The 72,089-nt window shown below is 34.9% G+C and overlaps 1 protein-coding gene across 3 annotated transcripts; it reads right to left on the bottom strand.

The window, feature by feature from the left end:
• Positions 1-282: 282 nt before the first annotated feature.
• LOC149782036 (uncharacterized) lies at positions 283-55,050 on the bottom strand. 3 transcript variants are annotated; one of them, XR_016414205.1, is made up of 10 exons: positions 54,932-55,050; positions 39,937-40,084; positions 39,291-39,380; positions 33,832-34,354; positions 31,916-32,056; positions 28,498-28,716; positions 26,848-27,073; positions 21,831-21,890; positions 1,241-15,900; positions 283-1,124 (listed from the first exon to the last, which is right to left on the bottom strand). XR_016414205.1 is itself a non-coding variant. In XM_089933445.1 (9 exons), the coding sequence occupies exons 4-9, from the start codon at positions 34,339-34,341 to the stop codon at positions 11,207-11,209; spliced, it is 5,850 nt and encodes a 1,949-aa protein (XP_089789571.1). In that variant the 5' UTR covers positions 34,342-34,354; positions 39,291-39,380; positions 39,937-40,084; positions 54,932-55,050; the 3' UTR covers positions 283-11,206. The 3 variants fall into 3 exon arrangements, 2 of the variants coding, with proteins under 2 accessions (XP_089789571.1, XP_089789572.1); XM_089933445.1 differs by having other exon boundaries at positions 283-15,900; XM_089933446.1 differs by lacking the exon at positions 54,932-55,050 and adding an exon at positions 47,286-47,305 and having other exon boundaries at positions 283-15,900.
• Positions 55,051-72,089: the final 17,039 nt, after the last annotated feature.

Genomic DNA, 72,089 nt, shown 5'->3' on the forward strand with positions numbered 1-72,089 from the left:
AAATTTGAGAATCTTTAAAAAGTGGATTTAAAATTTCAAATAATTTTAACTTTTCTGTTGCAAAGGCTTTGGTATTTCATACAGTCACAAAACATAATTTGTTGCTATAAATTTGAGACAAAAATTGAATTCCAAAATTTTGCAATGTCTACATTTATTATGGTCATTAGAGATTCATTATAAATAATTAGTATCTGCAATCTTCACATGCCTAAGTTTCTAATAACTTATATTAAGAGTTAATGTACAATTAATGTTTAATTCCTCAATGAAAGACCAAGCTCAGTTATTTCCCTTTAATCAGTTAACTAGTGCCATAAATAAAATGAGTCAAACAAATATAAAAAAGACTATTCTGTCCTGGCTTTACTTAATCTTCCTTTATCTAATTATAATAACATTTTAGTTTGCTAAAAAATATTTTATTTAAGCTTTGAGTAAATATTATATAACTTATTCTATGTTCTCATAATTCCAGCAAAGACATGGGTTTTACAGGAGTCTGATGCTATGTATTGTCTTTTCTTTCAAAATACCATTAAATTATTTTTATTGATTTCAGAGAAAACAAAATACCCAAGTTATCAAATGAAAATCATTACTTAAGCTGATTATTGGTAAGATCTATCAATTGATGAATAAAGTTATACATTTATCAAAATTTGCATGACCATTGGCTAAATAAATCGATAATGAACAATTAAAATAGTAATAATTTGTATGTATCACTTTATAAATCAATTTGCTTTGAATTGATAAAAGCACTACCCCTGCATTCTTAAAACTTGCTGCAATCCAAACTCGAACTTGAACTCCAAACTAATGATTTCATTTTAACATTCTAGTAGACGAAAAACTCAAAAACTCTAACTACAAGCTAATGATTTCATTTTAACATTCTAATAAATAAGAAACTCCAAACTCTCAGAACCGATGATTTCATTTTAACATGTAAGTAGACAAGAAACTCTAAACTCACACTCCAAACCAATGATTTCATTTTAGCATTATTGTAGACAATAATGCCAAACAAATGCATATTTTAACATCCTACTAAACAAAAAACTCTAAACTCAAACTCCAACTAACAATTTTAACATACTGGTAGACAAGAAAATCCAAACCTGGACTCCATGCCAATGATTTCATTTTAATATACTGGTAGACATAAAAACTCCAAACCTGGACTCCATGCCAATGATTTCATTTTAATATACTGGTAGACATAAAAACTCCAAACCTGGACTCCATGCCAATGATTTCATTTTAATATACTGGTAGACAAGAAAATCCAAACCTGGACTCCATGCCAATGATTTCATTTTAATATACTGGTAGACATAAAAACTCCAAACCTGGACTCCATGCCAATGATTTCATTTTAATATACTGGTAGACATAAAAACTCCAAACCTGGACTCCATGCCAATGATTTCATTTTAATATACTGGTAGACATAAAAACTCCAAACCTGGACTCCATGCCAATGATTTCATTTTAATATACTGGTAGACATAAAAACTCCAAACCTGGACTCCATGCCAATGATTTCATTTTAATATACTGGTAGACATAAAAACTCCAAACCTGGACTCCATGCCAATGATTTCATTTTAATATACTGGTAGACATAAAAACTCCAAACTTCCACTCCATGGCAATGATTTCATTTTAACATACTGGTAGACAAGAAAATCCAAACCTGGACTCCATGCCAATGATTTCATTTTAATATACTGGTAGACATAAAAACTCCAAACCTGGACTCCATGCCAATGATTTCATTTTAATATACTGGTAGACATAAAAACTCCAAACTTCCACTCCATGGCAATGATTTCATTTTAACATACTGGTAGACAAGAAAATCCAAACCTGGACTCCATGCCAATGATTTCATTTTAATATACTGGTAGACATAAAAACTCCAAACTTCCACTCCATGGCAATAATTTCATTTTAATATACTGGTAGACAAGAAACTCCAAAGCAATGGTTTCATTTTAAAATGTCAGTAGACAAGTAAAGTAAAAAACACTGGCAAATATTTACACTTATCAAACATTGTATACTTTTTATTCCATGATGAATCAAGCAAAGTTTGTTCCAACATAATTCATCAGGAAACAGCTATGCTTAACAATGTAAATGTTATTATTACATCTTAAAACATGTATGGTTTGTCCTTCCTAAATTCACTGGCAAACATTTACACTAACCAAACACTGTATCAATGTTATTATTACAGTTTGCTCTCCTCCCATAGTTCACTGGCAAACATTTGCACTAACCAAACACTGTATCAATGTTATTATTACAGTTTGTTCTCCTTCCATAATTCACTGGCAAACATTTGCACTTAGGGAAGATTATCTAAATATCATATTTCATGACAAACATTACACAGCTTGTTCCTCCAATGTTCATGTGGAAACATTTACACCTAGCAAACATGTATAACTGTTATTATAACATGATGAATCATTCACAGTTCATCCTCCAAAGTGGCAAGCATTAGATATCAGTTATTATTATTATTATTATTATTAGCAGTAAGTAGTAGTACATGTAGTTAACATTAAAGTTTTCTGGCAAAAATTGCATAACCATTGTTATTACATGATGGAATAACCAGCTTGTCCATGCCAAGTTCACTAGCAAACATTTACAGTTAGCAAACATTGTATAGCTTTTATTATGAAATTATGAATCATCCACAGCCTGTCCCTCTAAAAGTTCAACGTCAAACAGTGCATAACCATCCTTATTACATGATCATCCAACGTGTCCCTCCTAACTTCAAAGGCAAAAATTGACACTTAGCAAACACTGTATAGCTGTTATTATTTCATGACAGATCATTCAGTTTGTCCACCCGATCTAAACATTTACACTTAGCAAACACTGTACAGCTGTTATTATTTCATGATGAATCATCACAGTATGTCCCTCCCAAGTTCACTAGCAAACTTTTACACTTAACAAACAATCACACACAACCTCAAATTCACTTGCAATCATTTACATTAAGCAAACACTATATACCGGTACATATTATTACATGATGAATTGTCCAAAGTTTGTCCCTCCAAAGTTCAGTAGCAACAATGTACAGTGTTATTATTACATGAAGAATTGTCCAAAGTTTGTCCCTCCAAAGTTCAATAGCAAAAACTGTACAATGTTATTATTTCATGATGAATCCCAAGTTTACTGGCAAACAGTTACAGTTCACAATCATTGTGTAAGTGTTATTTTTAACATGATGTATCTTAGATGGTTTGCCCTTTTAAAAAATTCAATGGCAAACATTTAAACTTATCAAACATATAATAATCAATAATACTGCATGATAAATCACCAAATGTCTGCAAATACACTGTTTAAACATGAAAAAGTACTCAAACAGTTGTTGTTGTTGTTGTAGTGTTTAACGCCATTTTTCAGCACATGATAGGCTATACATGGCAGCCAGTATTAATGGTGGAGGAAGAACCCTGAAAAACCCAGGGAAGAACCACCAACCTACGAGAAGCTACTGGCAGGCTTTCCCACGTACCCATGCTAGCCGAGCCTTGGACTCGAACCCACGCAGACAGAGGTGAGATGGCAGTGATCCGTAATGGAGAGCGCTTTAGACCACTCGGGGCCCCTACTCAAACAGTACATTCCATTTAAATGGTTCAACATTACTGGCATCTTAATATCAGATGCATCAAACCAACCAAAAGTAGTGCTTATCATGTAACATTTAATAATGAATGACTGTGCAGGCTTCTAAACAGCAGGTAATGATAATACTGTGAAGAGAATAAGACCAACATCAGGTCTGTGGTAAACATCATTTTTCTCAAACACCACTATATCAACAGTAAAAATGCAAGAAAAGTTTGCATATTAGTAATAATACACCATGATAAAGCATGTATTAAAGAATTAAGATGATGAATTTAATAAGTAATTTATGTACACATTAAACATGTTTGAAGTAAAATTCTGAGTTCAAATTCAACATTTAGAACATCATTGGAGTCATTGAAGTCTCAAAGTCCTTTGATTCTAGTATGCATGCTGAATGATATGTCTATAGGAATATTATAATAACAAACAATAAGATCTGTGTATCTCTGGGCATCTATTGCGCAGATTCAATAATCTGTCCTTTGACCTTTCATTTAACAAATAAAATAGAACTTGTGTAGCTCTACCCATCTGGTATTCATGTTCAATGATCTGTCAATTGAACCTTTCATTAAAACAAATAATTGTCTTGTTTGTGTAGCTATATGCATCTAATGTGCATGCTTAATGTATACAAGGTATGTTGCAAAACCAAGTGAGCAAGATGCATGTATGCCAATACCTACTTTGCATGTGGACTGCTCACCTTGTTGTCCTACAATCAGGTAGACAAGAAAAAAACCAAACTGTTCCACAGGGTGACCTACCACTAGGTAGAATATATATATACATAAAATAAGGTACAATACCTATATACTGAAAATACAGTTGAATACCTATATACTGAAAATAAGGTAGAATACCTATATATACAGAAAATAAGGTAGAATACCTATATGCAGAAAATAAGGGAGAATACATGTACTGGTATACAGAAAAAAGCAGAACACCTATATACACAAAATAAAGAGGAATACCTACATACAGAAAATAATGTAGCATACCTATATACAGAAAGTAAGGTAGAATACCTATATACACAAAATAAGGTAGAATGCATGTATTCAGAAAATAAGGTAGCATACCTATATACATACAGAAAGGTAGAATACCTATATACACAAAATAAGGTAGAATGCATGTATTCAGAAAATAAGGTAGCATACCTATATACATACAGAAAGGTAGAATACTTATATACAGAAAATGAGGCATCATACCTATATGCAGAAAATAAGGTAGCATACCTATATACAGAAAGTAAGGTAGAATACATGTATACAGAAAATAAGGCTGAATACATATATACAGAAAGTAAGGTAAATACATGTATACAACAAATAAGGCTGCATACCTATATACAGCAAATAAGGTAAAATACATATATACAGAAAATATGGTAGTAAACCTATATACAGCAAATAAGGTAGAATACATGTATATAGAAAACAATCAAGGTACTCACCAAACCAAATCTGATGGCATATAATCATCATTTCTTTCAATCTTCAAGCTAGAACAACATTAAATTTGGTGAAATTCTTGTTTTTGCAGTTTTTTTAAGTTCTTACAGGTTTTCTATTTATAGTAACAACAGCCATATCTGACGATAAAATGGCAATATTTTGTACAAAGATAAAACCTTTATGTCAGAATGCCTGCAAAATCAGGCATCATACATATATGCAGAAAATAAGGTAGCATACCTATATACAGAAAGTAAGGTAGAATACATGTATACAGAAAATAAGGCTGAATACCTGTATACAGAAAGTAAGGTAAATACATGTATACAATAAATAAGGCTGCATACCTATATACAGCAAATAAGGTAAAATACATATATACAGAAAATATGGTAGTAAACCTATATACAGAAAATAAGGTAGTAAACCTATATACAGCAAATAAGGTAGAATACATATATACACAAAATAAGGTAGAACATATATATATTACACAGAAAACAATCAAGCTGCTCACCATGCCATATCTGATGGAAAATTATCATCATTTCTTTAAATCTTCAAGCTAGGACATTGTCTGTCAAATTTGTGAAATTCTTGTTTGCATTTTTGGGGAAGTTCTTAAAGGTTTTCTATTTAAGGTAACAACATCCATTATCTGATCATAAAATGACAATATTTTGTACAAAGATAAAACCTTTATGTCAGAATGCCTGCAAAATGTGATGCTTGAACATGAAATGTACTCAAAAAGCACATTCGATTTTGATGGTTCAGTAGTAAAGACATCTTAAAATCAGATGCATTAAACAAACCAAAAGTAGTGCTTATCATGTAACAATTTGTTAATGAATGATTGTGCAGGCTTCTAAACAGCAATTAATGATAATGCTGTGAAAACAATAAGATCAACATCATAATGCAAGAAAAATTGGCATAATAGTACTAACACACCTTGATAAAGTAATATTAAACAATTAACATTATGAATTGAATGAGTAATTTATGTACAAATTAAAAATGCTCTAGGAGTTCAAATTCAACATTTAGAACATCATTGGAGTCCTTAAAGTCTATTGCATGAGTATGAATGCTCAATGATATTGTCCAACAAATAATAAAAACGGTGTAGCTCTGGGCATCTATTGTGCATATTCAATGATCTGTCCTTTTAATCTTTGATTATAAAAAAAAATAGAAACCCTGTAGCTTGTGCATCTGGTATTCACACTCAGTGATATGTCCATTTGACCTTTTAACGAAAAAGAATAGAACCCATGTAGCTCTATGCATCTAATATGCAAGCTCAGTGATCTGTCATTCTGTCCTTTCAATATACTGACTAATAGGACTTTTATGCAGCTATATGCATTCATTTGCATGCTCAATGTATACAACATACTTTATAAAATCGTGTGAGAAAAATGCATGCATGCCAGTACCTGCTTTGCACATGGACTGCTCACCATGCTGTCCTGCAATTAGGTAGTATACACATGACAAGAAAACAACCAAACTGCTCCACTTGGTGACCTACAACTAGGTAGAATACATATATACAGAAATTAAGGTAGAATACATATATACAGAAAAAAAGGTAGAGTATATGAATACAGAGAATAAAGTAGAATACATGTGTACAAAGAATTTGGTACAGTTTTGGGGAAGTTGTTATAAAGGTTTTTTTTTATTTACAGTAACAATAGACATCTGATAATAAAATGGTAATATTTTTTAAGACAAAGCCTTTATGCCAGACTGCTTTCTGACAAATGGTCAAATTCTGAAATATATGCTAATCATATGCTGAGTCACATCAAATAATATATGTAAATTTCAGTGATAATCATGCGCAAACAACATGATGATCACATTGGCCTGTTTGTGAAGTTTGATCAAATCCTGTTAAAAATAGTGTTCTGAGTGGTACAAATCCTCATATCAGATTTATGACACCTAATAAATGTATGCATAGGTCTCAGTCATAATAGAAACCAATGACCCAAGTGGGCCTGATATCACTTAACTGTTGTACTTATCAGCTGACTATTCACTTAGAAGGCTTATTAACTATTATAAAAATGTCCTAAGTAAACTGTTTCCCAAAAGTTTAGATCATGCTAATGTGACCCATTTTTATTTTGACACAAATTCTTTATTAAGATTATTACATACTTAATATGCACAATTTCTTGCTTATAACTGAAGTTTCCTATGATCTCAATTATAATATATCCAAAATATATGAAAATTATACTTCAAGAGTGGTAACAACATCAATCAACCAGGTACAAGATCATTTCATTAACATGCATTGCCCTCAATTACTTTTTGTTAATGCACAAGATCTTCATACAAGCACATGTTCCAAGTTGATCAAAACTAGATAATAAGCTCAACCAATCATCTACATTATCACATAATAAATGTCCATGGGCCTTGCTCATTATTCAAATAGTTTCAAGGCAATCCTCCAAGTAGTTTTGGTACAGTTGAGATAACAAACTTGTGCTAATGGATGACAAACAATGAATGATGGATGACACAACCAACAGACAATAGATGAACCCATTAGCTTCTCTGGTCTATGACCAGTAAATGTAAATATGAGGCATCATTACAAGTATTCTGGTAAAAATCCCTGTCAATATGATGTTTTGTTAAGAAGATGTATCAGGAACAAGATTTTCAGCATGGCTGCTTATGTCCCTATACCTGATTTTAGATGAGAACTATTTTCTTTTAGGAACAACCAGATGCAAATATAACTTTCTGTTCAGGAGGCATAGTGATAACATGCTTTTCAAGATTAATCTGTGGTAACCATACTTGGAGATCGAATTGGTAGCATTTTCATACAAGACCAACTAGAAATCATGAGAATTTGTCTCTAGTGAAAACCCCATGTTGATTGGACCACCCATTCAGGAGGAGTAGTGATAACAAAATTTTCAAGATGACTTGTGTGGTGGCCATAATGGATGCCTCAACAATAATATCTTCATTTAGGATCAACAAGATCAAGGATGTATGTGTGTTAAATGTTCACATCATTCATCCAGTTTTGGAGTAGAGATAACAAACTGGCACTGATGAATGGATGATAGATGGAGAACAGAAACAGACCGTGCCATAAGCTCTCCTGGTTTATAACCAGTAGAGTTAAGATTTGGATCACATATATGGCTGCTGAGTGGTAAAAAGCTCAGCTAATCATTTGAAAGATTACTTCATTAATATGCATGGATCTAATTCATTATCAGAAACATCCATGATCTTAATTGTATAATATTTCAAGTTTGATCAAAATACTGCTTCCTCATTGGTTATACGTTTAGGCAATTACATGCAAGATCAATTCTTTCATGTGTTAGCATCTCACTACCTAAACATCCTCAAACTACAAGCACATATTCCAACTTTGATCATAATATGATCAGACATATGGCCTGAGTGGTTAACATGTATGGTCAATCAAAGATCACCTGAAAAAAACTTGTTCTTCATTAAACTTGTCAAAAGACTTCATGATGGAAACATATATCAAGTTGGATTAAATGTAAATTTAATAAGACTTTGAGAAGCGTAAAAAACTCAATATATGTAAAAAGCTAAAGAGCAAAAAGCACCCTTCAAATTTAAAGAGGTTGAATCTAAATCTGATATTCCTACTCCACCCCATTTTCTGCTTAATTCTTTTCTACTACTTGGTTAGTGACATTGTTTTCTCAATTACCAGATTGGAGACTGATACCAAGGGTTCAACGGTAAAAGCATATGATTACAGCACAGTGTAAACTGCAGTAATAGTTTACTTATTTTACTGTTGAACCCTCGGTATGATGTCTCCAATCTGCATTTGTAGCAAAAATTGAGTTAGTGTCATATTTTCGATAAGTGATTCTTCTTTTATTGTGAGAAAAATCATCATTTACTAATATATAATCCTTTACCCAGAATCCAGAAACAATTAAGGGGATATATGCTGATAGCTCAAATCACTTACAGTGAACGGGGTAACTAAGAACAATAGCTGATGATATATACCTTCATCACCTTCTTTCAGAGCAAGAGTATAATTTTATTGGATCGTCAATGGTGCTGAAATTCAATATCACCTTCTAAATAAATGTGTTCTGTTCAGCTAATTGACAATGACAAATTATGTTTACTCTGCTGTGCTTTCTTTGCTGATAGAGCATTGCTTCCTGAATCGCACTCTTCAAAAATGATAACAGCATGAACATTTTTCGAAGAACTGTTAATAATGCATTGCATTTTATATATGGCATAAAAGTCCAAACAAACAATGTTACCACCGATCACAAACTGTATTAAGCTTGCTTCTACATTCTCATTTAATGAAGTGATGTGTAATACTATCTAATCTTCAGGAAGTATCTTTGATGTACTTAGAACTTCAGATGAATTGGCTGGTTCTACTTTGTGTACTTAATCTATTCAAATTAACTAACTGGACTCCCACAGCAGAACTGAATACAATGCAACACTCAATCTATTTTCAGCCAATTATATAGTCACTGAAGGTGGGTTTTTATATATCTCAGACCGCCTTACTTTTTAATTGCCTCTAATTTTGCTGCATGCCCTGAGAATAGGTTTAGCTAACCTTTGAGTAGGTTACTGTTCATACATACTACATCTTACAGGCAGTGGTCAAGAAAGATAGTGATTTTATTGTTGTTGAAAAAACCTTGGATCTAAGATTCCTAAAAATCGTATTTTTCTAAACACAACAGTGTTGGGGGATTTTAAAGTCCAATATTGTGTATTTTGTTTGATATGGCATGACATGCAATGAATACAATAGTCGGTGTAAATCCTATTCTGTAGTGATATCTTAATGGGCACAAAGTTTATACTGTATACAGGAAGAGGAAGATTCTGTGTTGTAAATGAGACTCCCTCCTGAACTAGCAGATCACATACATCAAACTTCCGATGTTTATAAGCATTTATAATGCTTCAGATGCATCATCACACTCAGGATCCCAACTTAAGGTACCTTTCAAGTGCTGCAATGCTTTCTCAATGTGCTCAAATGATCCACTGCATACAACCTGATGAAAATTCTTGACTGTTAATGAGACTGATTCTTCAATGTTAATGAGATTCCCTTCTGAATTAGTAAATAACACTCATCATCCTTCCTTTGACTATAAGCATTTAATAATGCTTAATATGCATGATCATACTCAGGATCCCAATTTTCAGTATCTATCAAATGCCGTATTGTTCTCTTAATGTACCCAAATGATCCCCTGGATACAACACTAGAAAGATTCTTCAAAGTTAATGAGATTCCCTCCTGAAATTGCAGATCACATACATCACACCTCTCTTTACTAAAAGACTTTTCTAATGCTTTAAATGCATCATCTCCATCAGGATCCCAACTGCCTGTCTCTTTCAAATTTTGTATTGTTTTCTTAACGTACTCAAATGATGCACACTTGGAAGATGCTTCATTGGAAATGAGACTAACTCTTGATCTAGCAGATCACAGATCTCATATCTCTCTTTACTAAAAGAAATTTCTAATGCTTTAAATGCATCATCACCATCGGGATCTAAACTGCCTGTCTTTTTCAAATTTTGTATTGTTTTCTTAATGTACTCAAATGATGCATTGGATACCACACTAGAAAGACTCTTCATTGTTAATAAGATTCCTACCTCAACTAGCAGATCACACACATCATATCTCCTTTTACTATAAGCATTGTCTACTGCTTTAAATGCATCATTGCTCTGAGGATCCCAATGGTCAGTGTTTTTCATATTCTGTATTGCTTTCTTAATGTACAAAAATGATACCTTACCTACAATATCAGGAAGATTCTTCATTGTTAGTGAGACTCCCTCATAACCTAGCAGATCACACGTATCATCCATCACTTTACTATAAGCCATTTCTGGTGATTTAAATGCATCATCACACTCAGGATCCCATCTTTTGGTATCCTTCAAATGTTGAATTGCTTTCTTAACATGCTCAAATGCTCTACTGCATACAATACGAGTAAGCTTCTTGATTGTTAATGAGACTGATTCTTCATTGTTAATGAGATTCCCTTCTGAATTAGTAAATAATATGCATCATCCTTCCTTTGACTATAAGCCATTTCTAATGCTTTAGATGCATGATCACACTCAGGATCCCAATTGTCAGTGTCTTGCAAATGTTGTATTGTTCTCTTAATGTACCCAATTGATCCACCACTGGATACTACACTAGAAAGATTCTTCATTGTTAATGAGATTCCCTCCTTAATTAGCAGATCACATATATCATACCTCTCTTTACTGAAAGAATTTTCTAGTGCTTTAAATGCATCATCTCCATCAGGATCCCAATTGCCTGTGTCTTTCAAATTTTGTATTGCTTTCTTAATATACTCAAATGATCCACTGGATACCACTCTAGGAAAATGCTTCATTGGAAATGAAATTGACTCTTGAAATAGCAGATCACAGATATCATATTTCTCTGCATTAAAAGCTTTTTCTAATGCTTTAGATGCATCATCACATTTAGGATCCCAATTATCAGTGTCTTTCAAATGTTTTATTACTTTCTTAACAGAACTCACTGATACAAGATAACTACACTTTCTTATGATAAAAATATTCTCTGTTGATATTTCACGAAATCCCATTGTTCTTGGAAGATTCTTCATTGTCAATGAGACTCCCTCCTGAACTAGCAGATCACATGCATCATACTTCTGATGTTCATAAGCAATTTCTAATGCTTCAGTTGCACAATAACATTTAGGATCCCAACAGTGATTGTCTTTGAAATTCTGAATAGCATTCTTAATGGATGCAAATGAGGGATTGTATACCATATAAGGAAGATTCTTCATTGTTAATGAGACTCCCTCCTGAACTAGCAGATCGCATACATCATACTTCTCATTCTTGCAAGTATTATTTAATGCTTCAAATGCATCATCACACTCAGGATCCCAATTGTCAGTGTCTTTCAAATTCTGTATTGCTTTCTTAATGGATTCAGATGATGTATTGTATACCAAACTAAGAAGATTCATCATTGTTATTGAGACTCCCTCCTGAATTAGCAGATCACATTTATCATACAAGTCTTCGTTATAAGCATTTTCTAATGCTCTAGATCCATCATCACACTTAGGATCCCAATTTCCAGTGTCTTTCATATTCTGTATTGCTTTCTTCATGGACTCAAATGATAAAATGCCTACCATATAAGAGAGATTCTCCATTGTGAGTGAGACCCCCTCCTGAATTAGCAGATCACATTTATCATACAAATCTTCATTATAAGCATTTTCTAATGCTCTAGATGCATCATCACACTTAGGATCCCAATTTCCAGTGTCTTTCATATGTTGTATTGCTTTCTTAATAGACTCAAATGATAAGACATTTACCATATAGGGAAGATTCTTCATTGTTAATGAGATTCCCTCCTGAGTTAGCAAATCACATTTATCATACAAATCTTCATTATAAGCATTTTCTAATGCTCTAGATGCATCATTACACTTAGGATCCCAATTGTCAGTGTCTTTCATAGTCTGTATTGCTTTCTTCACGGACTCAAATGATAAAATGCCTACCTTATAAGAAAGATTCTCCATTGTGAGTGAGACTCCCTCCTGAATTAGCAGATCACATTTATCATACAAATCTTCATTATAAGCATTTTCTAATGCTCTAGATGCATCATCACACTTAGGATCCCAATTTCCAGTGTCTTTCATATGTTGTATTGCTTTCTTAATAGACTCAAATGATAAGACATTTACCATATAGGGAAGATTCTTCATTGTTAATGAGATTCCCTCCTGAGTTAGCAGATCACATACATCATACATGTCTTCATTATAAGCATTTCCTAATACTTCAACAGCATCATCACACTTATGATCCCAATTGTCAGTGTCTTTCATAGTCTGTATTGCTTTCTTAATGGACTCCAATGATGCCTTGTACACCATATGAGACAGATTCTTCATTGTTAATGAGACTCCCTCCTGAACTAGCAGATCACACACATCATACTTCTGTTTAAGATAAGCATATTCTAATGCTTTACACGCATGATAACATTTAGGATCCCAACTGTCAGTGTCTTTAAAATTTTGTATTGCTTTCTTAATGTGTTCAAATGTATATACCAAACAAGGAAAATTCTTCATTGTTAATGAGACTCCCTCCTGAACTAGCAGATCACACACATCATACTTATGTTTAAGATAAGCATATTCTAATGCTTTACACGCATGATAACATTTAGGATCCCAACTGTCAGTGTCTTTAAAATTTTGTATTGCTTTCTTAATGTGTTCAAATGTATATACCAAACAAGGAAAATTCTTCATTGTTAATGAGACTCCCTCCTGAACTAGCAGATCACACACATCATGCTTATGTTTAAGATAAGCATATTCTAATGCTTTACACGCATGATAACATTTAGGATCCCAACTGTCAGTGTCTTTAAAATTTTGTATTGCTTTCTTAATGTGTTCAAATGTATATACCAAACAAGGAAAATTCTTCATTGTTAATGAGACCCCCTCCTGAACAAGTAAGTCACACACATCATACTTCTCTTGTCTATAAGCAATTTCTAACACCTCAGATGCACTATTACTCTTAGGATCCCAATTCTCACTGTCTTTCAGATACTGTATCACTCTGGCAATTGCCTTCTGCGAATTATACTTTAACAGTGCAGGAAGCATGCTCAGTAATGGATTTACCTCGTTTTTCAGGAGATAATCTGCCATATCAAACTTCTCATTACAGATGCTTAGGAAGAGTGCTGTGGAATATGGATTGCTATTTTCTTTTCTTTCTCTTAAATAAGTGACTGGTCTTTGGAATTGCTGACATAAATGTCTAAAATTCCAATGTGTACTATATGGCTCCCAATGTGGATTCCACTTATTATGACTTTTCAAATGTTCCACCACCTTCTTCAAAAGACTGATATCTCCATGTTGTACAGCATCTACTGCTTGCATGCTCTCCGTTATGATCCCTTCTTGTATCAAAAACTCGATCAAGCTCTGGTTTCCTGATATACATGCTCTACAAAATGCATATTTTGCCTCCTTACATCCTGGATTGAAAACCTGACTCCTCTTTAAAGCTTCTAGGATATTTTGAACCCTTATGAGGTCACCATGCTTTGCAGCATTACAGAGACTTACATGTGTATAACATGCATTCATAGTAATTAGTTTATCTGCTGTCTGAAAATGGTGGTAGTAGAGAGCTAATTCCAGTAGCTTCTGCTTGTGTTCACATTGCCAACAGTCAGAGGTGTTATAACTATGTGCACATGCCAAGAATTCCAATAATTCACTATACACTAATCTTACTACTTCTTCATCAATTTGTAAAATATATTGCATAAATGTGTTACACTCTCCTTCTGATAAATCTTTTCCAGACACAGATGAAAACTGAAAAATCCATGAACTGTAATGAGCTGTGAAAAAATCCTTGATCCTATTATCTTTCTGCAACTCAAACTTCAGTTTCTTCAAATAATCATGATGTTTGAAAGATGAATGTTTCACAACACTCTGTATAAGACCTCTATCTACAACATCATGAACCATCCTTTCTGCCAGAAGTCCATATACAGACACAGGTATAAACACATTCTGAGAATTACCATCCTTGACCTTTGCAGTGTAGGTCCTCTGATATAAATATTCAGAGTCACCATATTTTACAACCATCTCTGGACAACGACCCCCAAGGACTTGTCCTACTGCCTCACATATTGTAGCATGAGTGAACTGGATACAAGGTTTAAAAGACCGCACACTAAAATCATATGACATGGACTTCACAATGTACAAGTCCAAAAAGTTGTCATAAGCATCTCTCAGTAATGTGATGGATGCATTCCTTTCTGAAATGCACAAATTGGAAGCCAGTTGCATCAATAATTGTTTGTCAATCTCAGGCATGGTTTCAGGTGATAAATTCTCCTCTTTTATTTTACCCTTGCAGAAAAGAAAAGCCAGAGATAGGAATCTTGCAGCCTCTAACTCAGTGATATTTGCAACAAAGAATTTACATGGAGATCTGAAGAACTCTGGTCCTCTATCAAATAACTTACCATCCCCTGCAAATAGAAAGCAGCACTGGGGAAAACCAACCAGCCCACTAAAATTAACTATGCATTTTTCTTTTTCATCTTCTTTCATGTTTTTCTTATGCCTTTGAAGCTCTCTGTTCAAAATGCTGATCTTCTCTGAATCTTTTAATTTTTTTGAGGACAGTGTCAGTGTCAAGTCATTAGAAAAGAGTTTCAGTGATCCTAACTTGGAATAAGCCCTTGACAGTATGTCATCTCTAGTCGTAATGATGACCTCTAAATTTCCTGCATCAACATGTTCCTGTATGGTAGGTAGATAAACCATCCACTTCTGCAAACGGCCAGAATCAAGGTCAAATCGTCCTAATATGTCCTCCAACACAACAATGTCTACCCATTCTGTGTCCACTTTCATCCAGTCTCGTGGAGAATAAAGCACCACACGCTTATCTTTATACATTTCATTATCTATGAGGTGAAGGGCTGTTGTCGTCTTGCCTTCTCCTGGGTTCCCTCTAATAACAATAGCTCTTTTCCTCTCTAGCAATTTCTTAGCTTCTTCTGCTTGGTTTGTTGGAATGCATTTTAGACTTCTGAGTGTATTAAGCTTGTCCTCTATCTGATCTAAAGGAAAGAAAACTAAATCAATAAAAATGAAAGAAAAAAAGCATGACAAAGAAACTTCCTTAGGACAAAATACTAATAATTTCATGTCAAATCTCCATTCTTTTTAATATATGTCTCACAATCCAACCCCACACCCCTCATTCCAAACTGTTACCTGAGTGATGTAACCCAAAGTCTATCACATATAATTCAAATCTGCTCAAGTCAGACCTAATATAAACCATTTAATATAAAATTAACCTTAATTAATTAACTGCTTCTATATTGCAATTTTATACGGAGGAGACTGTCTCATGCAGGTTTCACATCATGATGTGTCCTGCTCCTAGAAATACCTGCACAAAGTTGGTCAGAAAATATCAGAAAACATTATTGTCATGACTAGTTCCCTTACTTACTCTTTGATCAAACAACATATCCCCTCTCAAAGGTTATGATCACAACCATATAGCATGTTTAGTTAATTTCTACCAAGCACTTTCAGGATTACTGATGATAGAGAGATGGATGGAAGGACAGATAGAAGGTATTACATGGTATATATATTTATGTGTAATAACTACTGTATAATTAAAAAGAATTAAAATATATTAATAGATTGCAGATTATTATTTGGTAATTGTTAATAATGACTATAAACTGTCAGATAATACAATCAGAATAAGAGGCAGGCAGCGGACATAAATGATTTTCTATTTTAGCAAGGGTTTTGAAATAAAAGACTTAATCTTTAAAAAAATATCCACATTGGGAAGATATAATCAGTGAAATTTTGCATTTAATTTTGAATTACATTATGTAAATGTATTCAAGTAACAAGTAGTACAATTTATTCAAATTTTTGCACATGTTGTGACCTTGTAACTTAAAGTAACACCTGTCCTGAAATACCAGTGTTTTTGAAATACCAGTGTTGGCTGTCTGAGGGTTTGTCTCTCATGCCTAGTTCAATATATATATATATATATATATATATATATATATATATATATATATATATATAGTATGTATGCTGTATCAATGATATACGAGATGCATAAACTTTTCATCAAAAGGAAACGAGGCTTGAAAAATGAAAAATTTATACTAGTGGTATATCATTGATACAGCGTACATACTGTGCATATATTTTATTTATATCACACACACATACATATATTGCCCTTTGAATGGAGTTAAGATTTACTACAGTCAGATGTGTATTGAACGAGTGAATGAACTCCACACATCTCTGAGTGTGTCTGCTACAAAATGTAGTTCTGTGCCTTTTGTGACTATTCACAATCACCTTTGCATATTAATAAGCTGATTGTTTTCTTTCTTAGTTTCTCTTTTTTCTTCTTCACCTTGATTAAGTCAATATAATACATACCTTTGATTTAAACATGAAACATGGTTTTGATGATAAAAGTAGAGCACTACAAACATATCATTAGCTACGCCATTCACATGAAAGCTTAGCCATTCACGTACCAGCACATGGAAATTAATGTGGAATAGAAACTAAGCAAAATGATGAACCAACAACAGATAATTAAAATATTTTATATATTTACAGCTTACCTAAGTCATTATTCTGCTTTAGTAACAGTACCACCGATCATAAACTCTCTCTTCTTCTGGTCAGTTTGACTTTAAAACTCTCTCTCTCAATCTTTGGTTGGTTTGACTTCTCTTTTAACATCATTCACAAGTCCAAAGACATCGTGGGATGACAAAAAAGAAAATCCTCTACACTGGTCATTTCATAGATTTTAGCCCATATCTTGCTACAATGGAACAGAGAGAGAGAAAGAGATAGGCATTTGGATATTTTCATATTTAATTATTAATAATCCATTTTTAGAACATAATAGTATGTTTAAGAAACAACAACAAAACATTAAATACATCACAGTATGTGCATAACATAACCGAGAAATTTACCATGCAATGTTGACATGATTTGCAACTTTTTATTATTGATAAACACTGTAGCTAAATCCCAAGGAAAGTGCACACATATCGTTACGACGAATCATATTCTTGGAGGTTACTTGGTTTAATTTCCAATTTGAGGTTTTAATCCAGCCCAAATTCCTTTTCTCTCTCACTCCAAAATTCTGCATTCTTTGTCCAATATGCATGAGAGGGGAGGAGGGGGGAAAGAAAGCAGAAATGATTAAGATGTGAACCATATTAAATTCATTTAAAAAACAGGGATTATTAATACTTTTTATCATTATTTTCATACATCACTATTGATTAATGTGTGGAAATTGATCATTGATCTAGAATCAACTCCAGACGCTCGTGAGAATTTTTATATATGCGTATTATTGTGCCATGGGTTGATTTAATGTGTGTGTGTATATATATATATATATATTCAGTGGTTATAACTGTAAACAGAATATCTAATGTTGACCATATTAACACACAGGCAATAAATGTAAACAGAAGACTTATTATTGATCTTAGTATTATTATGTTTTACTTGAGATAAAACAGACAGATCAAATATTTTGCTTACAGTATGACCTAAATTTAATTGGCAATTGTACATATGTTATAGAAACGATACAGCATGAATACAACAAGTACTGTAACATATTAAACCCTTATCAAAAGTTATTTAGTTATTTTATAAATCTATCTTTAATTTATGTACAATTTGTAACATTTTCTGCAACTATGCAATATTATAAAGAAAGGATTTACAAGAACATAAAAGGTGCTCATCATAAATTGATTTTTTTTAAATATTTAGATTGTAAAAAGAACTCATTTTTTCTTATTTTTTTCTTATTTTATCACCTGGCAACTTGTATATGTTGATTTTAGAGTATGTACGTATATTTGTATGTATGTAAACTATGTATGTATGTATGTATGTATGTATGATAAGGAGATATTCATTTCATTCCATTACTGAAACACATGTAGATATAAATTATGTTCCATCAAACTCAAAGAGAGTAGGTCCTATTGATCAGCATGTCTTCCATACTCACTAAGATTAGTATATTTCAGTTGGAACAAATATATTTCATTTTTATACGCTGTAAATAGCAACAAACCCATTGGAAACCAAACTGCCCCTCAAATATACTGTTCGAGTCATTCTGCTGCTCTGTTCCACTGTATGCATCTCAGTAACTGGGAAGATGCTTGCGAGAACTAAAAAGCAGTACATGACGTGATAAATTCAGTGCTCACCAATCTATTCATCCATAAATTCAAGATCTGGTCAAAATGTATTTGTAGATGTGTATATGAATCTCGGAAGTGACAGTCTGACCTTGATTCCAATGTTAAGTGAAGCGGGTCATCAAACTCATTTATAACAGTGTTGATATCTTGATGATACACAGGCTTATATAGCAAGTCTGATGAAAAATGACGTGTTCAGAAAAATGATCTTGTGAATGTCCAGAAGCTCATCCAATCTGTTCATAATATGTGTGGATGTTCATCATAAATGATCTCATCCATGATCTTGAAGATATAAGCTTATATACCAAATTTGATAAGGATCTATAATACCATTTTTCGTGCACTGGTTTAAGTTAGATGTTTTCGAGTTTAACCTAGATGTTTTCGGGTCAGCTGAGACCTGATTTGAATGTACATCTCCACTGTCCTTCAGTACATTTAGCTGATCAATCATCTGTGTTAAATACCACTCATTAATATTGTAACAATAGATTCTGCACCATCACAATACATGTAATAATTACAATACCATTCACATGATCCTTATGGATTCAATTTTGTACCACAAGGTCAAGGTCACTCAAGAAAAAGGGTTACCCATACAGCAATGTTGGCAATCTTGTCAGGTTTACAATCATTAGTGTGGTTCAAATGCATAATCCCTAATTGTTGAGAATTTTATGCTTTAATAGCAGGTTTAAAAAACACATGAGAACTTAATTACTTAAGATTACAAATGTGGTATTAAGTGTGTTAGCTCTAATATGTGTGCAAAAAGAAGTTGGGACTTTATTTCAGATCCCAGCATTTATGACAGATGTTAGTACTGATTAACTTAATTACTGCAGTTCAGATTAAAGCTTCATCACTTGCAAATGGAAATGCATGTCTGTATACTTGTAAACTTATACAGAAACGTGCATAATTTTTTTTAAATGAGAGATCCATTAACATAGGTACCCATGAATGTGTATTAAATGAGAGATCCATTAACATAGGTACCCATGAATGTGTATTTTGTAAACTGTTATGACTCTTTCGTCTGAAACCAAGTAACAGAAAAGAGTGAAAACCAAAAAATTTTGACAAATTCAACAAATATTTTATTTCACTAGGATACAAAGTGAAAATTTCAAAAGGAACTTATGGTATTGTGAATTATATCCCAAATACCCATAAAAATGCTATAGTATAGAGTATTTTGAATTCGTTCAAAACCTGTATATTCTGATATGCCATTAGCTGGGAATAGTGCTGATATGCTGGCAGACTTGATGTAGTACAAAGCTAGAATCCAAAATATCCTTGAATGAAGAAACAAAAATTCCAAACTAGTAACGAAATCTTAAAGTCAAAGGGCACGTTGAAATTCAAGTGAATCATTTAATTAATCAAAATCCTCCCAACTGAACACAACTTGATCCACCAAAACTAATATTAAGATATAGAATGACTAATTCTTAAGTAAACAACATTTATATGAGAAGCTAAGACACGATTTCAGATCCAGGATGAGGTTTAACTTAATGGAAATTTCTATCAAACTGTAAACAAAATTTGTTTCTAGAAAATTCTAAGGTCAGAATCAACGATGCATCTAGAACTCAAACCTAGTAAACACGTTTACCTATTACAATAATTTTCTTATATATAAACTAAAACATAATTAAGTATCAACTTGAAAAAAATGATGTGAGTAGTCAGAAAGGACTCTGTCCTCAATTATTGACCACGGTCAATCACAATGTGTGTTTGTGTGTGTGTGTGTGTGTTTCCCACAAAAACTATGGACGTCTTACTGTACCAACTCTATTAAAATCTGATCAGAAGTCTCGTCTCCAGAATCCACTCAAGCTCAGCCAATCAGATGCAAGATCACTTCATTAATATGCATAGAGGTTGCTAAAATTCAAACCCATTCAAGATCTTCATGATATCAACTTACAACCAAAATCTCATAATATGGTAATAAGTGGTAATAAGTTCAGCCAATCAAAGGCAAGGAAACCTAGTTAAATGTGCATGGATGTGCATGGATCTTTTCCAAACTTTTCATGTTAATTGCCCATATTCCATGTTTGATAAAAATCAGATCAGAGATATTACTTCCAGATTGGAACAACCTGAACCAAACAGAGGCAAGATCAGATCATTAATATGCATGGATCTCTCTCAATATTGAATATTACTGCGATACTGATTATATTATAATACATTCCAAGTTCGATCAAATCGCGTACAGGACACGGGCTCCTGGGTGGTAATAAGTTCAGGCAAATGCAAGATCACCTCATTAATCTACATTGATCAATATCACCATTTTCTGAGCTTGTGATGGTCGATGCATATTAACCAGTATGATTAAACTCAGGCAAGACATGTTGCCTCCTGAGTGCTAACGACCTCAGCTAAACAGTTGCAAAATAACCACACATCTGACTATTGTTCAAGCTCTTGATGATATCAACCTATATCCAAGTCTGATGACAATCTGATCAAAGACATGGACTCCAGAGTTGTACCAAGCAAATGTTGATACATGGACAGAGGATGAACACATGATAAGCTAATGTGATTTGATGGCTACAAAGGATAATAATAATAATTTTAATAATAATAATAATAATAATGCCATGATTACAGAAGACCATGAATCACAAAAACTCAAATTTCTTGAGGTCAGTGAGCTTAGTAAGATAATCGTGTGTATCTGTGTGGGTATTTATACTTACTTTTAAGTTGTCGTAGGTCAGTCATCTCTGGTCTTTTCTTTTTTGGGGCTTCTGACATGTCTAAAGAGACAATATATATATATATATATATATATATATATATATATATATATATATATATATATATATATATATATATATATATATATATATATATATGTGCAATTGGGCACATGTAACTAATTCAACACATAGTCTGTGTTGATAATATTTTCCAAAGCTATATACTTCAATCATAAGATTGGCAAAATAAGCTTACAGACTATGTATGATTTTTAGAAGTGTGCATTTTTTAAATTATGAAACTAACCCACTATACAGATCATTCTTGAGAAATGTACCTTGTAGATATAGGAATACATGTTAGACAAGATTATAAAATGATAAAGGTTTCAAAACCTACTACTTGTATTGCATACATTTCACAAATATATATATTTGTATATCTTCCAAAAAAGGTTACATTTGAAATGTGAGACAAAAATAATGTCAGAATGTCTGTAGAGTTGATTAATAATAATAATAATAATAATAACCCTCATTGAACAAGAGATAACAGGTGATAATAAACATGGAAGGTATTATATTAAAGGATTCAAAGGCTTTAAAATGTTAACAGTTTGCTTAGAAGTTTTGCTATGATAAGAACAAGTTCAAAATTGTGTTAAAATGATATATGGCTTGCTGATTAGTAAAAGCAGCCAAGTGCTTAATTTCCTTGTGCAAATAAATTAAAACTAACTAAAATACATGAAGTATCCCAAATCAAAATATTTCATACTGATTACACACACTTCATCAATAACTCATACAAATTGTTTCTTGTTTTATTAACAACTGAGGACAGTTTCCTTTTTTTATGCTGCCTACACAGAAAACATACTAAATCCCATGGAAACATTGATCATCTCATATGAGGCATTTACTATTCCACCATATACAGACTAGTTACATAGCTCACATATAGTACAATATCTTGCTCTTTTGACAATATACTGCAACACAGTTAATATTTCATTTTTCATGGTTGTGTATTTCTTGACTTCATCAAAGATAAGATGGAACTCCTCCTCAGCAATGGTGCTGTCATTGTAGTGCCTTATATGTGGTCTGCAATTGTATCGAGCCTTTGTTTCAGCCAAAACAAAGATTTAATCTTGCTGAGAAATATCAAGCTACAGAAATCAGATCAAAGTTTACAGCTGTGATCTTAAGGGCAATGACAATAGAAGCAATAGTTTTTATTGATAACATCAGAATCCCTGCCCTTAAGGAAATTTCAGTCTCATTGATCTTTTCCTGATGAAATTCTTGGTCATGGAATTACTGGTATATCAATATTATAGTTCCTCTGTAAGTCATGTCATGTGACAGTTTAATTGATTTTGAAGTGGTGGGGGTAGGTAGCTCCCCTGCAGACATGTATCTTTAACATGTCACCATTACATACTGGTAAGGCAATCCTGAGGTCACAAATGGCAAGACTACGTCTGGAAATAATAAAGTCTTCAAAACAAATTTCATCACGACATCTCAAGTTCTTGCACATCCGTGTATGCAAATATTTAATTTGGATAGCATTAGTTTCTTATTGACCTTATGCTGTTACTGTTAAGCATCTTGACACATTTAGATACTGATAAACTATGAAAACTTACGGTAAGAAATGTTTGTCATAATTCAAAATATGAACCCTACTTGTGATGTTTGATAAGCAGATGTAAAGTCACCAATAAGGAATCCTTTAGACCATTGCGTTATCATGTTGTGTGTGTGTGTGTGTGCAAGAGAGAGAGAGAGAGAGAGAGAGAGAGAGAGAAAGAAACAAAGTAAGAGAGAGAGAAAGTTAGAATGTTAGAGAACCAACATGGATTAAAGAATCTGACCTTAAGGTAAAAGACAGCTCAAATTATTTTATGTCCAAAAAGTATCTGTATTGGCACAAACATTCTTAATAAGAACAATATTTCTAAACCCACATTGTTTAGTTTACATACATGTTTTGCCTCTAAACACCCTCAAGTCCATCAAGTCATTCCCATGCCAATCCTGTAGAGGGTGGAATTGTTGTAATCCCAAAGAATTCCATTATTTACCAACTTACTTTCATTACAACTTTCAATTTCGAACACACATCATTTGAACTGATCCAAACCTCACTCTCAGTGGAACAAGGTCAATCTATTGTTCCTGCATCTACCGCCCTCTAGGTTCTTCCTAAAGCTGACCAAATCTCTCTTTTTGGATCAGTTTAACAACCTCCTGGACTATGGAAATTTGGTAGGTGGTAACCTGACTATTTTCGCAGATTTCAACTTCAATATGACTGTTATGAAAATCAATATACATCAAAACTGCTAGATTCTATTCACATTTTCAAACTCAAACAGTCAGTTAGCCAAGCAACCAATAACCATAGTTGTTTTAGACTGGATTGTTCCTAGACCTAATGCTAATATTCTAAAGATGCCCCAGGAACTTGGATCATATCACCTCTGCATTATTTGCAATCTCATCATATCAGTCCTTAATCCTCCATCTGTTTGCAACTAAGGGAAATCTCCAAATGATAAATAGAACCTAACTAACGAATGATATCCAAGCAAGTCTAACATCACTTTGTTTTGTAATTTCATGATGCGTATTTGTGTATTCTTGCCATGAAAATAAAGACAAAATTAAGTGTTCTTTCAAGACAGGATTCAGTCAATTTCATCTTCTTCATCTGGCTTTGGCATAACACATGGAAGACAGCAACAAAAGAAAATAAATTCATATTAAATTTTATGCAAAATAATTGGAGTAGAAAACCAGAGAAGTGTTCATGGTAAACAGATGCTCTACTGACCTAACAGCAAACACATATGGATGAAGGACAAAGTTAACACTCAATGGCCCCACAACACTTGTACAAGGAGGGGAGGGGCAAGGTGTGACAGATGGTTGGATGTATGAATGGACAGGCTAAGGTAATACTATATACCCATAGAATGCTTGTAGTGGTGGTAGGTATGGTTTGAGGGATGGATGTATGGATGGATTGACATAGGTAACTTTTCCTGCCCCAATATTTCTTGTGGTGCAGAACAAATATGGAACAACAAATGATCCAAACTTTTTCAAATATAGGTACATGAAATTAAAAAAAAGTGTAGAAATCTGATCGGATTACAAAGGTTTCAGTAAATGCAGCAGGTTTGTAAATGTAGTGTAAATTCCTTTTAAATGTAACATGATTAAATTCTTATACTAATGTAATTTGTTTCTATAGTGAGGAGTTGTGTATGAAATTAGCCAACTTGAATCCTTATAATAATTACTGGTTATTATAGCCTTAGGTTTATTTTTCTTTGTAGCAAATTATGTTGCACAAAAGGAGCCAACTTGTCTGTTTTATACCAGTTACTACCTTATATAGTCTAATGCAAGTTGTTCTTTAGTGTACAATATTAGACAACTTAGCTGTTTATGAGAGTTATTGTTTATTACACCCTAATGTAATGTGTCCTTTGTATTAACTCAATTGACTCTGGGGGTTTTGTCGTTTTCGCCTGAAATGCGAGTAGGAAAGACATTTTGGGGGCTATTTCTGAATACATTGTAATACATCGGCTTTCAACAGACTTTCCATGAGACTAATGCCTAGTTGTATTAGAAACATCATTTTCCATTGGTTATTTTGCTTGCACATGAGCAGAAGGGTAAAAGTTGGAGATCTTTTTTTTTTTTTTGGCTTAATGGACACATCATTTTCATATGGAGACCACTCTTTATTTTAAATGCCCACCTTATCCTAGTTTTTGCAAAGGTTCACCTGTCTGTGTGCAGTTCAGACAGGTCTGCCTTAGATCTGAGGCCAAAAGGTCTAAAATCCAGACATAAAATCGCATTCCAACCACAAGCAAATTTTGGGTGAAAAAAATACGGGTCCAAAAAATGAGGTTGTTTCCTCCGTATTTTGTAGTGCAACTAGAACTTCCAGATTATTTTGTATCATTGTAGAGCTATATCTGTCTGCTGTTTTGTAATACCACCGATTTTAGTGTATCTTAAATGACTTGATGCTGCAGAGCTCAGAAATAGGGTACAGCCTCATCATGCCTATAGGCGGGATTGGGGCCGAATAAGTTGATCAAGTTTATGGAAATTTCTTAGAAATTGTCAAAGAATGGCTATTTTTGTAATTTGTGTGCAATACTGATGCACAAATGATGAAATAAATAAGTAATATTCAGATTCAGATTTGGTGATGTCACCAAAATTCTCCCATTAACTCATTCAGCCCCAGAGGTTTTTGTCGTTTTCGCCTGAAATGCGAGTAGGAAAGACATTGGGGGGGAGGGCTATTTCTGAATACATCATAATACATTGGCTTTCAACAGATTTTCCATAAGACTAATGATTAGTTGTATTAGAAACATTGTTTTTCGTTGGTTATTTTGCTTGCACATGAGCAGAAGGGTAAAAGTTGGTGGTCATTTTTGTTGTTTTTTTTTTTTTGTTGTTGTGCTTAAATGGTCCATTATCGTATGAAGACCACTCTTTATTCCAAATGCCCACCTTATCCTAGTTTTTGCAAAGGTTCACCTGTCTGTGTGCTGTTCAGACCGGTCTGCCTTAGATCTGAGGCCAAAAGGTCTAAAATCCAGACACAAAATCGCATTCGAACCACGAGCAAATTTTGGGTGAAGAAAAAAAAACGGGTCCAAAAGATGAGGTTTTTCCCTCTGTATTTTGGCGTGCAACTAGAACTTCCAGATTATTTGGTATCATTGTAGAGCTATATCTATCTGCTTTTTTGTAATACCACCCATTTTGGTGTATCTTAAATGACCTTGGTGCTGCAGAGCTCGGAAATAGGGTACAGCCTCATCACGCCTACAGGCGGGATTGGGGCCGAATGAGTTAAGCTTTTATGTTCAATATTAGCCAATTCAACTTTTTTCACAGCAGTTACTATTACGTCATGAAAATCAAAAGCATTTTGTTCAAATTTATTTAAACAGGTTAAAAATACCTTCTATGACAGTTGTTTGCTTTGTCTCCATTTTTTCTTCAATTTCTTCAAATTTTCTTTCTATTGATGTTATCTTTCTTTCCAGTTCCTCTTGTTTTTTCTCAAATTTAGATTCCAGTGCTGTGAAAGTTTTCTCCATTGCCTGCATGTTTTCTGAGATATTCTTGTCATGTATGTCGGGGTTGCTTGCCAGGAAGGATATAATCTTCTGATAAGTTTCTGTCAGCTGAAACATAAAGAAAATTCTTTTTAACCATGCGCAGACTTCAAGGTTGTAAATAATTATACATTGAGCTGAACAGAAAAGAGTTTCTTAATACAAAAGCATTATTTAATTTGTTTCTTTCTTTCAAATATATTTAAATACTTTGCAAATACAGTGTTCTTTCTTTTCAACAGGAAGTAACTTCATCCATCTGAATGAGCTCCTTCATATATTTGCATTTCTGTTATGTACGTTGAGGAACATAAACATTTTCGACCTTCTGAAATCTTGAATATTCCATATCTCCTAACAAGTCAATATTAAATACAACGACAATATTTCATACATAATAGGAGAAAACATTACTTCCAAATAAATGAATTCTTAGACTAATAAATTTCTCAATGCCTATGTGACAATGACCTATGACCTTTTGAGGCTTTACTGACCTTTGGTAACTTTTGATGCAAGGCGATATGATATATCTTGAATGATACTATAATTTAAGAAAAAGAATTAAATGTTGATTCTGAAAACTCTTATACAGGACCAATGACGTTTAAGTATACAACGTCCTTATACAGGACCAATGACTTTTATGTATACAATATCCTTATACAGGGCCAATGACTTTTATGTATACAACATCCTTATACATGACCAATGATTTTTATGTATACAACATCCTTCCTTATTATGTCTCAACTTTAATCATATTTGAGTCAGGCAAGACAATAGCAATTATTTCATTAGCAGCTGACCAGAAAATCAAATAAGAAGGAGAAATTTTTAATCTTTCAGCAGATTTTAGGATATTTATATGACTTTTTAGGTAAACTTTAGGATATTAAGCTAATTGTTTTATTCGCTAATTGCAAAATAGGCAACATGCAAAATTAAGGAAGATAATTAATTGCAGAGATAATGGAATTCAGGTTGATTTGACTGCTATAAAAAGGCATCAGTAGAATGCCCATACGATATAATATTGAAATACTCTATTTTCTTTACTAATTTGTAAGCGTATGGATGATAAGACCATCACAAGGATATGTTTTAATGAATGTTATAGTAGTCCTTGAATAAAATGAAAAAGAAATGCAATTAAATGTTGTGGACAGTAGTCATCAAAGGAATACAATATACAATGTTATTAATATTACTATCTCTACTAGAATAACGATGTTGATTTAATGTACTTTCATTACCTGAAATACATTTCTTATATTCACATAGAAATGTTAGAGAAATATGGTATTTTTAATCATATTTGAGTATGGCAAAGTCCATACTGCATATACATGGTTAATATATATTATAATGTGCTGAACATTATTACACAAATAATCATAATCACTTTTACAAACTTAATAGGCTATACATATCCAAACATATACACCTGTTTCTTAACTTTCACAAGTCTTTTTTCTTTTGGTATGAGTTACCTGTTCAACTTCTAATTTGACCTTTTGAACATCAGTTTCCAAAGTAACTGCTTTTTCTTCAGTCTCTATGGATTTGTTCATTACCACCTCTATATTCTGCATCTGTCGAGTCTGTGCATCTTGTAGAGACTCCATTTTTCCTTTGATAGACGACACAAGATTATGGAGAGCTCTCACTTCTGTCTCTCGAAAGTTGATGTCAATGTCTTCTCTTTTTGTCTTAATTATAAAATTGTTAATAAACGTTCAACCTGGATTTTAACAGCAAAAGCAATGCAGTTTTCTCTTGATATTACCATGTACCTAATATTTCTCAATACGATCATATAACGGTGCAAAGACATCCCTCATTTTCTGAACAGCATCCCAACTAAACCAGCACATACAATGTATTTATTGTGCAGAAACATTTCTAGCATCATCGTAACTGCTGCCCAATAATTTCAATGGGAATTACATGTATTTGATTCTCTCAATAGCTTTTTCTTACATTTTCTGTGACCATCAAGTTACTAAAGTTAGAAAGAAAAGGAAATAACTATGTTCAATACTTTGTGACACCATATGTACATGTACTAGTATATACCTGAAACATATACATATAGATTGAATACCTGCAATACCCTCTGTTGCCAAGAGCAGATTGAAAACTGATAAACAGTCCATAAAATATAATTTAAGTCCCATAATTGTGTAGCGGTATGTGCATTCAGTAGTGTGAAGCCTGAGTATGTAACCTAATCAATGATGTGTATAAATGTATGTCATTGTTTTTGTCCATGGTGAGTGGCATCTTTGGAAGTGAATATACCAATCAAGTTTTATTAGTGTACATAGAACAATGTCCAATAATTGCAAGTCAATGCAAAACCTTAGCGTAATTACTGGAACAAAAATAAAAGTTACCCCAGCCAATGTCTACCACCTTTATTATTGAGAACTACTGCCTGCAACACAACTTATTTTGTCCCCACAGTGCATTGCCATCATTTGATCTTTTGTGACAAATGAGGCAATTTTCAATTTTGCTTGGTCTTAATATTGGCAAGCCATCTTGTTGAAACTATGGTATTGCTATTTTCTCAATTGTCATAAGTAAATTCATATAAAATATGTAATCCGACAATATCAAAAGGATATGCCCATATATGGATCTCTGAATATAATTCTACAGCTGGTTCCCATGGGTCAAGCTAGACTTGAATTTTAGGGAGAAGTGACTTCTCCTTTTGGACAGAGTAGGGAGAGAAAGGGTTAATGGTCAGTCAGCTACTGAAACACATGCCTGTGAATGTGCATTTTTTTTTTAACGGTACAGTTTGTATCAATACTGCATACAATACATTTTGCCTTATGCTACAAACACCGCACTCACAGAACTACTTGGCTACAGTGAGGGAGCATATCAAAAGTCATAAACTACTGCCACTCACTGTACATCTAAAAAGTCACAAAGTAAAGTCATTTTCACTTTCCTTAAAGAAGAAGGCAAAGTTTACATTTTTAGGCAACTCAGTCACCCACTTTGTCTGGTAGTATGACCCCTAGGTTCATACAACCAAAATTTTGTCAAATTATTTAACTGCTCAGGAAAACTTACATTTCCATAACCCAACAAATAAAGTGTCCCCAACATTCATATCCACTGATCACATTTAGAAAAGATGTATTAATTACATAGTAGCTGAATACAAGACAAGTGACAGTGTCTATAGATTCACCTACTACTTCTCACTGTGGGCAATAGCAACAGATAAGCAATACTAAAAATATGTGCTGGATACAAAATCTAAGTCACATGTAAACTCCATAATATTTTCCAGCATAACTCCATTTTGTCAACCTTCAACAAAAAAGTAGTAATTAATTTTTCTGAACTTTAATGATATAAAGGCAAAGATCTCTACATATTTTTGAATAAAAACATGGAGGATGTAGAAAAAGATTTCAGAAATTAACATTTTTCAATAAAAAAGGAAACTATCTACAGAGAAGTAATTTCAGATTAATATTAATCAGTCTACACTTTTTATTTAAGAAATATGAATTTTATTTATTAATTATACCAATAGTCTGTGATGTCATTAGGTTAAACCCCTAGTAATTATTTTACTTCAATAACTTTTTTATATATCTTATAAGCAGCCATCAAGATGAATGATCGAGGGACTCTAACGTTCCTTTTCGATGTTCCCTTAATAAATGTATGGCAAGAATTTTGCTTCTGTACATGCTACTGACACAACAAAAGGGGAAAATCCCACATACATAAATGAATCAATGGAAACATTAAGTATATCATTGTGACCCATCAGAGATACCCCTGGAATTGATCTTCATTAGCCAAAGACCTAAATGATAAAGACCAAATGGAAAAAGCCCAAGGACAGGGAGCTATGAGTCATCTAGGACCTTTAGTTACATAAAGCATATTTTAACCCACCAAAGTGGGCTATTAATAAAAATTAAATTCAAATCCAAGATGCATCAAGTAAAAGGCATGCCCAGGAGTGCGGGTCTAATTCTCATAAGAAATTCTTTATAAATTTATTCCAGCAAGATTTCCTCCCCTCAATACTCTTCTTACAAGAGTGAGAAATTTTTATTCAAAACCAAATAGCTGTACAAATGTACATTTTATTGTTGTGGAAAGATTTTCTTTTCATTATAATGAACTTTAAAACTGATTGGTTATTTATTTGTATATCAAATTTAAAGTGGACTGTTGCTATATTGTCATCAGTTACTGGACTTTTCCCTATCTATTTAAAGCTCAGTGTTTAATGTATGGGTAGACATTAATGTGTCACAAATGAAAACAATTTTACACCAATCCAACCAGAACAAATAGATAGCAGACATTCTGGTTCACACACTTGTCTGTTAAAGACTAGGGACCAAAGATAGATGCTGGTTATGCAGGTACACAAATACTCATTTTGAGTTCATCAACTGGCTACTTGATTGAGATTACAGATAGCCAACTGGATTAGACATATAGGCAACGATCCGTATGAAAAGTGAAAAACAATACTTGGAAAAAGGAATACATAGGAAATATTATGTTGTCATTAAAACCTGTCCTCTGGATGGACCTTGGACTTGTAAGCAGTGTTACCCTTTACCCTCATTTCCACTTCAGGGATCCCCAAACTTTTAATTTGACCCCCAGTTTTGAGCCAAAGTTTGTATTTTACTCAGTCTGACCCACAATTCGAACAACAAGGGGATTTTTTTACTCTCATTATTTCACCCCTAGGGGATGCACTGCTTGTAAGGCACAAAGAAATTTCTTTTTAATACTGATTAAACCCCATGTCATTAAATTCATCAATACCATAAGCATACTCCCTGTAAGTTACTCTACAAAAGGCAACAAGAAGAAATCATCCTGCATTCAAAACATCATAAGAATTACCATCTGTAATTCTGTACAAACATCTCCACGTATGTTTAGTTCAGACGTAAGCTGAATCATTTTGTCAATGCAACTGTTCATCTTGCTGTCTGTAACTCTGAGGTCACCAGAGTGCATTACATCATTCCTAATGTCAATCAACTGAAAGACAAACCAGAGTGTATTTAATGATTACATAAATTAATAATATTAAGTTTTAAGAAATTACTGTTCAGAAACAATTTTTCTTCCTTCAGCCAAATATGTATTTTGATCTTTGACCATTAACCCAAAGTCAATATGCTTCTTCCTGACTCAAACTGCAAGTTATCCACTTTGTTTTGTTGAGGTATGTGATGTAGAAAAGATGTTATTGTATAAAAACAATTTTCAGTCTTTATGACAATGATACTGTGACTTTGACCTTTGACTCCAATATAAATTGATTTCTTCACTACCTCAAGTACAACCTATCCACAAAGTTTGTTAACTGTAGACAACTGAGAAAAATATTGTGCAGAAATAAAAAAAATTCAGCATGACTTTGACCTTTTTAACTGAACTTACAAAGGATTCTTCCTTGCACCAAATGCAAACCATCAAGAAAGTTTGCTAACTGTAGATGGTGGATAACTCAAGTTATTTGACAAAATCATTTTTTCTTCTCAAGTCACAATGACATTGACATTAAGCATGAATTAAGATTATTGTCTTACCCCAATTGCAGGATATCAACAAAGTCTGGCAACTGTAAACTGTGGACATATCCATTTATTGTACAAAATTCCAACTTAATAACATATAGTTTTGTGGACATCATAATATTCTTCACCTTATGTCATATATATAAAAACTTTGCCAGTATAAGATGAATTATTAGTTGCGACGATCTTTTTCTGTTCTAAGGGTTTAGTACTAACAGACATGCATATCATTATCAATTCTATGATTCAAGAACAATGCCTAACAAATGAACATCCAACATAAAATTTAACGAAAGTCAATTAAGCATATAATATGGGCCATAGTGACCTACTACTGAAATTTGAGAACAGAGGTCAGGGGTCAGCAAGATGTTTCCCTCTGCCATGTTTCATGATCCTAGAGAGAGCAGTGCATGCAAACAACATAATTTATGCAGTCATGAGTTAAACATAAAATATTAACCTAAACCAGTGAAGTATAGTTCACAGTGACTTTTCTTGTAGGTACTAAATAAATGTATACAACCACATACTTTAATGATTCAAGCTGATTAGTTGAACACAAAATATAACCAAAGTCAGTGAAGTATAAGATATAGATTACAGTGACCTTCTATTAAGATTAGGGTGTAGAACAATTCAAGGTACAGCCTCTCACCAACTTTCCTTTTTCCATTTACTATAGTATATATACAGATGGTAAAACATCCAAGGCATTATTATTGGTGTTAACAGATGCATGCAGTCAGATCTTTCCCTTCAGACGGTCATTTATTGTCCAGGATGCACTCTGTATCACTGGCCTGACATCAACTGACATCCAATCAGATTAAATCATATGTACATGGGTAATAACATTCTATTGCAGACTGAGTATGATTTCATCTCATCTGCTTTGAAGAGATGAATTTATTAAAACAAACATTAATAATGGTTCAGATACTAGTATGATGAATGTTACTTTTTATAAAACGGGGAAATATACTGGTCAATATAACACACTGGCCATATGCAGGAGGAATGTGTGGATGGGTTCCATACATTTTCTTCCAAATATTTCAATAAATTGTCATTATTATTTACACTGTTAAAACTGATTATAGACAGTGAATCAGGCCAAGTAAAAGATATTTTTAACAAAAATAATTCTTTTTCAAAATAAAGATTTAATATTACTAATGCTAAATATATGACTGGGTCAGGCCAAATTCAGGGAATAGTATTTTAACTTACATCAGAGAGAATACTGGTGGTTTGTATTTTTTGGGTGAACCATGCACAATACTTTAAAAGTGACAGTACTGCAGGGGCATCAAAATCATCTGGCAGGTTCTTTGTTTTGTCTTGGCCTTTGGGCATGTAAACTTTTGCCACTTCATATCCATCTGTTGGCCACCTGCTGATATCAGCATTTTTCCAGTTAATGCTTCGATTTTGTGGGTCATTATGTTCCAATAGAATCTGAGACAGCCATCTGTCACAGATCTTGTTCTGGCAGTTGATATACCATCCTCCATGCTGGCCCCCACTGTATTTAATACTCTTCCATGTACAGGAGGTACACTGACTCCCAGCAGATGATCCACATGGGAGGTTGGCAATTTTTTGCTGGATGTGTGCATGAAAGTTTGTAACCTCTGTTTTGATGAAATCATGGAGACCTTCTTTGAAAAGGATAAGAACTCGGCTACATTTGATCCAATTCGTGTACTCTTTATCATCAAACCTGCATGGTGTACACATGGCTGTAGAGGTTCTGAAATGAAAAGTAGTCAGATGTTGATATATCTTCTTTCTGAGTTCAAGTCAGGCAGAAGTGAATTATGCTTAAGTAAATAAAACAGAAATGTGCATAGTTTTGACAAATTGTTCATCATCATATCTATCTGCCAACCCTGATTTGTTTGTAAATAGACAAGATATTTCATACTCTTAATGTTGTTAGTCTATTATGAAAACATAAAATTTTGCTAGGTGTTAGTATTGTCCAGTTGAGGTATAAATGTGTGTATAAGAACAAACAATTCCTAGATTTATTATGTATGAAAATTTAAGCTGATACATTGTAAATATGTAAAACAAGAACGTCATTTTCTGATGATACTAGATGACAATATTGATTACTTATTACAACTGACACTGTGTTGATGATCCATCCAATCTTAAGTACAAATTCTATTTTAAAAATGCTGGATGATAATGTGTGCAGCCTTGACACTATATAATCCCATTTCATGAATTCACATTTGTCTCACTACCTAGTTGTACTGTACATACACACAGTGTACCTTCTTGGAACATATTCATTTAAACATTCTGTTTGTTATTTTTATCTATAAATATAGCCTTTTATGAATGACGTGTGTGTGTGTGTGTGTAACTATTTACAAGTACTTTGAATGTAAATATGCATATAATAAAAATCAACAACGTGAATTAATTCCATGCAATTGTGTCACCTACTTTAAATAAAGTTATTATTATTATTATTATTATTATTATTATTGTTTCTGTTTTCATAAAGCACAAAACACAAATCGAATTTAAGATCCAATGAATAATGGTCCATATACGGAAATATCAGGAAAAACTCCTTCCTGTTACTTCATACGAGAATTGTATTAAGGATGAAATGGTCATTGCCTGCTTATACTGAAATAAGAGGCCACTGTGCTTCCCAAATAAACAAGATAAAATCTGCACCAGGCATTTGGGTTATTTTCTATCACTGTAATGTTGACCTTTCACATTTGGCCCTATATTCCTAGATCACATGTTCTTTATACCAAGCTGACAACTTGTAACATATAATTTTTTTATTGACACATAAGAGATGCCAATCAAAAACCTTTAAACACTTAATATTTCTGTAAACAATTTCTCTCTGTGACCTTTTAGTCGAATTAATCATTTAGGTACTCCTCTTGAGAGATGGTCCTCATTCTCTGACAGAGTTGTCAATAAAGGCCTGTTGATGATATTGTAAGCTACATATAATGGCCTGTGATGCATGTGTTCTATCAATATGTCCCTGATTGACAGCATGTGTGCTATGCCTACATGAATATGTCCCTGCCTGATGACAGGATGTGTACTACGTCTACAGGAATATGTCCCTGCCTGATGACAGGATGTGTACTATGTCTACAGGAAGATGTCCCTGACTGACAGGATGTGTACTATGTATACAGGAAGATGTCCCTGACTGACAGGATGTGTACTATGTATACAGGAAGATGTCTCTGACTGACAGGATGTGTACTACGTCTACAGGAAGATGTCCCTGACTGACAGGATGTGTACTATGTATACAGGAAGATGTCTCTGACTGACAGGATGTGTACTATGTCTACAGGAATATGTCCCTGACTGACAGTATGTGTGCTATGCCTACATGAAGATGTTCCTGACTGACAGCATGTGTGCTGTGCTAACAGGAATATGTCCCTGACTGACTGCATGTGTGCTATGCCTACATGAATATGTCAAAGATAGCATGTGTGGTATCACTTTATGAATATGTCCCCGACTTACACCATGTGTGCTTTGCCTCCCTGGCTGACAGGATGTGTGCAATGTCTACATGAATATGTCACTGACTGACAGCATGTGTGCTATGCCTACATGAATACGTCACTGACTGACAGCATGTGTGCTATGCCTACATGAATATGTCCCCGATTGACAGCATGTGTGCTGTGCCTACATGAATATGTCCCTGACTGACTGCATGTGTGCTATGCCTACATGAATATGTCACTGACTGACAGCATGTGTGCTATGCCTACACGAATATGTCACTGACAGCATGTGTGCTATGCCTACACGAATATGTCACTGACTGACAGCATGTGTGCTATGCCTACATGAATATGTCCCCAACTGACTGCATGTGTGCTATGCCTACATGAATATGTCCCTGACTGACTGCATGTGTGCTATGCCTACATGAATATGTCCCTGACTGACTGCATGTGTGCTATGCCTACATGAATATGTCCCCAACTGACTGCATGTGTGCTATGCCTACATGAATATGTCCCTGACTGACTGCATGTGTGCTATGCCTACATGAATATGTCCCTGACTGACTGCATGTGTGCTATGCCTACATGAATATGTCACTGACTGACTGCATGTGTGCTATGCCTACATGAATATGTCCCTGACTGACTGCATGTGTGCTATGCCTACATGAATATGTCCCTGACTGACTGCATGTGTGCTATGCCTACATGAATATGTCCCTGACTGACTGCATGTGTGCTATACCTACATGAATATGTCACTGACTGCATGTGTGCTATGCCTACACGAATATGTCACTGACTGACAGCATGTGTGCTATGCCTACATGAATATGTCCCTGACTGACTGCATGTGTGCTATGCCTACATGAATATGTCACTGACTGACAACATGTGTGCTATGCCTACACGAATATGTCACTGACTGACAGCATGTGTGCTATGCCTACATGAATATGTCCCTGACTGACTGCATGTGTGCTATGCCTACATGAATATGTCCCCAACTGACTGCATGTGTGCTATGCCTACATGAATATGTCCCTGACTGACTGCATGTGTGCTATACCTACATGAATGTCACTGAATGCATGTGTGCTATGCCTACATGAATATGTCCCTGACTGACTGCATGTGTGCTGTGCCTACATGAATATGTCCCTGACTGACAGCATGTGTGCTATGCCTACATGAATATGTTACTGACTGCATGTGTGCTATGCCTACACGAATATGTCCCTGACTGACAGCATGTGTGCTATGCCTACATGAATATGTCCCTGACTGACAGCATGTGTGCTATGCCTACATGAATATGTCACTGACAGCATGTGTGCTATACCTACATGAATATGTCACTGACTGACAGCATGTGTGCTATGCCTACATGAATATGTCCCTGACTGACTGCATGTGTGCTATGCCTACATGAACATGTCCCTGACTGACTGCATGTGTGCTATACCTACATGAATATGTCACTGACTGCATGTGTGCTATGCCTACATGAATATGTCCCTGACTGACTGCATGTGTGCTATGCCTACATATGTCACTGACTGCATGTGTGCTATGCCTACACGAATATATCACTGACTGACAGCATGTGTGCTATGCCTACATGAATATGTCCCTGACTGACTGCATGTGTGCTATGCCTACATGAATATGTCCCTGACTGACTGCATGTGTGCTGTGCCTACACGAATATGTCCCTGACTGACAGCATGTGTGCTATGCCTACCTGAATATGTCCCTGACTGACAGGATGTGTGCAATGTCTACATGAATATGTCCCTGGCTGACTGCATGTGTGCAATGTCTACATGAATATGTCCCTGGCTGACTGCATGTGTGCTGTGCCTACAGGAATATGTCCAAGATAGCATGTGTGGTATGCCTACATGAATATGTCCCTGACTTACATCATGTGTGATATGCCTCCCTGGCTGACAGGATGTGTGCAAAGTCTACATGAATATGCCACTGACTGACAGCATGTGTGCTATGCCTACAATGAATATGTCCCTGACTGACAGCATGTGTGCTATGCCTACATGAATATGTCCCTGACTGACAGCATGTGTGCTGTGCCTACATGAATATGTCCCTGACTGACTGCATGTGTGCTATGCCTACCTGAATATGTCCCTGACTGACAGCATGTGTGCTATGCCTACATGAATATGTCCCTGACTGACAGCATGTGTGCTGTGCCTACATGAATATGTCCCTGACTGACTGCATGTGTGCTATGCCTACCTGAATATGTCCCTGACTGACAGCATGTGTGCTATGCCTACCTGAATATGTCCCTGACTGACAGCATGTGTGCTATGCCTACATGAATATGTCCCTGACTGACAGCATGTGTGCTATACCTACATGAATATGTCACTGACTGACAGCATGTGTGCTATGCCTACATGAATATGTCCCTGACTGACAGCATGTGTGCTATACCTACATGAATATGTCCCTGACTGACAGCATGTGTGCTATGCCTACAATGAATATGTCCCTGACTGACAGCATGTGTGCTATGCCTACCTGAATATGTCCCTGACTGACAGCATGTGTGCTATGCCTACATGAATATGTCCCTGACTGACAGCATGTGTGCTATACCTACATGAATATGTCACTGACTGACTGCATGTGTGCTATGCCTACCTGAATATGTCCCTGACTGACAGGATGTGTGCAATGTCTACATGAATATGTCCCTGGCTGACAGCATGTGTGCTGTGCCTACAGGAATATGTCCAAGATAGCATGTGTGGTATCACTTTATGAATATGTCCCTGACTTACACCATGTGTGCTATGCCTCCCTGGCTGACAGGATGTGTGCTATGCCTACATGAATATAACTCCCTGTAACCCTGAGCTGTGATGTACGAGCAACACTCCCATATGATGGTTCTTGATATCTGATAATGTTTTGAGTTATCTTTAATGAGGATTTTTGCATACAAACTAGAGAGAAAAATGTTCGAGTCAATTTAACAAAACTTGGACACAAGATAGACAGTAACAGAGAGACAGACATCTAACTAATGAATGGATACTGTGACCACTATATCTTGCCATTTGAGGCATTCATCATCAGTGAGATAAAAAGCAATTTACCATCATACAGTAAAGATGATGTACACATACTTACTTATGTAACCTGAGGCATATCAAAGGATATCACATGGTCAATAACCTGTTTAAGGACTTAACATTTGAATCAAGCATCAAATAACCTCACCTGCAACAAAACACAGAAGGAAAGAAAGTAAATGGGAGTTTTCTGTGTGTTTACCTACTGTAAACAAAAGTATTAGATGAGCACCTATGAAAAATATAAGAAAGTTTTAAGGTCTATACAGATATGATGACCAACTCTTTGTAAATGAGAGTCAATATTTTTCTCAGTAAATAATGCAAACTGAAAAACTGTATACAATGATTAACTCCAGTTATAAAGCTGAGTTTAAACTGATTTTAAAAGATTAACGGACTAAATCTATTTAATCTAAAGACATAAACCTAAAGTGCACCTTCAAGTTACAATATTTGCAAAATGCCATCAGGAATACAGGTAATGAATTGCATCGGTAATTATAATAAAACACATATTAAACTTGCATACTGTGAAAGACTTCTTCCTTTTATTGATATTCCTTTTATCACATACAGAGTATGGTAGCATTGTGACAGAAACTAGATGTCATGGGTCAAAACATTGTGTGTATGTGTGTGTGTCTGCATGGACATGGGTAACACAAAACTGTGAAAGTCTTCTTGCTTAGAAATTTACTTACATACATATCTTCCAGTTGCAAGTTTTAAACATTAACCCTTTACATCCAATGAAAAGTAGGACCAGCTACATTGTCTCTGTTTGAATCAGGCAGCCTAACCTGACAAGATGAAGTCATGAGCAAGTCAATTAATGTGCAAGCATCACACCTGCAAAGAAAAACAAAAGCAAATCTCAAGTCAATTAATGTGCAAGCATCACACCTGCAAAGAAATACAAAAGCAAATCTCAAACGGTGGATAAGTCACTCGACTGTTTATGAAATTTATTTATTTTCTATAGGACAGATAAGCTCAAAAGGTTCTACCCCAGGAAGCTTCAAAGTCACCCTGTATTGCTATGGAAGCTACTCTATCGAAATGAAGGACATTGCAGAGTACAATTTTGCTAAACCATTCACATGTCATACGGAATTTACCAAAAATTTCAATAAAGCTTGTACATGTAATAAGAAATAATTCTTTAAATTCATATCAAATTCACTGAATTTATTAAAACAACCTTCAATGGACATAATGATAGACTATGAACACTATACTTCTAGTGATGACAAAAATTATAATTCACAGTATTTTGTTTTTCTTAAGACCAAGGCTTTCTTTAATCTATGTATCATTAATTAAATCTGGAAGTTTAACAGGATAAAAGTATATTAGGATATTTTTTAATTAAAAGCTAGAACGACAAAATATAAATCTCAAATAATTTGTGAGTAATGCCAGAACATTCAACACTTAGACACTTCAACATGGTGATACTAGCAAGTGTCAAATTCTGTTTCACAAAACAAATCAAACTTACCTACAAATATTAAAAATTTTAAATGTAGCCAAGTTTTTACAAGTAGACTTTGCAAAAAAATTATTTTGGCAAAATCGACTTTAGAAAAAAACAATTATTAACTATATATATATATATATATATATATATATATATATATATATATATATATATATATATATATATATATGCGTGTGTGTGTGTGTGTGTGTGTTGTATATTACTGTTTATCCTCATATTTATTTTGCCATATGACTTTAATTGTGATCACAAATTCTGATCCTTAATTACACAATTATTATTATCATGTGCAGTGCATGCTCAGCAATTTAACGATGTCATCATTAGCAATGTGCAGAGCCTGCAGTCCACACCGGAGAACTTTGTCAGTGGACAGTTGTCCACAATGTGTGACATGGTCTGAAGAGCTCCACAGCAACAGGAAGAGTTTGTGGCCTGGCCCCATCGGACAAGGTTGACTACACAACAACCCTGTCCTGTCCGAAAGCAATTCAGTGTGCATAGCTGCCAACCCTCACATTTTTGGCGATTTACAGATTCACGCCACATGCAAAAAAATCATGAATTCCCCAATTTTCAATTACTTTTAAATCTTTAATAAAATAATCGATTTCCCGTTAAGCGTTAGTCATGATATCGGCAGTTGCTGAAACGGACTGGTACTGCTGGTTGCGATATTAGTGGAACTATAGCTGATTGGTACATTTGGCCTGGTAGAAAGCATTTTAGCGCATTTAATATATATGTAAAAGCTAATAGTTTTACAAATGCTTCTGAGAGAAACTGGGGCCTAACCGGAATTTTGCTCCATGCACGCACCACAAACACTGATTTGAATTACCATTCGGCATCGCATCTTGAAAATGTCTTCACCACCAAGGAAAAAGAAAAGTATTGCACAATAAGTGAAGTTTAGTTTGGTATATACCAAAAATTGGCCTTGCATTCAGCCATCAAACACTGATATAGATCATGCTTTTTACACGCAGAGTACCACAACTTTTAGCATTGTGCATGGTGGCAGAGACGATGTGAGGAAGCACATTGGTAGCAAAAAGCACATGGAGGTTGGAAAAATTAAGAACTCGCAGCAGATTTAAGCTCTGGAATATTTTAAGTCTTCAACAGAAGACCTGCAAGATACTAACGCTGAAACATTGTGAGTTTTCTTGTTGAACACAATTTACCTTCATCAACTGGAGACCATGCTAACATTTGTTCTGATAAATACTCCCGGACTCGAAGATCAGTTTATGAATTCACATCAAAATTCACTAATTTTTATCCCTATTTTCACTAATTGCGAGCCTGGAGGGTTGGCAGCTATGAGTGTGGCCCACAGATGACGTGGAAGGTTGAAGCAAGGTGGGCAGACAGATGGCTCAGCGTAGAGGGAGCGGTTTACAACATCTGTTGAAGACCACTCAACACTACATGCTGAAATAGCTGTCATATCCTCCGGCAACAGACCTAACCAGATCGGGCATCTCAAAGTCATGCGGGCTGCTGGATGTGAGATGATGCCCATGTACAGTGGAAGTTTCTCACTGTCATAGACCTTAGCCAACACTTTTGTGGTTGCTTCCTGGCAATTATGGTTGCTGCCAGAGAGTATGCACATTGTGGTGTTGAGCTGGACATCAATTAACTTAGTGTGGGATGATCAGGCCAAGTTATTCTATTAGGAAATCAAAAGAGAAACGGGAAAAATTAAAGAAAATTGAGCAGGAAATAATAGAAATTCAGGGGGGACTGTCAAATAACATAAATGGGGAAATTCTGGAAAATTTAGAGAGAAAAAAAGCAGAATTAGAGGAATCTAGGAAAAAATACATAGAAGGTGTTATATTAAGATCTAAAGCTAGATGGTATGAATTTGGGGAAAAAAGCACAAAGTACTTTTTAAATCTTGAAAAAAGAAACTATGTTAATAAGACAATAAAGGAAATTATTTTAGATGATGGGACAAATATATCTGACCAAATAGATATTTTAGAAGCACAAAAACAGTTTTATATGGAATTGTTCAAAAGTAGAATTGCTCAGCTTGATGACGAGGCTACTCAAGAAACTCGAAATAGATTTTTTAATCACAATATTAAACTTAGTCGAGAGGAAAGAGAATCATGCGAGGGTCTGCTTACAATTAATGAATTCGGTATATCTCTAAAACGGATGGAAAATGGAAAAAGTCCTGGCTCGGATGGATTCACTGTAGAGTTCTATGAATTCTTTTGAAAGTCTCTGGGGGGATTTATATGTAGATCAATAAATTACGGATATAATGTAGGAAAACTTTCAGATTTTCAGACTCAAGGAGTCATCACATGTCTACCAAAGGAGGAAAAAGACAGAAGATATTTTAAAAACTGGAGACCTATATCACTTTTAAATACTGATCATAAGATTGCTTCGGGAGCAATTGCAGCTAGGGTTAAAAAGGTTCTTCCATCAATAATCAGCGATACTCAGAAAGGATATATGAAGGGTAGATTCATTGGAGAAAACACCAGACTATTATATGATATCATGGACCAGCTTGAGAATGAAAACAGATATGGTTTATTATTGTTAATAGATTTCGAAAAAGCCTTTGACTCAATTAACTGGATCTTTGTGGAAGAAGCTCTACAATCTTTTAATTTTGGTGATTCCGTTTGTAAGTGGTTTAAACTGTTTTGCAATGACTCTAATAGTTGTGTTATAAATAATGGACATATGTCATCTTTTTTTAGACTTGAAAGAGGATGTCATCAAGGAGATCCCCTTGCACCTTATTTGTTTATCATTGGGGTTGAGATTTTAGCTATAACTTTAAAGCAAAACGTGGATGTACGGGGAGTAATCTTTGACGCCAGTGAATATAAATTGGGTCAGTATGGCTATGCTGATGACGCTTTTATTCTTCTTGATGGATGTAGTTTTTCTCTTGAAGCAACTATGAATATCTTGCAAGGTTTCTCTCTATTATCGGGACTTAAATGTAACATAACAAAAACAAAAGCTATTTGGATTGGAAACAGGAAATTTTCTAATGAAAGAATATGTCCCGAAATGGGCCTAATTTGGTCCTCTTCGAACTTTACACTCCTTGGCATAGAATTTTCTCCAGATTTACAACAGATGGTGGAAATTAATTATATGAAGAAACTAACAAAGGCAAAACGAATACTGGCAAGCTGGAGTCAAAGACATCTGTCAATAGTTGGTAAAGTAATTGTTGTAAAGACTCTTGTTCTGCCCATATTCATACATCTTTTTTCAGCACTTCCTAACCCATCAGCAAAAGTTGAAGCAGAACTAAATCGCACGTTATTTAAATTTGTATGGGGTGGAAAAGTAGAGAGAATAAAACGTGATATACTAGTTTCCCCAGAAAACGAGGGAGGACTAAATATGATACACATATTTTCATTCATTAGGTATACTAAGATAAGATGGGTTAAAAGATTGCTGGAAAAGGAAGATGGAACGTGGCAATACAACTATACTCAGAAATAAAAAGGATATTTGGAATTTAGGGAGAAGGAAATTAGAAGAATTTAGTAAGTTCATTAAAAACAGTTTTTGGAGAGATGTAATTTTGGCAGTATCTAAATGGAAAGAAGAACCGCAAAGTCCTAACGAGTATCTATCTATAAGTATTTTAAATTTTGTCCCCCCTAAAATGATTTATCAATACAAATCCTGGACAGAAGCTGGTTTTGAAATTCTGAATGATCTAGTAGATGATCACGGTAATTTAATACCTTTTGAGATAATAAAACAAAAAACTGGAAGCGATGATTTCTTGAAATACTTCTCCTTAATATCCAGAATTCCAAAAGCATGGAAAGATGCCATAAAAAAACACCTAGTACATAATAATTTTGATAAGCAGGAGGATAAAATAACGAACTTGCGAAAACAAGATTCACTCAAGTTTGTTTACAAAGATCTTTTACAGGAAACTAAAAGGCAACACACTGCAAAGCAAGAAGCTTGGATGCAAGTATTTAATAAAAATATAAGTAGTGAGGAGTGGTCTGATATATATAGCCAGGCAAAATGCTGTACCAAGGGTACCAAGTTGATCTCTTTTAACTTTAAATTAATCCATAGAATAATCGCTACTAATGATTTTCTTAAAAGAATTAACGTATTTGATGATAACAAATGTACTTTCTGTAAGAGTGAAACTGAAAGTATTGAGCATCTCTTTTATGACTGCAGTATTACTTCACAGTTTTGGTACCGTTTTATTGAAGTTTTTGCACCTTTTTGCCCAAATATTGTACATCTGTCCAAAAAAGAAACATTTTTAGGAAGTGAACAACTGGACAGTTTGGGTAATTTTCTGCTTATTTTGGCAAAATATTATATTTATACTTGCAGATTCAATATGAAAAATCCTTCTATTTTTGCATTTAAGCAAATAGTTGCAATGCATAAGAACATTGAAAAATACACTGCTAAGATAAATAAAAAAGAGGACCAATTTCTTCAAAAATGGACCTCAACAATGAACATTTAACTTGTCTCTGACTTGATGGTAAACAGGAACAAAATATTGTAATATCACAAAGGCCATGTCACCTAGACTGTGTGCCATATGCATGTGTATATGCATGTGTGTGTGTGTGTGCATGTGTTTTCTTTTTTACTTTCTCTGTAGATTATATTTATTATCCCTAGATTATCTGATAACCAGAAATGTTTGATTGTAAGGTGACCCTGGGATGGTTCCCCGACCCATTGGTCAACCTATTACGGGGTTAATAAAAAAAAAAAAAAAAAAAAAAAAAAAAAAGACAGGAGGGCAATACTCAGCTGTCAAATAATAGAGGGCCAGTGCTGATGTCTTGAGTGTCTGAGCACTAGCGCCAGCCAGTTGGTGCAGTAGGTTGTTTCGAGTGCTAATTTTTGCTGAAGATTTCTTCAGGTGGTTGTACAATGTCATTGATTTGTCCAGAGTCACACCCAGGTATGTTGGTGTCGGGTCATGTTTTATTTGCTGCCCATTGAGGAGGATGCAAAGCTCACGGTTCGCATCTGCATTGTTAAGGTCAAAGAAGCTGAAGACTGTCTTTGCGATGAGCAGGCCTGCAGGCGCCATTTCTTGAAGAAGTCGATCATATCGTCCAGATCCTTGTTCAGTACCCCCTCAAGCTCAGCAAATCAGTGACTTTGGGTCCAGAGATCAATGTCATATGCATACATGAACGTGTGCGACTGTGTTACAGGTAAGTCGTTAATATGGATATTGAACAAACTTGTAGAAAGAACAGACCCTTGTGGGAGTCCATTAGTCTGATGCCTCCACGAGCTGCAGCTCTCTCTGATGTGCACTCTCAAGTGCCTGTTGCGAAGGAACAGTTCAATAGTCTCAACTATCCAGCATGGCAAAACTCTGAAAATTTTCAAAAACAGCCCTGCATGCCAGACCATGTCATATGCTGCTGTTAGATCCATAAAACAACCCCAATTTTAAGGTTCCTCTGAAACCAGTTTTCAAAAAATGAAGTGATCTGTCATGAAATCTCTAATACTTAATATATCACTCAATGATGTGATAATTTCCAAGTGATCGGTTGAATTACAAAAGAAGCTCACCAACTGTCAACAACCTTTAGGAATTTCTTCATTAAGAGTGTAAAACAAGATTTGTTTATTGAGCTAGTTGTAATTTTGTGCAGGCGCTTTTGCATCTTTTTAAGTGATGTTTCCTTTGGAGAAGATACATACTGCATGTTACTCTCTGCTTGCCTTGCAATTACCTTGACCCATAAAATCATTTATTGCATCACTGGTACACTTTACCTATAACTTATGCAGTTTAATAGTTTTGATATTATAACTTGTTAACATAAGTCCGTAAAATTCTTGTGCAGTATTCCTTTTACTGATTGGCTGCAATCATGGGAAAATTTCATTATCCCGCCTACTGTAACTTTTTGTATTTGTTATTACTACTATCATTTTGCCGGCCATTTTTTTCGAATTGACTGCCAAGAGGGAACTGTGGAAAAGAAATCCATGTGTCTCTAAATATGGCCCATTTACCCCCACATGGACTCAATACATCATGTATGGATTATCATGTGCTGAATAATGGTGTTAAACCCCTAACAAGAACAAGAATAACAAATAAAACTGAATATGTCAACTGATAGTGTGCGTGTAGAAAGGGGTGAGGGTGTACCTGTAACGTGGAAAACGCCCTATATACAAGAGGTTACCGTTTAAATGTTAACATATAGGAGTAAATAAATTAATCACCTCTGTTCATAAACCGGTCTCCAAAGTGAAAGAACCTTAACCAACCGCAGCACGTTTATGCCGTAAAATAACTTTTATTATGTAACGCGATTCCAAAATTATCTTTCTATAGGCACGCAAAAGTTGGACATCATTTCACTCGTTTCATAAATTCAATATTAAATCATTACCCATCTGAGATCCTCTATGTATGTACATTGACATATTTGTTGATATAAATAATAATATACGAATTAAAACGAATTGAACTTAATAATTATAAACAAGAAGTGAAACGCAAAATGACGATACCGCCTGTTTAGGCCCTGGACCGGCGGCACGATTTACCCAAATACACCCAAATACTGCCCAAATATACCCAAATACTGCCCAAATACACCCAAATACTGTCCCGAAACAAGCACGTGATACATGTACAACTAAAGAGATCTTAAATTCATCACAAAGTTAAGTTCTGGATTACACCTTCGACATTTATATACAATTAGCTATTGTGTGGTCAAATTTGACTTTTGGTAATTTGCTGTTTATTTCTCTTAGAAAAGATATATACTATATATATATATTATATTATATATATATATATATATATATATATATATATATATATATATATATATATATATATAACCAAATACTTCTGAAGACCTCCCAAAAATATATATTTAAATGCTACTAAAACATGCCGATACCATCAAAATGCTCTCAAATATATATAAATATACCTAAATGTACTCGGATGTTTCTATTCTATCTAACAACTTCCGTCTTTATTTTCATAGGCCTGATAATTATTTCTTTATTCGCGTCAATTCAAGTTGTATTTTCCGCCGCTAGTTCGTTCGGCAGTTTGTTTCGTTCTATTTTATGCAATCTCCCACAATTTAAATAATTATCTGATAATTGACAGTCATCGGCTGAATTAATGACATCAACCTTGGTTCTTTCGAGTTCTCTGTCGCAACGGATAAGCAACTGTATTGTGAAAGGCACAATACTGTACTGCGCCTTTTTGATAACTTTTGACGCTGTAAAGGTGACTACATTCATATACGGGTGTAAGTGTAAAGTCAAATTAGAATTTAAATAATGTTATGTTTTATCTTTTATTAAAGTGGCGAAAATACATTAAAATAGCAGTTATTTCCTAAATACAGATGATCTGTCATACAATTAGCAATAAAAGCCGTTACAACCTTATATAATTTATTTCACAATGCATTAATTATGTACATGTGCATGTTACAAAATGTTTATTAACGGTGCATAATATCTGTTGCCCGTTCAGCTCTTGGTCTTTTCCGTTGTCCCGGTTTTCGTCCAGCAGTTTGTTTCGGTCGCTTGCACTTGTATGTTCCATCTGATCAATGGACATAGCTGGACTCAGCTACTGTGGCGATCGGAGCAGCAAGAAATTTCTTGAAAATTTTTTCTTTCTCCGTTACACTCTTTGAGTGCCAGGCTTGTTTGTCCAAAAGAAACGAAAAAGACTGACCAAAAAGCCTGTAGTTGCCAGCACCATACAAAGCTCGACGTAGGTCTATGATCTGCGTTTTTGTAACGGAAAATAATCTGTCTACAAGTTCTGGGAGCTTTAGCTGTTTCCAATCAGTGGCTTGTTTTAAGCGATTGTTTAGTGACTCTGCATTGTTACTGGTCCATAACTTAGAAATGATATTTGCTTTTAATGGTTGGTAAACATGTTTTAAAATTTTACCTTTGAAATGTGTTTCATAGTAAGTTTTAAATCTCGGATATTTATCGAAATAGACAGAGAGGTTGTCTTCTCGCTTTGAAAACTCGAGGTTGTCTATACTAAAAACTAATCCGTCTTTGTCTTCACTGAAGATTATATTTATAATCTTCTCCCTCTCTTTTTCATTAGAACCAGTTTTTTGAAGAAAATGCCTAATGTTATCTTTCAGATGTTTTGTACACAGCAGATAATTTGCTTTGGGAAAATTGTTTGTTAAAGAATTTCGTAACGCTTTCTCATCATCTGTACCAAATGTCAAATTTTGTGAGTCTAGTTTTTGTCTAACATGGGGAAAAAAAATGGTGATAAGTACGCTGCTCACCATCCCAGTGAAGACAAAGAGGTCCTAGAAAAATTGGATATTGCATAGATTTTCTGCTAACGATGCTTCTGTTTTTATAACACATTGTTGTTACAAACACTTTGCCAAAATTAAACGTTCTGTCGATGCCGATCACACTGCCTTCCTCCCCCAAACAGTTTTTTTTTAAAGTCTAATATTTGATCGTCAGTGTACATAATTATAATTGGTTGTTTGCCTTTCGTAATAGTAACAACCTGGACGAAAGGGTTGTCGTGTAGCTCTCCGATTATTGTCAATATCTCGTCCGCAATATTGTTTCCAGGCACCCTCAGAGGTATTTTCTTTGTGTTTTCTCTGTAGATTTTATCCTGGAGTTGGCGACCTGATTTAGGGGCCATGAAACTGTCATCATCAGCCATCTTGCTTACCACTTCGGTCGCCTTCTTCCTCCCCACTTTTCGTATGCCATTTGGAGGATACGTGGATCAGTTCTTGTGTACGATTCACCACTTTTTGAGTTTCCATGCGGATGATTTGAATTTGATTTCTTTACACCTAAATACTCAATCACCGCGAGGGTTTTTAAATGGCTAAGCCATTCGGGTGATTCAGTTACAGTAGTAACTCTCTTCCTGTAGCTCTCATCGTCTTTTAGCTTAGTGTAGTAGCGATGAAGTGTTAATATATCTGTGGGTTGAGGTTCAATTGAAACATATGTTATATTTTTCCCCACGATCTTTTTCAGGCAAAACTGACCATTTTTCTTGAAAATGTTTTTTAATTTGTTTTCCTTAGTTACAACGAATACCTGGTTTACAGTGGTGCCCGAGTTAGAGTCCCATGGCCCACAGTCATCGAGAAAGTCGTTCCGTTTTCCCCCTTCATTCTGTTGATGCCTCACTACAACGTGAACATTGCTTTTGTGTCCCAAAGGTACTCTTTCTGCTGGCGCATCTTCACTTAAAAGCGTTTTAAATAGTTCGTCATTTTCTAAGAACCTGTTTCCTGGATTTTCCTTAACTTGTTGGCGCTCAATACTCAGTGGTACAATGGCAAGGGACTGTTCTTTTTCTTTGGTAAAAGATATATCTGCTTCACTATCACTGTCCGCATCAGTTAAATCTTGAAGATTATCTAAGTTGTTCGATGACGAAATTTCACCTTCAGGTGATATTAATGATACATTAGAGCAACACCTTTTGGGGTGTAGACTCCCTGTAGATGACATTGAACTGGAAGATGAAATTCTGCGTTTGTGGCTAATACCATGTTCAACAGTATTGTCAACCGTTGATGGATATGCTGTCATATATACCGCATGAATAACAGCTGCGAAGTGATTGACGGCGTACCACTTTCCCGGTCCTGGTGTTGGTACATCTCCACTCTTGTACCAAAGGATTGCTAGCTGCCGTCTGTTCTCGAAAATTCCAGATGGTTTGAATTCGGTGTTCAAAGTTTTGTAGGCGTATGGGTATATCACTCTTATTTTCATGTTAACAGCATCTGCCAAAGCTATAATTGTCTACGCATTGGAGAATTTTCCGATGACGGCAGAGTCCAGACAAGACTGTGCGTAACTGCTAGAAAGCAGTTGTATTTGAGGTCTCTGTGGATGCAGCATGTATTGTTCCCCGCTTGTAAGAAGTTTTATACACGTGTGGTACCTTAGTTTCACTGACATGGTTTCGTTACCACAAAGCAAGATTGAGATGGCATTGAAGAGGCAGTCTCCATCAGTGCTTGTCGTCAGGGGGATTCCATTTATGTGGTCGACGTAATTCTCCATCACCTCAGCAGCGACTGGATCAACGTCTGGCAAATAAGACGTTGGCTCTTCTGGAATTTGTAATTTCACTTTGAACATTAGCTCTCGCTGAACAGCCTCCTTTAGATTATCTATGTTCTTTGATGCCGCCGCCTAGAGAGAAAAGAAAACCGCATTAAAATAGTCGATAAATACTGGACTTAATGCAGATTTTGAGTTTGTTCAGACATTAGTAATATGCATGAAACGCGAATAGCATCGAGATATGTTGTATCATCCCAAAATGGCATGGGTAGACGCATGTATCAAGGATATGAATATCGATAGCGTTCTATGAGATGGCGTTATGCGCACGGACAGACAAATAAAGAGGTACTCAATAAGATACCTACACATATTATAGACTGTTGTATAGCTTGAAATCTCCGCTTCACATCTATAGTTTTAGCCTAGAAATACGTGGTACCATCACAAAACGGCATGGTTTGATGAACGTAGCCTGTATATAAAAATATTTAAATTCGCAAACGAAAATGAATAATAAATACAAACATTTTTATTTTGCATCTGTACAAGTATTTTTTGGCATAGATGGCTTTAAAGTGATTAGAAACTTATCAATTGCTATCAAATTTACCACATCGGTGGTTGTTCACAACCCATATCGAACATGCCTTTAGGGTAGTGAAGTGCTGCTGTAATCCGATTCACACGTGTTATCGCGTGTTACAACCACAAGTAGCCAAGTATACACGCGTTACATCAATTACCATTGCGGCGCTACAAAGACAGCTAAAATGATTTACAACAAATATATAAAATTTATAGTGGTCCCCTGTTGTTGTTCGTCAAAATCGTCTTGCAAGAAACCCAAACCAATATACTCGTTGGAAATCAACGATCTTGACTAAAACTCCTGGGACTAGCATCGCACATTTGTGTACTGATTTGTATATATATTGTATATGTGTCATATTTAGATGCAAAAAAAAAAAGAAAGAAAATTAAACTAAATCTATTATATCTTTTTATCTCTTTATCTTTTTTCATGTTAGTTCTATGTATAAATTGTAAAGGAAAAAAATTAAAGAGATTTTAATCTCTTTTACTTTTCTTTTTGTTTATATGCATGTATTAAAAGAGTTTTGATATTCTGTATCAATTTATTCATTTGTCATCTCTGTATACTACACATCTCAAATTGTGGATTCATGTATTAATAGCTAAATTAATATGAATTGGGAAACCTTTAGCACTTTCATGCATGTAAAACCGATAGGTATTAAATTCAAAATTGTTGAACATAAAAAGCAGGGCCCAGGTACCTAGTCCCGGGTAGACAAATGTGTAGCAAATTCTTAACAAAATATACTATAGAAAGTAGTCCAGTACAATACTATCCAATTTTTGTTTGACAAAAGACGCTTTTTAAATAATAACACTAACTTAATACAACGGTGAGTGGCAATAGACATTGAAAAAAAAATGGGCAATATAACAGTATGGTATTATAATAATTTTAAAACAGTATTATCACAGAAAGTACTATAACAATATACACATGTGAATGAATTTATGCCTCATCTGATGTGAAGACTGTACATTTCATCATGCTATAAACTTCAGCTGGTGCGATTGATTTGCAATGTCATGTGATCAGGTTGTATCATAAGTATATCACACATTTAGTTTAATATAAAGAAATAGAAATATTAGACAAATTAAGTTAATAAAATTGTGCAAAGGCTGCATTTTTCTAAGATAAAATGGTCATTTAATCGGATGATAATCCATGATTTTGCATGATAATTACACACATAATTAGGGATCTATACAAAAAATGCATTGCGAAAAGAAAGTTGTCTTTGCGTGTTCTAACCTAAGTAATTTAATTATTACAAATTTAAAGTAAATGCTGATACTTACATTCTGCAGACGATGCATGGCCATCAGGTAGTCAAACTTATTACCATCCAATGTACGACACGAAACGCACACGTATTCCAGATCAATATTTCCCCACATTTTCAATTCATCGTCTGAAATTTCTTGGCATTTGTTATGATACCAGTTCTTACACAATGAACATTTAACACAGTCACTTGAACAATTTGATCTGCATCCACTACATGGAAACCTGGCTCCGCGTTTTTTATTGAAATTAGCCATGATTCACTTACAGATCACCAATTCAGAATAAAGAAAACAAGAAATGTGCAGTATTTAAGCTTTGTTTCGAATGAGAGAGGAGGTGATGAAACTTAATGATTATATACCTTGTATTTGACTGCTTGTAACTAACAATAATGTTTCTTACAGATGGTCATGCAGTTTATTAATGATAAAAAATACAAAACTTGAAACTCGTCCTATTTCCAAAGAAAACATGCCGGCAATTGTCAGTACACAATATGAAGTCAAAAACAATTCGAGGCTGATTTTAGCAGCTTGCTGGTGAACAAATATTAATTGAGTAAATGAGAGCTTGCCGCTTGATCACCTTTATTGGCCTTTTTTTTTTTTTTCTTTTGTAATCCTCGACAAGAAGCACTTGCGTTTGCTGATCCTGTTCGGTAATTCCTTTCATTTCATTTTATGCGATTGCCGACAACTTACCTGTTATTGTTCACATTTTCTAATATTTATAATTAATTCCCACCCAAGGGCCTAGTTATATTTCTGTTATTCAACTTGTACCAAGAGGCCATTACTCAATAATTGCATGAAAAAGAAAACAATAAGAATTGTCTAATATGTTCTAATTTGCATGTATGTAATAGTGCGGTTTTTTATTTGTGCATTTTGTTCATTAGATGACATAATTATTTGATTCGTTTTATATCAGTAAACAGTCGGAATTGATCGTCATCACGCGCAATTTAGTTTGGTTCAAAAGAAATTTATTTGAACATGTGGCTCTGATTTGGTATATAAATATAACATGGAAATGAGACAGTAATGAGACAGTAAAGTCAAAGAATCAGTTGGAAACGATCAGACACCAAGTTATAAATATATTCGTTAACTATATCAACATTGGTGCTGAATTGGATTTTTTCCTGGGTATTTTTCTATATGCATAGTATATAGAAAAATGCTAAGAAAAAATCCAATTCAGCATGCATCCAAGGATTTAAGCCAAATGTAACAATTTTTGCACATATATATATATATATATATATATATATATATATATATATATATATATATATATATATATATATATATATATATATATGTGTGTGTGTGTGTGTGTGTGTGTGTGTGTGTGGTCAGAGTCTATATTTTTAGCAGAAATAAACATCAAGTAAATAAAAGAAAAAATTTGACCACACAAAGGCCAGTCCAGGCACAGAAACTATATAGCAGACAAAACATTATAGCATATACATAGCGAAAAATTTTAAGAAAAAACAACACAAAAATATCAGAGAGTTGGAACAGGAACACGTAAGTCTTTGAATGTTTCGAACAAAGAGCCATGGGGGGGGGGGACACACTCGAGGCCAATAGCTAATTATATCTAAATGTTGAAGGTGTGTCCACAAATAAAAATTAACATTATTGTAGAATATAGATATCTAAGTATTAAGTATGCAAATTAGAGACATATATATGTCGTCCCGGACTATGTCGATAATTTCCGAGCAAATGGTAATTGGAGATGTACGAAACGTTTCGTACAACGAATCTCTAATTGCTTTAGTCATTTAAACTATTCATTTTTGACCCAGAACTTAACTTGACAATGAATTGAATTAATTTGTTTAGTAGTAAATGTATCAGTTGCTTGTCTTTAGACAGTATTTGGGCCGTATTTGGGTATATTTGGGCAGTATTTGGGTGTATTTGGGCAGTATTTGGGTATATTTGGGCAGTATTTGGGTGTATTTGGGTATATTTGGGTAAATCGTGCCACCCGCCCTGGACAGCCATTGATGGCTGCAGTTCAGGGAAACAACTTCCGTATTGTCTGCAATGCCAATACTACTGCACACGGTACAAAAGGGTATTCCCCAATGTTTCCAGTTTGACGGTACTGAATATTTTGTTCTTAAATGACGGAAAATAACACAACCAGGAACAGCAGCTAAGCTAAATCAACTCACTAACACTATTTCGCCATTTTGTTACGTAAATGAGCGATATTCAATGATATTACTGTAACTAAGATGTGATTTTCTTCGAGTTGATAACCTTCTTTTCATGTTCAACATCTACTGTGCTGCCCTCTGCACACTCACTGCTTGGCGGAAGCATCCGGAGATACCCGAGACATAGTGGACTTAATGAACGAAAAACACCTCACCTACCATTCTGCCAAAAACATTATTTGTAAAAACAACCCCAACACACCAAAATCTACCTCTGAAACAATCGATGAGCACCAAAACTCTCCACGCAGAATCAGAAGGGAAGACATTGCACCACAAAACATACACTCGAATCAGGAAACAAAAAAACCAAAAACTACAACCCACATTGTAACAAACCATGACCACCCTGATAACACTCCAGATACAAACAACACTGTCACCCCAAACATCCCCAAATCTAACACACACCCCAACACAGAATTAATACAGAAAGTAATGAACCTAACAACACGAACCATAATGCAAGATCTCAGTAGCATAATCAGAACCCTCAAAACCATTTTCACCATACTAGCTGATTGGACCACAAGACTAACAGATAAAGACAACGTCAGAAATGAATAGTACAAAAAATAATAAAATCACCATCTGGCAATGGAACTGCAGAGGAATCTTTAAAAACTGCAGAACAAACTGAATAATACGGCCATAAAACCAGACGTAATCTGCCTACAGGAAACCCTTATAACACAAGAACACAAACGCCTGCCCAAACTACAAGGCTATACCCAGGGAATCTTTAAAAACAGACCGATGGGGCAGAAAGGGGGTGGACTAGCATTTTTTTAAATAGATACACTAATCTACTATGAAGTAATAGAAGTACCCCCTAACCTAAACATCAATAATAGCATCGAAATAATGTCAGTAATGATAAATATAGGAACCACAAACATTCAAATAATAAATGCATACGACCCAGGGGGTACCTTCTGCCCTACCAACCCAATCTCACTAAAGGCAATCACTAATAACAACAATAACAATCTAATGATCTGTGGCGACTTCAACGCACACAGTGAATTATGGGGAGGTAAAAAGAAAGATCAAAGAGGAAAAATGGTTGAAAAATGGATAACTGAGAACAATCTGGTCATCTTAAATGACGGGTCGAACACTAGATTAAACCCTGAGGATGGCACTCTCTCAGCCATAGACCTAACCATCACTACCCCAAAATTGGCTCAAATCACAAATTGGTGGGTGGATCAGGAAGATACGTTAGGAAGTGACCATTTTCCCATCACAATCAATATTCAAACAAAAACTCAACACATTCCTAACGAAACCCCACCTAAATGAAGGTACCAACAGGTAGACTGGGACCAATTCCAGTTATTACTAGCTAGAGTGAATCCAGATAACTTAGAAAGCCCAAGTATTGACATGTATTATGATAACATAACAGACACAATTATAGAAGCAGCTAACCGATGCATACCAAAGACAACTAATATCCAAAAGAAAAACCCTGTACCATGGTGGACTAAACAGTGTACTATAGCTCATAAAGACAAAAAAGGGCCTTAAATAAATATAAACGCACCAAAAATTCTATCTACTTCCAGCAATATAAAGATAAAGAAAAAGCACTAAAACAAACTATAAAAACTGCTAAAATTAATCTATGGCAAACCTTTTGCTCTAAACTGAGTCTAAAATCAAACTCAAAACAAATATGGGACAAGATAAAAGCCATAAAAGGGAAAGCAACTACCTCAGCCCCAAAAATTAAAAATTCCATAACAAATAAAGATAAGGCAGACCTCCTAGCGAAGCATTTTTCGAACATGAGTAGCAACAATAATCACACCAAAAACTTTCAAGAACACAAAAAAACTAATGGAGGGAACCCAACCTCAAATGTTTCAAGACCAAGGAACAAAAGAATCTCACCTAAATAGCGACATCACAGTACATGAATGGAAGATTGCCCTACGATCCAAAAACGAAACATCCCCTGGTAAGGATCATTTAGGTTGCATTATCTACAAAAAACTACCTATCAATATAACAATAGCCATAATCAAACTCTTTAATAGGATATGGGATAAAGGACAACTACCCACCAAATGGAAACAGGCCATAGTAATACCAATCCCCAAGCTAGGTAAAGATCCCAACAACATAAATTCGTACCGACCCATCTCCCTTACAAACAATATTTGCAAAATAATGGAGACAATAATCGCAAATAGGTTAAAACACCACCTAGAAACCAATAACCTACTCTCCATAAATCAATGTGGCTTTCGGGACAAACGGTATACCACTGACCAACTTCTCAGATTGGAAACAGACATCAAACTCGCTTTTAACGCACATAGGAAAACCGATCGCAACCTCATAGCGGTTTTTTTAGACCTAGAAAAAGCGTTCGACCTAGTATGGACCAATGGACTAATGGCCAAATTAAACCAATTTGGAATAACTGGACGCTTGTTCAACTGGACTGGCGATTTCCTCACAGGCCGGAAAATTACCACAAGAATAGGCAACACCCATTCGGAAGAATTTTCACTTGAAAATGGAACACCGCAAGGCAGTGTAATAAGTCCGTTACTATTTAACCTAATGGTAAACAACCATGACCTCAATGTAGCCTCCACAAAAATAAACTTGTCACAATTTGCAGATGATAGTGGCATATGGAGGAATGGAAATCCTGCCAATAACACAGTAGTTAAAGAAATCCAGCAGAGCCTAGACAACATAGGGAGATGGGAGGACAAATGGGGTTTCAAAATATCTCATGAAAAAACTGTGGCAATCATATTCACCCCCAAACGAAATAACAACCTAGTCTATCCAAACTTCTATATACAAAATCAATTAATCAAATACGTAACAGTAGTAAAATTCCTAGGAATGTTCTTTGACAACCACCTCACATGGAAACAGCACATCGAACAACACACCCAGAATTGTAACAAAGATCTCAATTTACTCAGGAACATCACAGGGACTGACTGGGGATCCAACCAGGAAACCCTCATCACGATATATAAAAGCCTAATTAGATCAAAACTGGATTACGGTTGCCAAGCATATAACTCGGCTAAGCAGGCTGTACTACAAAAACTTGACACTATCCAGAGAAAAGCCTTGCTATTATGCACAGGAACATCATTAGAAGAACTACAAACACTAACAGGAGAACTACCCTTAAAATTACGTAAGCAAGAACTGCTCCTCCGAAACTCCATTCGATTAGATACCCACCCAGACAACCATCCCACCAAAATAGCTATAAATAAGTGTAAAGTTGTCTTCAAACCCAAAATCATACCTATCACACCAAGTGGCAAAGTAATCCTTGAACTAAGAGAAAAGATATCTCTACTAAAAAAACAGGTAACAAACAATACAGACCAGAACAAATCACCATAGTTACAAAAACCACCAAGGATTAACATTGAAGCTACCAAATTAGGCAATAAAGAAGGACAAGAAAACTTACTAAAACCTGTACTGGTAAACGAAATCAACCAAAAATACCCGGACTATGTTAAAATATATACCGATGGATCAAAAACAAACAACCCACCAAGAACAGCAGCAGAAATAGTCATCCCTGAATTCAATATACAAACGGGATCCAGATTACCTGACTATTGCTCCATTTACACCACTGAATTCTGGGCTATACTTGAATCACTACAATGGATCAAAGACAACCAAATTCCTAAAGCAGTCATTATAAGCGATTCCCTAAGCGTTATCAAATCGATCCAAAATCGCAATACACACTCTAGGGAACAATTCCTCGACAGAGCATGCCAATTAATCGACGATATCACCACATCACATCAATTAGTCGAGCTCATGTGGATACCATCGCACATTGGAATCTCTGGCAACGAAACAGCAGACAAAGTTGCAAAAACCAAACTAGGAGATCAAAACTCTATCAAGCTTAACTATAGCTCTACAGAAGCAATAAGCTTCGCACAAACATATATAGACCAAACATGGAAAGATTTTTGGAACTCCTCCACAAAAGGTAAAAGGCACCATGAAACCCATAAAAACGTAGATAGGAACATACAGCTACCTAAGGGTACCTATTTAGAACAGAAAACCATAAACAGGATAATAACTGGAAAAACTAAACTAGCAAGAAGTTTTGGAAGGTTTATAGGACCCAAACCAGCAACCATTAACTGCTTTAACTGCCACACCGCCGAAGATCTACACCACGTATTCAATATATGCCCAAAATATCAACCCGCTCGGAAAATATTTATCAAAAACCAAAAAGAGATTGGATCACCACACACATATCCAGAGTTACTTATGGACTCTAATAAAAATAAACAATCAGCATATAAAAATATAAATCAATTCATAGACTCAGCAGGACTTAGGAACAAATAATGATTACTATCCCTACAAAACCAAAAGACCCAGTAACTAGCTAAATAAATTTAGAAGCCACCACATAAAAAACCATAACATATCATTCAATTTTATAAAAGTATTAATAAATAATTCACTTACGAAGCACCTATAAAAAACTAAGGAAACCGCAAAATCGGATGTCCTAGATGTCCTTAACGAACCGAGTAATCAGCTAGGATTCCTGTCCTAGATGTTCTTAACGAACCGTGTAATCGGCTAGGACTCCGGTCTCTTGCTAAATAAAGTATAAATAATATTCAATCTCTAAAAACATCAATTAATAAATAACTTAAAGAGGTAATATCTAAAAACTTATAAATAACATAACGCAGGAAACACACCCTAAACACCTCGACTAGTAATCCCATAATAACCTTGAAAATCTCTCTTCATACATGATATCTACTAAGAACCTCTATGAACAGCATAGAACATCCCCCCTCCTTTTAGAACATTTTGAAGAAGAAAAAAAAATCTCGAAAAAAAAAAAACACCAGGCAAATGCAACAAGAAACCAGCGATGTAAAGCAAGCAGGACCGTTCCCGAGCTCTCCTTCCCACTAATGACAGCCAACCATTCAACTGTAGGGACCTTTATGGACCCACAGATTGAGGCCAAATTATCAGGGTTCCTTGAATCCATAAAAGCCTGGGGGAGGTGGCACCATCCCCTTCCCCAGGAACAACTAGCAGGCTGCGGTGCAGTCAGAAAAAAAGTGGCACATGCACAATTGTGCGAACGCTACTATAATTAAACTCAACAACAACAAGACACCCGAGAATAATGCAAACTCTCGCGGTTCATGGTCACAGACGTGTCGTATCGGCAATTTAGTCGCGATACAATAAGCATGATCGATTACGGTATTCAACAAAGAATGTATTTAGTACAAATCTGGCAAATACCCTTTCGCGGAGCACTAAAGAGTTATTAATTTTTTTTTATTTACATTCAAATCGATTAAAAGTTTCAGGAAACGTAACTTATGGTGCACTGAATGAGAAATTTGTTGTAAATATGATCGTCATCATATATGCACTATTGTCTATGATCTTTGATACTCTAATTATAATTATAATCGGCTGCGATTAATTATAATTGCTATAATAATATTATGAATTAATTATAACTATTATAATTAATTTAAATGAATTTTAATTGTATCTAATGAAGTAACTATAGAGGGGCAATTGAAGTGTCGCTGAAAGTAAACTTAATTTTATTATCCTTAAACAAGAAAACGACTTCTTCAAATCGAAGCCAAATCACATCCTTGGTTTTTATCAGATTTTGAAAGAGTCGGAATCAGCAACAATCAATTTCATTCATGTCTGAATGTTAAATATTTTCCTTTAATCATTCATTCGCATATAGTATTTTTTAAAATCTTTGTTATGTTTAATGTTGAATTATTCAAAGTAAAAAATAGCACAGACTAGTTTGGTACCCACAATGTATGCTTGGACTATAATAGCAATATAGATATATCAACGGTAAATAATGTAAGTAGTAGGGCTCGAAGCATTTGATTCCGGACTGTAACTTATTCCAGCTCAAGAGTCCCGGACACCCGAGTTTTGAAATCCTAGTAAGAATCCTGTTCACCAGTCGGCTGATGATATGCAATCCCATATGTGACATAAGCAGATGGCAAATGGTAGTGAACTAATGGGGATTTTGGATTATTATTATTATTCGAGGGTGATCAACAATTGCCAGACTCCCCCACCCAACAAAAAATAAAAAATAAAAATAAACAAAGGCGAATTATAGTGGTTTACTTTGATGATTTCTTTACGAGTTGAAAATCAGTGGAAAGCTAATTGATCAATAATATGCTTAAGTCAATGATCACCATAACATTTATTTATTTTTTGGGGGTGGGGGGATTGCATTGAAATTTTTCATGCTAATTATTTTATCCTCGATAGCGACCAAATACAGATTACAAATGGCATTGAGACTGCTTTGTACAGCTGCAATCGGTTTTGAATAGATACGTATTTGTAAATCTAAACTAGATACCGGTTATTTATCGATATTATCCGAACAATACTTCTGATTGGTACAATTATGAAGGTTGTTGTTACCGTGATTCCTGCCACACCAGGACCAACAGTCATGACCTCGGCAAGTCCATAAATAACACCTACCATACACACGCGTGCATATTTACTGATCAACGAGATTCTCTTGGTGGTTTCATCTTGTAGTGGTTGTTCGCTTCGACTATTATTCCATGTCAGTAAATTAAGGGTCTGTCTTGGTTCTTCTTTTATTAATGTAATTGCGTAGTAAAATTACTCAACAGGCCGACTGTGATCAGATGCAACACTCACACGCATTTATAACCAACTACCTTTTCTTACTGGTACAACTGCCATACAGTCATAGAAAATATCTCTTTGAGGGAATTTAAATTTAAAGCGAATGTGCATTCTAGTGGCCTAACCCCCGGTTCATCTAAAAACCATGCCGATTACATCATTGAATGGTGACTGAAGTCATCATTCTCGTCGTCTCCCAACAATGTTATCTGAACAAGTGTTTCCTTGTTGAATAACAGTCGATGTCTTTTTTAAATCTCAATTAAATTAATGTTGGTGTAACACATTCGTGTAAAATATGTAACCAGGATGGGTTCATCGGTGAATTCCACTTCCTCGTTGTAGAAACAATCCTAGAGTGTTTTCGCATTTGGCAGTGAAGTCAACGTTAGGGTATTTTCACGTACTAATGCAATGATTCCAAGCTGGCTTCGAGTTGGTATTGTTACATCAGGGTGGTCCCAACTGTCTGTTTTTATATGGTCCTTAACCATATTATATTTTATAGTATAAGCTAGTTTTTGAATCTCGATTTCGCGTAAATATGCATCAACAAGTGGAAGAAAATCACTATTGATGATGGCATCCTTTGCAAGAGCATCGATCATTTTGTCAGTAAATTCTGCCAGCACATCACCGTGGTCAGCATCCATCACTTATATAATGATAAATGTAATCTTAAATACAAGCACCAAGAACGGTTAAATACCCATCATCCGTGATAATTAAATAAAGTATTTCTAATTTTTTCTCAATTCAATGATCTTAAATGAGCTCCCAACCGAAAAAGCGTTAAGTTTCTTTTCATTAGGATCTATTCAGATGTTTTATCTTGAGGACTATCCGGTTGTATTGGTGAAATTTAACACTAATAGATGACCCCATACTGTCCAACCCAACACAGTTTCCATAGGAATAGTCGAATATACCGTCAGTGGATGACTTTCGTCCGCTAAGGGCGCTAGTGCCTCGGGTTAAATAATCAACACTTTCATGTGGTGGCGCATGCCGATAAGAGTTGAAATATTATATTGTGATTAGGGATCAACACATATGCAACTCAATGCATACCATGTCTTGTTGACAAATCAAGGTTGACAGTGTTGGTTTCATGTGTGTGTGGCACCATCGATGCTAGTTCGCTTAGCATAAAACACCTCGAAAATGATTGACCAATGATACCATTGCGAGTAAATCAAGACTGGTTAGTGGACGCGTGGCAACCTGCATAATCGAAGACCTACCTCAGATAGTATTCGACGACTTGTTTATGGTAATCAAAGGCCTTTTCCCAACCGTATTTAAGGAACATTATGGATTACGTTCAAACAGCCCCTAACGTCGCCGCATTTCCAATGATGGAGCCGCTGCTGTTAACAATGTTGGAATTACTGCAATAGGAAGAGAGTGATTACCCTAAGTTAAATCAAATTTTGAATGAAGATGAAACGATCACACTTTGCTTAGGAGCAACCAGTAGAAGCCAAGAGACGACAACGACTTTCAGTGTCACATCATACGCTAAATGACGAGTTAACACAAGTTTATGCTAGCGATTGTGAAGACAGATTTTAAGAGGACTCTAAGCCAACAATCTGATCAAAATCAGATCTCCACTGTCTTGGGTAAAGGTCTGACAGCTACCACTTAGCGGTCATGATCTGGTGACCTTTGAGGTAGCCAATGGAAATGCAGCTTTCAAAAATTTGAAAGTAAATAAAATATATAGGGACACACTGATACTCTTCAGCAATACTGCTCAGCCTTCCGAACACAAAGATATAAGGCGTCATATGATTGGTTTATATAACAACGATTTAATTATATCACCTGTCACCACCGCTGCCACATTTATTTACCCCAGGACCCAGAAGGTTCGATTTTTAAAATCGTTAAAACGTCGATTTACCTTTTCTGTGACATCTTTTCATAAGCCCTTTCCTGATCTTGTTATAAGGGTTATTTTAATGAACCCTATAAAGAAAAGTGGTCTGCGCTACCCCCATCACTATCCCTGGCCTTGTATGGCGAATTTGTTATAAGCCTTATTTTTCCACTTCTTGCAGCTATTCCAGCACTGATTTCCACTGCAGCCCCATCTGTTGCAAATGCAGCCGCACTCGGTGACGCTAGAAACTCTTCCGGGATGACATTGAAGAAAGCGATAGGTCATGAATTGTCCCGACATGGTCTAAAAACCAAAAGACTCCAAAGACTCAAAAAAGAAGGGAACGCAGCGTCAAATGACTAGCGCCAGGAAGCAGCCTATGACTACCAGAACCACCTCACCTTCATGGTACGGTTGGGGTCTGACGATGCCAGGAACGTTTTGCTAGAACTCCCAGGAAGTAAGCTTCCCATGTCCAATTTTGATTTACTTGATGCTCTCCAGCGATTAAGCATAAAAAGCTTTAGAGGAGCTTTCATGCCCGATCAGTTACCAAAACAACTAAATCTTATGAAAACTGGTATCATTAATCTCTGTGGAAGTTCAGTCCCAGTTACTCACTGGGCTGCATACGCTTCGTGTTGTTTATTTTGATTCGTATGGACTGGCGCCACCAAAAGAACTTTTAAAATATATCAGTGGATTTGCTAGTAACATACCGATCTGTTATTCAGCATTACCAACACAGACATTAACAGATCCACCCATACGAGTCCAGAAGCGCTTGCTGTAATTAATGCTATATCAAGTGGTGTTGTAATTGATATTGGTTTGTAAAATTACCAATTTGTATTAAAGACCCCTCAAACATAAAACCCAGCTGATAACAATGTGAACCGATTTATACTGCGTAATTTTCTGGAACATTTACTTTTTCTGTCCTAGAAATATGATAACATTTTCGATTATTAGTGCATTATATGCTTCAAGGAAATCTTCTTGTGGAATAGAGCTTGAACTGATGAATGCATCTGATTAGCTGTGCTTTTTACCTAGTTCTAGAAACTATATTTCTCATCAGGCAGTTGGATAAAATTGTTGTTGTTGTTTTGTGTTTAACACCATTTTTCAGCACAAGGTAGGCTATACATGGCGGCCAGTATAATTAGTGGAGGAAGAACCAGTGAAAACCCCGGTAAGAACCACCGACCCACTGGAAGCTACTGGCGGCTTTCTCACATGCTCACATTGGCCGAGCCCGAGACTCGAACCGACGCGGACATAGGTTAGATGCCGGTGATCGGTAAAGGCGAGCGCTTCAGACCACTCTGTCACTCGGTACACCCATTGGATAATGAATGATAATGGTATAGCCTGTATATAGTGATTATGTGAATGCATTTTTTCGTCAAGGTTAACATACAGCCTGTAGATATCGATTACATGAATAACATTCGTTCCATTAAGAAAATGAATATGAAGACTTTTTTTCAGTTTCATCAGAACACTGAATGCACGAAGGAAGAAAGGAATGCATGTGCTCATATATAAAACGGGGCCCCCAGTGGCCGAGTGGTCTAAAGCGCTTTCCATTATGGATCACTGCCATCTCACCTCTGACTGCGTGGGTTCGAGTCTCGGATTCGACCAATGAGGGTATGTGAGAAAGCTTTCCAGTAGCTTCTCGTGGGTTGGTGGGTTGGTGGTTCTTTCCCGGGTTCTTCTTCCACTATTAATACTGGCTGCCATGTATAGCCTATCGTGTGCTGAAAAATGGCGTGAAACCCTACAACAACTACAACAACAACAACATATATAAAACATAAGATTTATTCTAGCTAGTAATTTTCCTGACATCCCCTCACGTTGACTGATGCATGCATTGACTGGTTACATGTAATTTGGATCAGTCTGAATCAAAGCCACTCTAAAGGAAATGGAACCATAACCACTATGTGGTATTATATATAGCTGAAACAAACATACAAGAGGTAGATAGGCACAGATATTTAGGCATTGCATTGTCTTGACCAGTGATCTCACTTGGCAGGCACTTGTAAAGTGTGCAAGAAATTTAACTTTTGTAAAGTTCTAAAATCAGACTGGATCAAAAATGTACAAATCGTATAATATATCAACTTATGATTAAAATAGCCATCGTCTGGATAATAGTACAATACAGCCAACCACTCTAAGTATGTAGTTTGAGAAAATCAGATGCAAACTCTTCTCAATAATACATATGGATCATACGTGTCATTAAAAGCATCCAAACTTTTATTATGCAAGTGTATATTCCAAGCTTGATGAAAACTGGATCAGAAATATGGTTTACAGAAAATAACAACTGCCTGTATTTATTTGTACCATCCAATAACATGAAAGAAAATCATTAAGTGCATAACGAAAAAAATAAATCAGCATGAGGTAAAATTGTTTCTAATGAGACAGAAAGATAGTGAATAACTTATTACAGAAAATAAAAGGAAATTACATTTAAAATTAATCGTATTTAATGTGCCATCCTTTAAATGACCAATGAAAGTAAACATCAATTTGTGAATAAAAATAATAATAAAAAAAACACCTTTATAGCAATTGTCCTAGGAATTAAATCATACATGCCATAGTATTGTCATCATTTTAGTCAGCTTGACATATCTAATGACAATACTTTGCAGGCATAAATTCAACAAAAGTCATCCTAAATCATATTCAACCCCCAATGAACCTTCATAACAAATGTCCCACACAAAAAGACCCAGACATACATGATGGTGTTGTCATCAATATATTCAGTTGTATATAATGGCAATACTTTGCAGGCATAAATTCCACAAACGTCATTCTAGCACATTCCATATATTCTAGAAAATAACGCAATATTTCTAGGTAAACTATCTGCACTGTTAGAAACTTTGGCATTTTCATGTCAAGTTTCTTTCATCAGACAAAAAATTCGTCTTTTTCAACACATATACATATACAAAATGAAGAATGCTGGCATGATCACTCAAGCAGTTGAAAATGTTTGATCACATGCATATTGACAGGTGATGCAGTATTAAAAGAGAAGCACATATGGCAGCAATGTGACCCAGATGAATAAAAGAGAATTCATCATATAAAAATCACAAAGGAATTTAAGCCAAGATAATACATACATACATCAGGCAATATTCTCCCGTGTGATACCAGTGATATTGTTTGGCAGGGGACTCAAAGAGTATTTTAATGGCAGAGAAAACTCAGGCAGTAAAGAATCCCAATTTCTCTATTGATGCCTTTTTTGCTGCGACTTCCTACAGTATCTCTGGTATGCCACTCAGGATATTGTCTAATACTTATTATACGACTCAATGTGTGATAATTTTCAAGTGATAGTTTAAATTACAAAAGAAGTTCACCAACCGTCAACAAGCTTTAGGATTTTCTTCATTAAGAGTACAAGACAAGATTTAGTTATCGAGCTAGTTGTAACTTTATGCTGGCGCTTTTTATGTTTTTAACTAATGTTTCCTTTGTATAAGTATATTATTTGTTGTGTAGCGTATGCATGCTACTCTGCTGTGTCTTGCAATTACCTTGACCTGTATAAACTTTACTTTTACATATTTGTTGATATAAATATCAATATGTGAATTAAAATGAACTGAACTGAATAATTATGAACAGAAGGTGAAACGTATAGGGACGAAACCACCTGTTCAGACCTTAAATAGCCATTGATAGATGCAGTTCAGTTAAACAAACACTACCTACACCGTGTTGTCTGCAATCATAATAATACAGTTGCACACTGTACAAAAGGACATTCCCCGAGTGTTTTTTCCCATTTTGAGAATAGGACGGTACCGAAAAATTGTACTTAAATGACGGAAAATAGCAGTCAGGAATATCAGCTAGAATAAATCAACTACCCAGCACTAATTCGCCATTTTTCTACGTAAATGAGCGATATTCATCGGTATTAATGCCGCTAAGACATCGAGTAGATAACCTCTGCCTTTCAGCATTGTTCACGGGTAGCTATGTCAGCATCTACTGTGCTGCTCTATGCATACTCACTACTTGGCGGAAACAACTGGAAATTCCCGAGAATAATACAAACTCTCGAGAGGTTCATTGTCGCAGATAAAATACGCATGACCGATTACGCTACACAACAAAAAAGATACTTATACAAATTTGACAAATACCCTTTTACAGAGCACTTTTAAAAAAATCAAAGACCAAAGGGTTATTTAAAAGTGTTTCATTTATGCTGAAATTTTCAGGATACGTAACTTCTGGTGTGCTGAATGAGAATTATTTGCAAATATAATCAAGTCATCATGTATGTATTACTGCCTTTGCTCTTTGATCCCCTAATTATAATTATTATAATCAATTTTAATCTCTTTTTATTGTATATAATAAATCAACTATAGGGTGGCATGTGAAGAGACGCTGAGGGCATGCTTCTTTTTATTAGCCCAAGGCTGAAAAAGAAAAAGAAATACTTCTCCATCAAACCGAAACCAAATCACATTGGCTATAATAGCAATAGATGAATATCAATGGTAAATAATGCAAGTAGTGGGGCTCAAAGTATTTGATATGTGACTTCAACTTATTCCAGCTCAAGATTCCCGGACTCCGAGTTTTTAAATCCTAATAAAAATCCTGTTCACCAATCGGTTGATGGAAGACAGCCACATATGTGACATGCTATTAGTAAGGTCCAGGAGAAGACGTATCAGAAGATTATCTTGTTTTTGATGTCAAAAGAACCATGTACAGTTCTCATTGCAAAGTGGGGTTATGTCTAATTAAATCTTAGTAGAAATAAATCCAATCGAGATGAATAACGGTCAATAATGTTGTTAGTGCTCCAGTAAAATTATTTGAATGAAATTAATAAATCAGTATTTATTATGTTGGTGTGGCTGTTTTGGGGATTAACGCCATAGTAGCACATGATAGGCTATATAAGGCGGCCAGTATATCTGGTGGAGGAAGAACCACATGGGAAGCTACTGACAAGCTTTCTCACATATCCATGCTGGATCAGTCAGAGACTCGAATCCACGCGGACAGTGGTGAGAAGTTTGTGATCTGTGAAGGCTAGCGCCTTATGGACACACGGTACTAATGATATGGAAAAATGGGAACCAGCCTGGAAATGGGAGAACGTAAAATAGAGTATATATGGGTGTGGGTGACCAGGATTGGATAATAATGTAAGTTATGTTTTAGGAAAAAGAATCTTTTGAGCGTTTCCTAGTTGTAAGTAAAAAAATTAGAGACATTGTTTTTTTTTGATGGAATTTCAGTCCTTTAACAATCTTGAGTTTGGAACACTCATTACTAAAATTAGCACCTGACTGTTTGGTGCGGAATTGAAAGCACATGTTTCAAACACATGCAGGTCCAGAAAATGCCGCGGCTCATATCCTTTCCTCTACACAGAAACTGACATCCAGGTTTCATCTATACTGTTAAATATAGGTTTGATTATGAGCACTCAAAATTTTAAGTTATTGAATTTTAATAGAATGGAGTTTGCATAGGTTTACTATGGTAACTGAATTAGTACCATGAGTCCTTGGATCACTCGGTTACCTGGGCCCTGGGCCATTTATTTATTATGATTATAAAAAAATAGTATCATGTGTATTATGTATGACATGTTCAAGGTTGTGTAATAATTGTAACATTAATATATTCAGTAAATTATAAATGCAGTACGAAATAATACTGATCTTCATCAGTCAATTTTGTCAAGTCTTAAGGTATGATAGGTGATTCATATGGGGCAATTAATGAGATAATCTATGTTCTTCAGTTTTTTAGGTATGATATGTGATTTATATTGGTCAATTAATGAGGTAATTTATGTAGGACAATTCTTTAGTTAATATGTTAAGTACCCGTACTAGGACTGGTATTAATAAAAATAAAAGAATTTGATAAGCGAGTTTAAAAGAAAGTTTGAACATAAAAACGCAAGAAAAGTATTTAAGAAAATTGAGATGCCGAGTTTCGAACTCGCGACCTCTTTTTAGCATCCGGGAAATAAAGACAATGGTGCTATTGATATATAAGATCATATGTAATTTATATAAGGCACTTTTTAAGGTATGATAGGTAATTTTTAAAAGGCAATTATTGAAGTATGACATTTTCGCTAGCCAAGGTTCCGATATGATAATCCAATCTACACGTTGGCGGATTGAACAGATCTTTTAGTGCTTTGTCCTAGCGACATCTATTGGATTTCATGAGTTCCCTCCCTTAAAATGTACAGCCAACTAGAAATTGTAAGTTTAACATTGAAAGTATGACTACATACCAGAGGAAAGCCATTACAGCTGTATTTTTGAGTTAAAGGTATTTGTACAAACACGGATCGGCAGTGGAAAGTTGCTGATTTATCAGTCCATTCAGTTTGTGTACTCTCAGCGTCATTGTCTTCATCATGTAGGAACAGTGTTCAAATTTTAACAACTTTGATTGGTTGCGATGGCTTGTAGATAAGTGTTTTTCATATCGGAACCTTGGCTAGCGAAGATCTAAGTATGATAGATTATATATATATATATATATAATATTATATTTCTGTGAAACTAATGAATACCATTGCTTTAAGCTCCATGAAGTGTTTTTACCGTTTCATATCAAATAAAGTTGTATAGTTTTTAAACCATTGTTTGGCAAGTTTCCAAAACATTGGGAAAACTTCAAGATTTGAGGACTGAATTAAATCATTTTGTCGTAATATGAAAACATGCAAGGCATACATGACTATATATATATATATATATATATATATATATATATATATATATATATAACAAGGAGCATTACTTGAATGAATAGCTCGAGCATGCTGCTGTATGATATTGTCATGACACATTCACTATTCAACCACCATTTGATGAGACCATTTCTTTTCTTTGTTGATTTTGCAGAACATATTTTACGTGATCTGAAGCTATGGTGTAAAACATTTGTCAACTGTTGCATAAAATAAATGTCAACTGTTGTATAAAATATATGTCAACTCTTGTGGAAAATGTGTATCATCTCGTGTGTCATCTGCAGCCATTTCAAAGGTCATCTGATCGATCTAGCCATTAATATACAGGGTGGTTCGACAAATAAAATGTTTCTACAAACTCTTTATTATTTATGTTTGTAGATTTGCGGCAATTTTTCTATATTTTACTTTTTATATTTTCTCACCATGAACAAAAACACTACTACTATTTGGCATTTTACCATGTTTTCTGTCAGTAATTTAGAAGTATGAAATGAGTGATATAGCATGTAAGAATACTTGTTCTGCAAGATGGACTAGAGACATAATGCAAGCACCGTATGTGAAAATAATCAACGGAATTTACATGGAGCGACGTTTTCTGTTTCTTTTGTTACTCATAAAATGTACGTGTGCGGGTGGAGGAGGTGCACAAATTGGATCACTATGAACATGACGAGTATACATCCCCCCTCAGCTCCTTCAAGTACAGTTTAAAAAAATTTATGTAAAACTATCATTTGACCAACATAAATGTAGTTTCACCATTTATGTTCCTATATTTTAGGGAACGAAAAATACATTAAAGAAATAAATAATGTTGGTCATCCAGTGAGCCATTTAAATAAGGTTATTTAATAAAAGGAGTGTATAAACATTTGTAGGTAAAGTACCTACAATAGTCGATCATCAAATAGAGAGAGAGTTAGTTGATAATAGCCAATGATCAGGTAACATTTATGGCAAAAAAGTTAAAAGAAGGCAAGTAAAGCATCACACACACACACACAGATGTATGTATGTATGTATGTATGTATGTGATTTGGCTTTTTAACGTAGCTTTAACAATTTTTAGTCATATCGCTACGACGTCTGCCGTGTGGCAGTTTATAGTGATGTCTAGCACTGGGGCATCATGCCGCAGACCTGTGGCATGATGTCCCACCCAGTCACATTATCCTGACACCAGACATACAATAAGATAATGTCAGCTGCTGCCTGCACGTGTATTTACTGGAGGAACTACGAACTAGTATATTTTTTATTTGATCTGCATATTGATATAATAATTAAGAAATATATTGAAAACATATAGAAAGGTGAGAAGAATACCTGGATATGAAAGAACAGGTTCATTTTGGTCAACAGACCAGTCTTCCATGAGGCGTTCTATAATTGCACAATTTTTACAAGTTGTTGTGTCTTTAGACAACCAGGATACTCAAAAGATTACATAATTGTTTTACTACTACTGTAAAATATGTTAAAGACAATTGCATACAGGATTTATACAAAGTTTAGTAGTGAACAAGACATTGCAGGTGATAACATGAAAAAGCAAAGTTATAAAGACACGTAGTACTGAATTACACAGAATCATACAAATTGTTGTTTTTGTAGATGTTCACTAAGATGCTTCAGAAGAAAACCTTGGATGAGTAAGCTGAGCATATATAGGGAGATCGCGAAAC

The sequence above is a fragment of the Sinohyriopsis cumingii genome, chromosome 15 (assembly GCF_028554795.1).
Source record: "Sinohyriopsis cumingii isolate HCF-2022 chromosome 15, ASM2855479v2, whole genome shotgun sequence".
In the NCBI taxonomy this organism is placed as follows: domain Eukaryota; kingdom Metazoa; phylum Mollusca; class Bivalvia; order Unionida; family Unionidae; genus Sinohyriopsis; species Sinohyriopsis cumingii.

Coding starts and splice junctions, on each gene's coding strand:
- LOC149782036 (XM_089933445.1), bottom strand. CDS start 34,341: ATGTGTACACCATGCAGGTTTGATGATAAAGAGTACACGAATTGGATC. Junction 21,891..26,847: donor GCAAACAACTGTCATAGAAG/GTATTTTTAACC, acceptor TTGTCTCTTTAG/ACATGTCAGAAGCCCCAAAA. Junction 15,901..21,830: donor TGACCTACGACAACTTAAAA/GTAAGTATAAAT, acceptor TCTTTCCTTTAG/ATCAGATAGAGGACAAGCTT.